The sequence below is a fragment of the Elephas maximus genome, chromosome 19 (assembly GCF_024166365.1).
Source record: "Elephas maximus indicus isolate mEleMax1 chromosome 19, mEleMax1 primary haplotype, whole genome shotgun sequence".
In the NCBI taxonomy this organism is placed as follows: domain Eukaryota; kingdom Metazoa; phylum Chordata; class Mammalia; order Proboscidea; family Elephantidae; genus Elephas; species Elephas maximus.
The window spans coordinates 50,278,092-50,349,305 of record NC_064837.1 but is presented as its reverse complement, the minus strand read 5'-3'; the positions used below and the strand labels follow the sequence as shown (position 1 = coordinate 50,349,305).

General features: G+C 48.7%; 1 protein-coding gene across 2 annotated transcripts; it reads left to right on the top strand.

The window, feature by feature from the left end:
* Positions 1 to 36,753: 36,753 nt before the first annotated feature.
* MEOX1 (mesenchyme homeobox 1) lies at positions 36,754 to 54,397 on the top strand. Of its 2 annotated transcripts, XM_049861223.1 has the most exons (3): positions 36,754 to 37,635; positions 50,897 to 51,069; positions 52,270 to 54,397. In XM_049861223.1, the coding sequence occupies exons 1-3, from the start codon at positions 37,167 to 37,169 to the stop codon at positions 52,390 to 52,392; spliced, it is 765 nt and encodes a 254-aa protein (XP_049717180.1). In that variant the 5' UTR covers positions 36,754 to 37,166; the 3' UTR covers positions 52,393 to 54,397. The 2 variants fall into 2 exon arrangements, with proteins under 2 accessions (XP_049717180.1, XP_049717181.1); XM_049861224.1 differs by lacking the exon at positions 50,897 to 51,069 and having other exon boundaries at positions 52,270 to 52,355.
* Positions 54,398 to 71,214: the final 16,817 nt, after the last annotated feature.

The window sequence follows — 71,214 nt, the reverse complement described above, 5'->3', positions numbered from 1 at the left end:
AAGGCACCAGAGATGGCTGTCGTCACTATTATTATTTTCAGCTGGTCTTCACAATACACCATGCATGAGGCAGGTGGTTTCCCCATTTGACAGATGAGGAAATCAAGGCTAAAAAGGATTAAGTGGCCCTCCCAAGCACACTCCCTAGGTGGCAGAGAGGGTACTCAAGTCCAGATGTGCCCGACTGCAACGTCCCTAGGCCTGCACTACACCTCACTGCCAAGAGTTCCTTCTCTGCTCAACATCTCCAGCAGTGTCGTCCATCAGCTGAAACCACACTGCCTTCCAGAATGCCTCCTGCTGCTCAGGCCTTGGCCCAGCAAAGAAGGCCAGGATCCAAGAACATTGTGCTGGGGGCGCGTCCAAGCCTTCCACGTGAGCATCCTGTAGCCCAGGCGCTTGTCCCTGCTGTCTCAGATAAAACTCCAGAAACCTCAACCCCTAATTACCACCTGGCACAGGGCACCCAGTGGTTTCCGGATGGCTTGTATTGACTCGCGCAGTCTTCACAGGACATGGGTCTGGGCTAAATTTAAGCACCGTCACAGACAATTTAACAGTTTTCTGTGGGGGGGAGGGGTAATTTAATGGTAAACCATAATTACCAATACAACTGATACCTTAATTCCCAAAACAATCTGTGGAGGAGTGTGGAATTCAAATCAGTCCAATTAGAATTCTAGCCTCTCATAATAAAATACAGCATAATTGCTAATTGCCTCCCTGGCTCGCAATATTTTAAGGCAGAAAATTGGTTTTGTTTTTTAATATGGCTTTTATTTTAAAGTGTTTGTTTTTAATTTTGGTCCTTTGCCCGCGAGAGAGGAGGGATCCAGGTCTGTGCACTCGGGGCCACTTTGGACCCCAGTGCTTCTCCCCTTGGCAAGAGCAGGAGGCTGAGGACAGTGCCAGCCGAGCATGGGGCTCTGTGGTGTCGGGGATACAGCTCTTAGCCAGGCCAGCATAAGCTCTGTTGAGTTTGGGGCACTCTAAGTGGATGAAGCATTTTTGATGAGCACTGGAGTCTGCAGAGGTTCAAAGCAAGGCTGTAGCGTGTAGGGCAAGTTACTTAACCTCCATGTAACTGTTTCCTGATCTGTAAAGTGGGTGTAGTAACTGACCTACTTCTCAGACTTGTGAAAACTGACACAGTGCTTGGCACCATGGCCCAAGGTAAACACTCCAGAAATGGTAGCTGCTGTTACTATCGTAAATTCATTCGTTTGTTCACTCAACAAATACTCTGAGGATCTATACATGCCAGACATGGTTTTAGGTGCTAGGAGTACAACAGGAAATGAAACAGATAAAGCCCCTGGCTTCATGGCACTTACTTACATTCTAGTCAGGAAAAGAGATGATAACAAACAAATAAATATGTAAAATCAATATGACTTCAGTGAGCAGGCCACCAAGTAAGGGGACGAGGGACTGCAGGTTCACGTGGTATGCTAGAGATTCTGACTCATGGCAACTCACATGTGTGTCAGAGCAGAACTGCTCCATAGGGCCTTCAAGGCTGTGATCCTTCAGAAGCAGATTGCCTGCCCTTTCTTTTGAGGCATCTCTGGGTGGATTCAAACCACCAACCTTTTTTTTAGTACCTGAGCATTTAACTGTTTGCACAGTCCAGGGTGTATGTATCAACCCTTTCATTGTTGTTTGCCTTTGAGTCAATTCTGACTCACAGGGACCCTATAGGACAGAGTAGAACTGCCCCGTAGAGTTTTTTAGGCTGTAGCCTTTGCAGGAGCAGATTGCCAGGTCTTTTTTCCCCGTGAAGCTGCTGGTAGGTTGAAACTGCTAACCTTTCAGTTAGCAGCCGAGCACTTAACAGTTGCACCACCAGGGCTCCTTCACATCAACCCTAGGAGGCTGATCCTACAGATAAGGAAACTGAGGTTCAAAGGTTAAACTTCGGGGATTTGTGAATGCCACAAATATTTGTGAAAAAAGAAATGTGAGGAATGACCTCCGTGGAAATGCACTAGATGGTCAGGCAGCAAACACCACGGAGAAGGCGCATGAGACCCTGAGCTGCTGAAGTCATAGCTTTTGTCTGAAAGGGGTCCCAGTGGAGGAGAAACAGCCTGGGCAGTGGAGTTAGAGAGCCTGGCTTCAGATCCTGGCCCTGGACCACCTTGCCGTGTGATTCTATCAACTTGCTTCGACTCCCCCAGGCTGTGTTGTGTCTTCTCCCCTGTAAACTGGGAACAAGAAGATTTATGTCACCGGCTCATTGGCAAGGGTTGCGTGAGATTGTCAACAATGTGACACACACCAGGCATGTGGGAATATTAAGTCTGCCCCTTCCCATTTCTTCATTTTATAGGTGGACGCTGAAGCCCAAAGAGAAGTGACTTACCCAAGGTCACACAACAGGTTGTGGCAGAGAGTAGGGCAGGTTTTGGTCCAGTGCTCTTTGCACCCTTCCTGAGAGTCAGGGCACAGCTTCCTCAGGGGGCAGGCGGAAGGTCTTTGTGGGAAAATCACTGACCAGGACAGAGAGGAAGTTTTAGAGGAGGGATGTTGAGGGCCAAGCAAAGGGACACCCCAATTTGATGTGCACCTGAGTTGGTGCAAAATAAGCCATCCTGATTTCTAATTCAGGCATCCATTTACTTTGAACTGCTGGGCATGTTGGAGACACTCCCTCAGAGCTACAGAGCCAGCTTTGGGGCTGGGGGAAGTTGGAGGGATGGGAGAGGCTGGTCTGGGAAGAAGACATAGTGCTCCAGGACAACCCCCTTCTGCCGAGAAGCCCTCTGGCATTCCCAGACAGGCCCTCCCCTCCTCACTTGACAAATCTCACTTCCAAGTGATTCAAGGGGTCTCCAAGATTAAAAACTTGGTCACCCACTGGTTGCGGGGCAAATGGTTCCTATTAGAGCCGGTTGCAGGGGCCTGGGAACGCAGCGAGGGGTGGGCAATTGCCTGCTGACACCCCTTATCCAGGGCCAGGTCCATTCACTGCCCACATGGAGGTGGGAGTGGGGGCCCACCTGGGGTGCCTACACCTCAGCAGTAATTACTGCTCTCTGGCTGGCTGCTGCCCAGACCACCCCATTGATGGGAATCTGGTCCCAGGCTGAGCAGGGCTTGGCTCGCTGCTCAAGGGCTCCCCTTCCCACGGCTGGACATGGGGGGCAGGGATTGAGGGGAGGAGCAGTGAGACCTCAAGGATAGTGTCCCTAGAAACTAGGGCTGACAGTCTGGGCAGCTCTTGGGCTTAATTCACACTTTCTGCCAAGGAACCCCTCTCACCCCACACACATACACATACAGCTCATGTCCACAGGTATTCTAGATATGATTTTAGACTACTGTGTCCCTTAACTCATTATCACTTTGATGGCAGATGTAACTGGTACATTAAGCAAGCACAACTCCTAGTATCATCAAAAAGCAACTTTATTTTAGTCTCCCATATTCTTTTAAACCTTATTCAGTGACAGTATCTTCCCTGCTTTTGAATGGAAATTCTCACAGGCTCATGGCTTTTCTGCCCACTCTTGAGTAAAATAGAGTTCTGAAGTCACTTTAAGTCACAAACCACTGTCTCAATGCTGACACTGGAATGTCCAGTCTAAGATAAGCCCCCAAACAGACTGGTGCAACTTCCTGTCTTCCCCCTCCCCTAGCTGCAGTGGGAAAGGAGGTCAGGTGGGCTTCTGCACCTTTTCTCAGCTCTGCTGCCCCCAACCAGCTAACCTGGTCCTCACCCCTGTGGTTGGGGCCTGGGAGAAAGGAGGGAAAGGGCAGGACAGTCCTACATGAACCAGGGCCTAGTACCTGGGCTTTGGCATAATGGACTGAACTTGGCATATGTTTTAACACCTGTTCTCTGGGCCTTGGTTAGGAGGAGGCAGTGAATTGCTGGGTTCTGTGCAATATTCCTGGAGCAAGAATGGTCCCTTAAAGTAACAAGGACTAAAATAAGACAATGTCTTCATTTGTATTCTGACATGGTTCTTACTCAGAGTATTCTGCAAACCCTGACCGAGGGCCCACATGTGGCTGGCTCTAGGAGAGTTCCAGAGATGCAGGAAACTCGGCTTTGTCCAGATGCTTGGAGACCTGCACTCAGTCACCATCCCATAATAACCAGGAGCTCACTGACACCCCCAGGTGTGGAGAAGTCCATTTCTGGCTCTGTTTAGGCAAGAATCAGGAAGCCTGGTGTTTCACTATCTAGAGAACACTTCTAAAGACCATATTTCATTTAACCTTCAGCAGCACCCATTTTACTGATGAAAAAACTGAGCCTCAGAGAGATTAATTAACATGCGTAACAGCGTTCGGAGCCCTGGTGGAGGAGTGGTTTAGAATCTGTCTGCTAACCAAAAGGCCAGCAGTTTGAATCTACCAGCTGCTCCTTGGAAACCCTATAGGGCAGTTCCACTCTGACCTATAGGGTCGCTATGAGTCGGAATTGACTCAACGGCAAAGAGTTTAATAACGTTTAGTTAGCAAGTGACAATGTTTGGGCTTTCACCAAAGTCTTTTAGCCGACTTCCCAGCTCCCTCTGCTTTACCACCACCCTCTCTTATGCATGTAGGGCCTGACCAGACTCTCTTTTGTTGCCTGGTAGGAGAAGAACTGCACTCAGAACTGAGAAAGAAGGGCCTGCAGGCTAAATCCTTCCCTAGGTCAGCAGAAAGCACCAGGGCTGAGACCCTCACTGTGGCCAGGGAAGCTCCAAGATGAAGGGCAACTTTTAACTCTGAGAGTTTGAGAAACCATGTAAACTCTGGAGCACAGTGACATTATTGGTGATAGGAAGAATGTAGGGGAAGATTAAGATTTGAAGTTGTTAGAAGGAGTAAAATCGCTGCTTGAAAGCTGAGGGGAACACCATGATGGCTGCTGGCAGCTATTGGCTCACATTCACTTAGCCACCCCAACATTAGGAGAGATTTTCTTTCCCCAAGAGTTCAGACAGAAGTCCCAGAACAGATCCTCATTGGCTCTGCTGGGTCATGTGCTCTCTCTGAACCAATCACAATAGCTGATGGATTTGATGGCCTGATTGGCCAGGACACGTGAGTGGTAAGGACGAAGGGGAAGTGGGGTCAGCTCTCCCTGGGCCTTACCGAATGCTGGCAGGGAAGGACTTGTTACTGAAAGAAGGGGGAGATTTGTGGGAAAGTAGGGAAGAAGGCTTTGAATGCCAGAGTAAAGATTACTGCTTTATAAATTGGCGGTGGGGAGCTGATAAATGCTTTTAAACGGGGGAAAGATATTGTTAATACTGGGGTTCAGGAAGGTGGATCAAGCAGCAGTGAAATTGTGGCTACTCGTGACTTTTAATCATTTGGTATTAATTAAACATGCATAGTGTCTTTTTTTTTTTTTTTTTTTTTTAGTGTCTGTTAGGAACAAAAAACCTAACAGACGGTTTGGGTTTTTTTTTGTTTGTTTTCGTGTCTGTTAATGTAAATATTTAGTAATATAGTACAATCATTAAGAGGATAAAAAAGTAAGAGAGTAAGGCTTGGTTCTATTACTTACCAGTTACTTTAGTTACTTAATTTCTTTACGCCTTAGTTTTTTCATCCAAAAAATGTGCATAAAAGCTGCTTCTGGGTTGTTGTGCAAATTAGATGAATTTATACACATGAAGCACTTAAAGCAGAGCTTGTCAGTGTGTTTGTTTCAGTTTCCAGGGGCTGGGGAGCCCTCAGGCCCTGGGGAGCCTCCGGCCCTGGCTGTGCAGAAATGGCCAGACTGGCCTAGCAGCATCAGCAGCCAGCCCTGAGCAGTGACCCACTGCCTAATGCCCTTTGAATCCTCTCTTGGCTGACAAACAGGAAGGTGGCAGAGCAGCTGGGTGCCCCTGCCGCCCCCACTGCCCCGTGTCTGGCCCCAGCCCTCATCTCCGCTCGAGGCTGTGGTGAACCTGGATCATGCTACCCTCACCACAAGCCACAGTGCATCATAAATTGTCCTGTGGTGAGTGGCCAGCACATTTGCAATTGATGAAATCAGGGGTTGAGCGCCCACTGCTGAGGTGTTTAGTAAACAAAGCCCTGGGCCCTCGAGTAGGGGCGGGGATGCTTGAAAGAAAACAGGACAGGAAGGGGGGCCAAAGCTCCCTCAAGGGGCTCAAAAGGCCCACCCATCAGCTTCTGTGTTATCAAACTTCTTTTGTGAAAGATTTTGGCCCTACAGAAGAGTTACAAGAATATTACAGAAAACTCCCAATACTTGTCACCTAGATTCACCCATTCTTAACATTTTGCCACTTTTGCTTTAGTTTTCTCTCTAACTATATACCTAACATAATATAAAACCAAACCAAACCCGTTGCCATGGAGTCGATTCTGACTCATAGTGACCCTATAGGACAGAGTAGAACTGTCCCATAGGGTTTCCAAGGAGTGGCTGATGGAATTGAACTGCTGACCTTTAGGCTAGCAGCCGAGCTCTGAACCACTGTGCCACCAGGGCTCCGATATAATAATAATTAAAAAAGAAAAAAATTGCTGTCAACTCAATTCCAACTCATAGCCACCCTACAGAACAGAGGCGAACTGCTTCATAAGGTTTCTAAGGAGTGCCTGGTGGATTTGAACTGCTGACCTTTTGGTTAGTAGCTGAACTCTTAACCACTATGCCACCAGGGTTTCTGATATAATAATATACATGTTATTATTCTTTTTTCTTTTATTTTTGCTGAACAATTTGAGAGTAAGTTGCAGAGATCATGACCTTTCCACCTAAATATTTCCGGGACATTCTCTTACATAACTACAGAAAAATTATTAACATCAGGAAATTCAATATCGATATAATACTGTTGTCTAATCAAATTCCACCAATTGTCCAGTACCATACTTATAGCAATCGTTTTTCCAACCCAGCCTGACCAGCTCTTCAATAGCCAGGGTCCCAGGGAATTGATACCCTTGGCTTCCCACCCCCACCCCTGGCCAGGATCCTGAAGTCAGGTAGGAATGATGAAGCTGTGATCAGGTCAAAAACAAGGCCAAGCTTGGATGACAAGTGGGTCCAGATGTAGGCAGGGAGTCCTGGAAGCTGCTTCCAGAGGAGCGTGGGGAATGGGAGCCCCAGCAAGCAGGATGAGGGGCACACAGTTTCTCGAAGTTGCTGGGAGCCCAAGAAAAGCAGGAGGCTCCCACACTTCTTGTTACAGTAGCCAATTCCGGGCAAGGTTAGGTGGAGGCAGGAGAACTGTGTTAGGGAGATGGGAAGGTGGTAACCAACCCTCTAGGCACAGGACCTGGGAGAAGAGGGACAGCCTTGTCATCTTTATGCCAATTGGCTAGTTTATATATTCATTCAATAAATGTTTACTATACCTTTATTAGGTGCGCAAGGAGCCCTGGTGGTGAAGGCACTCAGCTGCTAACTGGAAGATGGGCAGTTTGAACCCACCAGCCGCTCTGCAGGAGAAAGATGTGGCGGTCAGCTTCCGTAAAGATTTAGAGCCTTGAAAACCCTATGGGGCAGTTCTACTCTGTCCTATAGGGTCGCTATGAATAGGCATTGACTCGATGGTAATGGGGTTTTATTATGTACCAGAATAGCCCTGGGGGCTTAGGAGTTAAGCACTGAACTAACCAAAAGGTTGGTAGTTCAAACCCACCAAGTGGCTCTGTGGGAGAAAGACCTGCGCTCTGCTCCTGTAAAGATTACAGCCTTGTCACGTGGGGTCACTATGAGTTGGAATCAACTCAACAGCACACAACAACAACAACAACACTATGTATCAAGGTGGGCAGGTGGTGGTTCAGTGGTAGAACCCTTGCTTCCCATGCAGGAGACATGGGTTCAATTCCCAGTCAGTGCATCTCAAGTGCAGCCACCACCCGTCTGTCAGTGGAGGCTTTCGTGCTGCTTTGATGCTGAACAGGTTTCAGTGGAGCTGCCATACTAAGATGGACTAGGAAGAAAGGCCTGGTGACCTACTTCCAAAAATCAGCCAATGAAAACTTTACAGATCACAACAGTCTAATCTGAAACCAACCTTGGAGATGATGCAGGACAGGGTAGTGCTTCATTCTGTTGGGCATGGGGTCACCGGGAGTCGGGGCTGACTCCACGGCAGCTAACAACAATGACACGTACCGAGAAGGATTAAAGGCGCTGGACCGTACAGCCCTCATGGTGTGTATGTTCTACGGGGAATCTGATAGTTTGGATTGTTGTTCTGAAAGTCGTCACTCCCTTGCCCGCCCGCCCCTCCAAACACACACCTACCTGTTGTGCGGGGAGTAACCTCCCCACCCCACGGTTGTTAGGCATGGCCATGACACTTCTTTGGCGCAATGTTAGCTGCAAGTGATCAGCACCCGTAAATGTGCTGGGAGGTTTGGGTTGGCTTTTGAGTTCCTGCCATTTGCCATGAGGAGAACATGCCCTGGGAGTGGCAGGGAGGGGAGGGGACAGTGGATCAACGAGATGGAAATGACAGACAGCACCAGGACAAGTCACACACAGCCACTGTCCAGGGACCTTTTCTCAGCCCTCATTCTCCCGCTTTCCCTTGAGTTCTCCCCTCCTTGGTCTCTGTGAGCCTTTCTGTCCGGACTCCCCTCCCACCTCTCTGACCCTCTCCATCTCCTTCTCTGCTCCCCCCTGCTCCTGCCCCCACTGGACCTTCCCCACACACAGCCCTCGGCTCTCACTGCTCCCGGTCAAAATGGGGCCACTCTCAGCTCCCCAGCCCCACCCCTGGGACCCTGGGCATTCTGTCACTAGCTCCTGCTTGTGTATGTCCACCGGGTGGCCTGTAGTCTTCTCGCACTGGACATAGCTTCATCATCAGTCCCCTCTCTGGGGACCGTCTGGCTCTCTGCCAGGCCCCAAGCAGAGGACTCGAGAGCTCCCCAGAGCCTCTCCATGACCCTCTGAGTTCACATCGCACAGCACTGGCCAGGCCACTGGCTCCGTTTTCCTAAAATGCTGATTTTAAAATATCTCCCCTCAGCTCCCCACCTCCTGGGACAGCTCCTCTTCTCCAGAGGACAAATGACTCTCCTTCTGGGCACCGCAGGGCTTCTGCAGGGAGGGCTCAGCTCACTCTGGCACCACTGGCTTCCTGGATAGACCCTTCCCTCCAGCCAAGCCCCACCCCCACCCCCACCTCTCAAGGGCACCTTGCTTCTAAGTCTTGGTGCAAGCTGGGCCTTTCCAGCAACAGGTAGTTACTGAGGGCCTACTGTGTGCCAGGCACCGTCCTGGATGCTGGGATAAGGGGCCTTTGCTAGAGCCCTTGACCTTGCAGAATGCACAGTCCCCCTTGCATGATGCCCCTCCCTGCATTTCTCCTTCCGGCCCCTCCATCAAGGCTGCCACCCAGGGCCTCAGTGGCCTCTGTCTCCCTGGACACTTGGTCATTTGTCCATCCGGCATATCTTGCCTTGTGTCTGATTTTTCTTTGAAATGAAGATTTTCTTCTTATTATTATAAAAACAGTACATGTTCATTGTGGAAAATATGAGAAAATATGAGAAGAGAAAGAAGCAAATAATCTCAGGACGCAAGGAAGGGTCCCTTTAAAAAGGCCTCCTCAGCTGCTCGCTTTCCATACCCCTTCTTGGCAGAGGAGAGCAGCCTGGATCCCCAGTGACGAGGCCAACACGGGGACCCCACAGTAATGGGGGCGTAGGCTAGCTGTAAACGACCAAACCAAAGTCTTTTCTGGAAGTGGGCAGAGTTTTCCAGGGGTGGGGAATGGAGAGGAGCGAACATAAGAGAAGTGTTCTTAATGCAAAACGGTGGGGCACCCAGACGGGACACCCAAAGCCGGGAAGTCCAAGAACAGGTTAGAATGGAGGGCTGTTGTCTTATTAGGTGCTGTAGAGTTGATTCCGACTCATAGCGACCCCATATGACAGAGTAGAATTGCCCCATATGGATCTCTAGGCTGTAATCTTTACAGAAGCAGCTCACCAGGTCTTTTCTCCTTCAGAGCCCCTGGGTAGGTTCGAACCACCAACCTTTGGTTAGCAGCTGAGTACTTAACTGTTGTGCCACCAAGGCTATTTGAATGGACAGCAGGGCCCTGGAAACGGAGCCCGGAGGACTGGCTCCTTCTCCACTACTGACTTTGAGACCTTGAGCAAGTCCCTCAGCCTCTGAAGTGTAGACCTTTCCTGTGTGTGTGGGCACCATGTCGCATCACTTCCATTCCAGAGTTGTGGGGAGCAGCAAATGCCATAAAAGCCCTTTAGCAATTGTAATGCATGACACACAGGTGAGGGCACGTCCCTTGCCTGTGTCCTGGATCCCAGTCTCAGTAATGAATCTTTTGGGGACAATGACCACATTTGTTCACATTTCTCCCTTGCATGCTGCAAGGCCCAGTACTGAGCAGAGCGAGGATATAAACACATGTAGTATGCACCTACTGTGTGTTAGGCACTGGCTGGAATCTCACATTTATGGCTAGAATGAACTTCAGAGATCAGATCCACCCTTTACACAGATGGGAAAAAGCGACTAAGCACTCCCAGGTAGTGGCAGAGCCAGCCCTCAGACCTTGAGGAATGAGTGGATAAATGAATGAACGAATGGAGTGACATGGGGCAGCAGTCAGCATGATCAAGAGCTGGGCTTTGGTGAGCCTTAACCTTGACTTTCCTCAGTGGTCGTGACAGCACTGCTGTCTCACTGGGTCTCGGGCATCTCCAAGGACATGGAGGCAGCTCCCCCTCGGCACCACAAAGCGCAGGCATCGAGGGCAGACTCATGGGCCCAAGTGTGGGGTGTGCCAGCTTCGCCACCCTGCCCAGGAGCTCCAGTCTCTCCCAAGGTGCAGGACGCCACTCCTGGCGACTCTGGCCCAATTTCTCACCAGGCTGCTCTGGGATGGCAGCGTCCCAACACTGCTATAAATAGTGTATCTCCTGGGCTCCAGACGGCAAACACTGTAATTTGCTGAAAAGTTTGGAATGTGTCTAAAAATGAAGAAGGCAAATGAGACCAGCCTTGAGGGGGTGCGACTGGTGTATCCATTTCAGAGAAGGCTGAGCCTCGCTGCTTCTCCTCACCAATGTCTTACAAAGGCACTGAAGACAAGGCCTCGGGGAGAGGGACCGAATGGGAGTCAAGGAAGTAAATATTATCATTTCCGCCAACGGCAGCCTCCTCCTAGATTGGCCTCACCTCTGACCTTCCTGTCCAAAGGAGGAGAGGGGCTGCTACCCCTGGGAAGGGACTGCCACTGCTTAACCCTTTCATGAGCTGTGCTAGCTAAATTGAAAAGGACATGGTATGCACGTATGGAAGATGGGAACCCCAAAAATAATTTCACCCGATTCCCTCAATTTACAAATGAGAAAAATGTTTGACAAAGGCTGAGCAGCAAGTTGGAGCAGAACCAGATTTAAACCACGGTCCCTGGGCTCCCAGTTTGATGGCAGATCTTGGACCCATGTCCTCCCTGAGAGGGGCTATCTCCCTTAGGGGAAAGGGAAGGGTTATGTGGCTCTCTGATCACACCAAGGGCCAATACCTGACATGTCGCTGTACTTTTATGACTTTCTAATCTGATCCTTACTCCATTCTTGGGAGGCACAGACATTGTCATCCCCATTTTATAGACGAACAGACTGAGCCTCAGGGGCAGAGACCCATCTTCACCCACAAAGCCAGAGAAAGGCTGTGAGTAGAATTCACCACTCTGGCCCCAACCTAGGATCAGGGCTTTTCCCAATTTCAGGTGGAACTCAGCTGTCTCAAGAGCCATCTTTTCTTGTTCTTTGTGCCATCTTTTGGGGGTTTGATTTTTCCCCTAAAGGAAAAATTAGAGCATTGAAAAGAGCCATGGCCTGAGAGTCAGGAGTTCTGGAATCGGATCGCAAACCCAGAACTATCTTGCCACGTGACCTTGGGCAAGTCACTTCTCTTCCATGAGCATCAGTTTACCTATATGTAAAGCCAAAGTAACAACAAAACCTTCTACTTATGCAGTATACAATTGTGCACCGTACATGCATTCATTCTCTTAGTCCTCATAACAACCATATGAGCAAGGTATCTTGTTATCCCCATTTTACAGATGAAAAAACTGAGGCAGAAAGGTTAGGTAACTTGTCCAAGATTGCACCACTTTTAAAAAAAAGTTTGAAACCCACTGCACCAGATACTCTGAGGTCCCTTTCAGCCCTAGTAATTCTGCCTTTTCTTATTTCAAACACAAGAGTAACTGCTCAGTTGGTTGTCCCCAGTTCCTGCCTGCCAAGAGGCTTCCATTTGAGGACTGAGACAGGCAGAGGCCCGGGAGAGTGCACATCAGTGGAGAGGCTGTATTTCCAGGAGCCAGGACGCCACCACCTTGGCCCACCAGCAAAGGCCACCTCCCTCAGTGGAAGGCACCCACCTCCCTGCAGGGCCACCCAGCAAGAATTGTGACTGAACAGCGACATCTGGTAGCTAGTCTCAGAACTGCACCTCAGTAGAGCCTGGGACCTTATTTCCAAGGAGGGACAAAGGGACAAAGAAGAATTGGTGGGAAATGGTGCAAATGGTTAAGTGCTGGACTGCTAACCTAAAGGTCGGCAATTCAGACCCATCCAGAAGCACCTCGGAAGTAATACCTGGCAATGTGCTTCCAAACGATCACAGCCTTGAAAACCCTACGGAGCAGTTTTACTCTGCACACATGAGTCCTCATGAGTCGGAACTAACTTGATGGCAACTAACCCCAACAATATCAGGTTGTTGGAAACCTGGATGCTCATCTGAATTATTTATAGAGTTTTTTAAATACCCAGGTGCCAGGGCTTCACCCCAAAAGTAGAGAACCAGAATCTCATGAGATGGAGCCCAGGCATCTGTGGTTTTTAGGTCCAGATGATTCTGTGGCAGCCTGAGATGAGATCATTCCACAGAAAGCCCCCATAAGGGGAATTCCAGGTGTGGTGGTCAAAAGAACATCTCTGTTGCTGTGCCCCAGCTGGTGCTTCACGTCTATCTGAGCTACTAGAACTTCTCAAGCAGCTGATAGAACTAAATTCACTAGGCATTATTTGCAGAAGAAAATCCCGATGCACCTTAAATTTGATTTGTGTTTTATTAGGAAATAAGATGGCAGTGATCCTTGAGTTCCTTGACTTATAAATTCATTACTTCAATCTCTACCTTGGTCTTCATGTGGCCGTCTTCCCTCCGTGTGTCCATCTGTGTCTGTTTTATAAGACACCACTCATATAGGATCAGGACCCACCCTACTCCTATGAGTTTATGTTAACTGATAACATTTGCAATGGCCCTATTTCCAAACAAGGTCATGTTCACAGGTACCAAAGGTTAGGATTCAACGTTATCTTTTGGGGGGACACAATTCAACCCATGACAGCCTGACACCACGGTAGACTTCTAATAACTGGTATCATTATTGCAGCCCTGGTGGTCTGCAACCTTCTAGAGTGAACTGCTCACCTCCTGAGCTGCTTGCAAGTCTAGCTAAGTCCTCCCAAAATCAAGCTGATTGTTCCTTTCTACTGGAAATACATCTCTGTTCCCTGCTCCTCGGGACCTCCCCATCCCACCAGCTCCCCTTGGGTGTACAGGGTCTGGGCACCAGGCGGGAGAAGCGACACAGTTTCTAGATTTCATTTGTAATTCACTTCAGATGAAATGTCAGAAATATTGGAAAGGCAGAGTCATAAATCTGATCCTAATATAGCATAGAGCTTATTAATGAAGAATAAATCACCAAGGGAAACCTCCCTGGAGTGCTTCGCCGGAGCCTGCGGGGAGGATGGCCTATTCATGTGTCAGTGGATCAGGTCTTCCACTTTCTCAGATATATGGCCAAGGCAGATTTGTCAGGGCAATAGCCTTAACATCAACCAATTATACTTTTTCTAGTAAAAATTAATCTATTCTACAGAAATCTCCTAAGCATTTATTGGATTAGGACTGCATCCAAATGTAGAAGATTAAACACACACACACTCACACACTCACTCATACTGCAGACCACTGTGGGACTTTGGTAGGCCATGGAATGGGACAGCTATACACCCTCCTCCCTGATCCACAAGATGCTCTCTCACTGAAAAGCTTAGAGCAAGGGAGCCGGAGGGGCTCGCCCTTGTTGCACGTGTAGGGAAACTGAGGCCCAGAGGGGATGTGCCTTACTCAGAGTCACCCGGTGTAGTGAATTAAATAATGTTCTCCCAAAATTTCTGTCCACCTGGAACCTCAGAATGCAACCTTGATTGGAAATAGGGTCTTGGCAGACGTAATTAGTTAAGTTAAAATGAGGTCATACCAGATTAGGGTAAGCCCTAAATCCAATGACTGGTATCCTTATGAGAAGGGGAGAGGATTCACAGAGACACACACCCATAGGGAAGAAGGCCACTTGATGATGGAGGCAGAGACAGGAGTGATGCAGCTACAAGCCAAGTACGTCAAGGATTGCCAGGAGCCACCAGGAGACAGGAAGAGGCAGGGAGGATTCCTTCCTAGCATTTCGGAGGGAGCATGGCCCTGCCAACACTTTGATTCCAGACTTCTGGCCTCCAGAAACAAAACTTCTGTGGTGTTAAGCCACTCAGTTTGTGGTACTTTGTTTCAGCAGCCCTAGGAAATAAGACACCCAGATTGTTGAGGCTGATGTAAGATAATAATCCCAGACCCTCATTCCGACCCTCGGTTGCATCTTTCAGGGTCCAACTGGCTCCCCAGACACGTATGTCTAAACCAGGCTTCAACCCACTTTATCCTTCCATGTGGTTGAGCAGACCCTCAGCAAGTCATTCTGGGACCACGAGGCTCTGTGCCCTCTGTGCTTTTGCACACTCTGTTCCCTCCTGCAGAGAATGCCCTTCCTTTTACCCACCTGGCCCACTCTACTCCCACTTCAAGACCCAGCCCTAGAATCCTCCTCCAGGAAGCCCTTAGCTTCTTGAGACAGAAGTCCCTATGCTCTGAAATGGCCAAATCTTGGGGATTAGCAAAGAGGCCCCCTACCCCAAGGGAGGGAAGTCCTGTTCCATCGGCAGCCCCACACTTCCCTTTTTTGAGATGCATCAGAGTATTTTTGGTAGGCAGAGTAATGGTCTCCAGCTGCCTCCACCTCCTAACTGGGGGAAAGTTATTTAACCTCTCCAAGCCCCAGTTTCCTCTTCCATAAAGTTGGGGGTTATGTTATGCAACGTAACAGGAACTATGAGGATTAACTAACACACACAAAACACAAAGACAGATGCTGTGGGTGCCCTGCGCATATCCCCAGAACCCCATCATCTTGGAGCCCAATGGGCCTAACTTCTGACTGCCTGAGGGTCCCTGGAAGTGCTAGGGAATTAATGCTCCAACCTCCACCTCTACCTGGTAGCCCTCAACCAATGACCAAGAGAGGTTGATGTATAAATACATCACCCACAAGGGTAACTTGCCTGATAGCACACCCTTTATAAGCTGCCTTCCGTTCCCTGTCTCACTTCCCCATTCTCCTTCTGAAGTTTACTATGAGCGCCTCTCAGATAAACTACTTGCCCTTGATCCTTGTCTCAGGTCTGCTTCTGGGGGATCCCCAGGTAAGACGAGCCCTAGCACAAGGTCTGGTAGCTGAGAAGCAAATCTTCTTCCCTGTCCTCCTCTTTGGCTCTCAGCTTGGAGAGCAGGTTGGCCCAGATCAGCAGAAGCACCCCAGAGCCTTGGGTAGTGCCGTGCCTTAGGGGTGTGTGTGTAACCACTGCCGTCCAGCAGCCAGTGAGGACGGTGCCTCCACCCAACTGGAAGAACGCCATTGGGGTCCAAGGAAAGCCAGATCAGTCTTCTTTTTCATAGATTCCCAGAATCTGCTGGGGGTGGGGGGCGGTCACTGGTAGTTCAGTGGTAGAATCCTTGCCTTCCATGCAGGAGATGCGGGTTCAATTCCTGGTCTGTACATCTCAAGCACAGCCACCACCCATCTGTCAGTGGAGGCTTGCGTGTTGCTATGATGCTGAACAGGTTTTAGCAGAACTTCCAGACTAAGATGGACTAGGAAGAAAGGCCTAGTGATCTACTTCCAAAAATCAGCCAGTGACAACCCTACAGATCACAACTGTTCTATCTATAACCCATCATGGGGTGGCATAGGACCTGGCAGCATTTTGTTTCATCATGCATGGGGTCACCATGAGTCGGGGGCCAACTTCATGGTGGCTAACAACACCTAGCAGGGGAAAGGAGCTTTAGCCCTATCTCCTAGAATCCCATCTCCCCTAATCCCATGTCCCTCAGTTTGAAATTGCCCTTAACCACCACCTTCTCCAACCTCCATCTCCCTTTCCTAGTTCCGCAAACACAGTCTCTCCCAGCTCCTTAGGACACCTCGCCTCTGAATCTTTAAGCTGTCATGCCAAGCCCCAGCTGCCCGGGCCCCAGCCACAGGAATTCTAGCCCCCGGGGGCATTAAAGTCACCTCCCAGAGAAATCCCTATGATTTCATCTTCTATTTAATCTTTATTTCGCCTCATACTTTTTAGAACTTCAAATAATTTCTCGTTTGTAGTAACTAGGAAGCCATAAATCGCCCCTTTATGTCTGAGGAAAATCAATTGTTATTTGACATTTTACCTTAATATTCCCGACTTCCTTCAACTGTAATAAAGCTTCCATCTGCCTTTTATTTTACAGGCAATTAGTAAGTCACCTTTTTAAAATTTCTTCACATTTTCTATCAAATGAATGCTAGGATTGAAAGGGGAGAGCTGTTTTATGGGATTGAACTCTCTGAGTAGAAGGGATTTATCTGTAGCCTTCGAGGTACCAACACTCATTAATGGGTTTTATTGATTCAGGGGCTTTTTAACCCTTAGCAATAATACAGGTGTCACCTGCCTGCAGCATTTGGTGGCGGGTTGGGGGGAGGTAGGGAGGCTGGGAGGGACAGAGAGGATGGCACACTTCTGAGCTCTGGGCCTAAGCTGGAAAAGTAGAGAAATGAGTTTCAACCCTTTGAAATTGGGATCAGTCCTCACCCAACCACACCTTCAGAGGAAATCACAGCTCAGAACCCTCTTTTTTGGGGAAATTTTTCCCTCAAATTACCCAAAGCAATATGACACGGTTGCCCATGGGCCTGTCTTTGGGGGGGTCCAAGGACCTGGGTTTGCTCCTAGGTCTGCCTCTTTTACCCCTGGGATTGTGGATAGGTCATTTACGGAATGTCTGAGGCTCAGTTTCCTAAGCTGTGAAGGGGGGAGAAGGACCTCCTCCTTGACTACCTCACAGGGAGAGTCTCCCCAGGAGACCACATTTGTGAGAAATGCTTAGAAAACCAGGCAGGAACTACGCATAAGGAACTACCTAAAGAACTAACAAGAACTATGGTCAGGAACAGGACAGCCAGTCCACAAATTCTGGAATGAAACCGTCCTTGCTTTTCTATTGTTGCTATTAGTTGTCATTGAGTTGACTCTGACTTGTGTACAATAGAAACATTGCCTGGTCCTGTGCCGTCTTTACAATCACTGGTATGCTCAAGTGCATCATTGTGGCCACTGTTTATTTTGAGTGCTTTCAACCTAAGGGACTTGTCTTCCAGCACTCCACTGGAGTACACTCTGTTAGGATCCATAGGGTTTTCACTGGCTGGTTTTCAGAAGTAGATCACCAGGCCTTTCTTCCTCATCTGTCTTAGTCTGGAAGTTCCCCTGAAACCTGTCCATCATAGGTGACCCTGCTAGTATTTGAAATACTGGTGGCATAGCTTCTAGGATCATAGCAACACACAAGCTACTGCATAATAACAAACTGACAGATGGGTGGTAGTCCTTTTCTGTAACTCATGTTCTGTGCCTCCAATCCACAGAGCTGATGGGAAACTTTGGCCCCAGGTTTCCCTGGCAGGTTCCAGGACCTCCAGTAGCCTCACTCGCTTCTCATCCACAGCACCCCCTTCCTTGCAGGCCACTGCCTGATGTCCAGAGCCCAGGATGCCTTCCTTGGTTCGGAAAGCAGGGCTGGAAGCTCAGGAGCCAAGAGAACTGAAAACGTATGTCTACACAGAAACCATACAGTAATGCTTACAGCAGCATTATTCAGAATGGTCAAAAAGCAGAAACAATCTAAATGTCCATTAACTGATGACTGGATAAACAAAATGGGGTATACCCATACAAAGGAATATTATTCAGCAATAAAAGGACAAAGTACTGATAAATGCTACAACATGGATGAACCTCAGAAACATTATAGTAAGTGAAAGAAGCAAGACACAAAAGGTCACATCTTGTATGGACCCTTTTATATGATATATTCAGGATAAGCAAATCCACAGAGACACAGAAAGCAGATTAGTGGTCGCCAGGGTACGGGAGGAAGGAGGAATGGGGAGTGATCACTTCATGAGTACAGATTTTTCAGGGGTGATGAAAAGTTCTGAAACTAGACAACCCCGAGAATACACTAAATGCTACTAAACTGTACCTTAAGACGGTTAATTGTATGTTATGTGAATTTGACTTCAGTTTTTTTTTTAATAAAAAACTAAGGCAAGAGGCCTTCTGAATCCAGAGGAATCTGCTTGCAGAAACTGTTACAGTATTTGCAGACCCAGTGAAAAATGAAAACTTTTTCATCACCCCAAACAGGAACCCATTCATTATCTCTCAGATATTTAAGATGAGAAAACTAAGACTCTTAACTACCCTTAAACGATCAGATGTGTAAGCGGTAGGGCCAGGATTCGAACCTGCCTGATGTGAGCTGTGGAGGATTTGAGCTAGCAGAAACCAGGAGGAATTCTATATCATCCTGGAGAAAAAAATAATTTGGGTGGCTTCCAAGTCCTCTCACAGCCCTTGGCACCAGAGCCCACCTGGTCCTCAGAGGCACTGCCCCAGGCCCAGGAAGGCTCTTCCCACAGAGGCGCTGGTACTGGCCAGGCTGCACTTCCACACAGGCCAGAGAGGGCCAGAGAGAGAGAGATTTACGATGGCCACGGCCTTTGCAACTTAATGGTCAGGAGTTGAGCTATTTCATCCCATCAGACAGTTTAGCCTAGAAATAGCTGCAAACCTTCATTCCAAGATGGCTTTCAGTCATGAGGGGGTGACCTGTGTATCTCCTAAATCATATTAATACCCTGGGCAGTGGGCTGTGCTTCCTTTCCTCTCAGCATCTTTGCTTGCCGTTCCGACAGCCATTTTCTTCTCTGAAGGAGAGTTTCTCCTGGGTCAGCAATGCAGAGCAATGAAGGGGTGAGGCAGGAAGTCCATTCTGGGGTGGCCCGGCCAACTCAGGCAAAGGTAGGCAAACTGTCAAGGAGCTGCATGTCTGTTTGACTTCTGTCTCTCTCTCCCTCCCTCTTTTCTTTCCTTCCTCGCCCCACTCCCTACACTTTCTCAGCTTCTCTCCTAGCTTTCCTTCCTCACCCTCTAGTACCCCCTGAGGTGGAACTGCTTGCTGAGCAGTTCACAGGAAGGCACAGCCCCTCCCTCTCAGGAGACTGAGTTCTTGAATAAGACCTTCTGAAATGTCTCCTAGTTTCCTGACAGGCCCCAGACAGTATCCCACAGAGCCCACCACCACAGGATGTATTAGTAACACACCAGACAACATTTAATTATTATTTTACCTTTATAAGGAGGCCTCTCAGATCTTATTTTTCAGGGCTGAGAACCACTGTGGTGGTGTTGTCGTTAGGTGCCGTGAAGTTGTTTCCAACTTTATAGTGACCCTATGTACAACAGAAGGAAACACTGCCTGATCCGGCACCATCCTCACAATTGTTGTTATGCTTGAGCCCATTGTTGTAGCCACTGTGTCAATCCATCTCGTTGAGGGTCTTCCCCTTTTTTGCTGACCCTCTACTTTACCAAGCATGATGTCCTTCTCCAGGGACTGATCCCTGTATGAGCTGGGTATTATGAAAAACACCAAAAACAAAACAAAAAAAACCCTTTGCCATCAAGTTGATTCCGACTGATAGCAGACAGAGTAGAACTGCCTCGCAGGGTTTCTAAGGAGTTGCTGGTGGATTCGAACTGCCGACCTTTTGGTTAGCAGCTGTAGCTCTTAACCACTACACTACCATTAAAAAGCACCTACTTATTCTGTGATTCCACTTGTATGAAATATATAAAGTAGACAAGTGTATTAGTAGTTACCAGGGGCGAGCTGGAGGGAAGGGGAAGGGAAGACACAACAATTAGGGAACACTGAGCTTCTGTTAAGGGTGATGGAAAAATTTAGGAATGGCTAATGGTGATGGTGGAACAACATGATAAAAACCAAAACAATGTCAATGAACTGCACATGTAAAGACTGCTGAAATGGCAAATGTTTTGTTTTACATATGTATATGTATGTATGTATGTATACGTATATATGCGCTGAGCGCTTTCCATATGTAATCCTCCCACTGACTGACCCTGAAGGGTAGGCACTATAATTCTCACTTCACAGGTGGGGAACAGAGGCTCTGAGACGTTAATTAACTTGTCCAAGGTTATGCAGCTAAAAAGTAGCAAAGCAGGGCTACCAGCCATGGTTGGTCTTCACTCCCGCAGGCTGGAAGGGGAGCTTCTGGCAGGTTTCTGGGAGTGTTTCCTCACAGATCCACGCATGGCAGGGCTGTAGTTCTGGGCTCGGCCAGTAGAGGGGGCCAGCGCCCCACCAGCGGCAGTGGGAGGCTGGCAGGCCGTACCGAGGCTCTAGGTCCTGCATTCCGTAGGAACGCAGCCCGTGGGGCCCATGCGACCTCGAGGAGTGGGGCCAGGCGGATCCCATGCAGGAACTACCGTTCCTGGACTTCAGAGCCCCGCGGCCACGAGGACCCACAATTTCTCTCTCAGAGACTGCCCTGGAGCCAAAATCTGTGGGCAGATGGACGCCATACACTACCTGGGCATTTTTCTTGCATCCCAAAACTGGGAGTGCCGGGACAGCAGCCGCCCCCAGCCAATGGGAGCGCTGCAGCTTGTTCCCATCTGGTTCCTGGCTAGTTCCCGAAAACAGGAAGGAGGTGCTTTTTCTGATCCTTGTTTCCTGGGTTCTGGTCACAGTCGGCCATGGGAAGACTGAGGCTTTCTCGGTGCCTTGTTTCCTCACCTGTGAAATCAAAGGGTTGGCACACCCCAGACCCCTGAGTCCATGAAGGCAGTGGGGGAGGGGGAGTCCTGCCTGTGCCATTTCAGAAAACCTAATAGAAGGGTCACGTTTACCTTAAAGGCTGCCACACAGACTCTAGTGGTCTGCTTGATCCAAAACTAAGAAATGCCCCTGATGACTGACTTGGGATAAGAAATTAAATGTAAGCACACCCAGCTTCTTCGGTAAATTAGAATATCAAATCGGAGTCCCAGAGGTTGGGATTGGGGGTATGGGTGGGGAACCACAGGTTCCTAAGGCCTCAGTTCCCTTCCACCTCACCAAACAGCCAGTCTTCCTTCCCTGGCTTTCCCCTCTTCCCCAAAGAGAAATTGTCAAGCTTCAGTTTTCTACGCCTGAAAGGTTCTGTGTCCTCCCCACTGACAAAGCCATCAGCCCTAATTACGACCCGAAACAGGGCTTTGTTCTGAGAGGAACAAAATGGGGCTTGAGGGTGAGTCCCGCAGGTCTGGCCCTGGTGCACCCTTCTTTGGAGGAAAGTCAGGGCCCTGGGACTTGGATGGGGGGACAGTGAGGGCCCTGGGGCTGCCCCAGCATTAACCTTTCCCAGCTTTCCGGGGTTGAGCAGGGATTCACGGTGCAAACTCCTCTCCAGTGCAGGGACCAAGATGACAGATGCCTAGAGGAGGCCAAGCATGCAGTGACGGGAGCTGGAGGGATGTTGTTGCAATCTGAGACCTGGGAGCAGTTGCCACAATGCCCTCCTTTGGCAGAGAAAAAATGCAAAATTCTGGGGTCACCCCAAGTGTCCCTATTGAACCCTGGGGACAACCTCTGCTTGGACTGCCATAGGCCTCTGAGCTTCCCCTGGAAGCCACCTGGGAATCTTGTAGCAACTTGACTATCATGACCCTTTACCTCAGCCTTTCGCCACAGCCTGACCCTTCCGAGGTGGGAGGGAGCCCAGTGGTACACAGAGAGGGGGTCCCTGTCAGAGTAGGGCACGAGAAGCTTCTTAAACAAGGGAAGTAGGAGAGAGAGCACTGAGGAGAATGTTCATATGCCCCGTCTAGTATTTGCAAAGCCCATTGGGCTTCACTATCTCCTCAAACCTCCTTACAGCCTGAGAGGCTACTGGAGTGAGGAAGCTGCCCCTGATGTCACAGAGCTTGACCACAGTCACACAGCCAGTAAGGGGCACAGCCAGGCCTTAAACCATCTTGTCTGATTCCCAAGTCAAGAGAGAAGAAGGAGGGAGGGAGACAGCCAGGAAAGGGGAGCAGACATGTTAGCATCCAGAGAGGCACCAGCTGCTCCCCTGCGAGCTGCCCACACAGGTCTCCCACCTGGGGGACCCTGCCCCCTGCCCTTCCTTCCGCCCTGGGATTTGGTTGCTCTGCAAGTTCAGTGACCTGTGACAACTCCGAGCCCAGGCTGGGCTGCTCAGGCAGACACAGGTGTGCCTTGCTTCCAAATTTGAGACCCCAGACTTAGGAGGCCCCCCCCCCGGCCCCGTCAGTAATTCAAGGAGCCTTCTGCTAGTCCCAGAGGCATTTCAGTGGCAAATGCTAGAGACCTATTGAGCCTATAGCTGCTTCCCACCAGAATTCCCCAGGGAGCAGTGTAAAGATACTCGATGACCTCCACAGACTCCTCTGGGCTGCTGGCCTCCCTGCTGCCTTCCCCTCCCCACGCCTGCAGCAGCCCATCTCAGGCCACCCCACTAGGCATTTCTCTCCTGGATTCACCTCCTGCCCCTTTCATGCACCTCCTCCAGGCAGCAGCCCAGTTCCCTGGAGCCTCCCCCACCCCATCCCCAACAACCTCAGAGTCTTCTGTTGCCCTACAGACTCCTTACCGGGTCTTCTGCATTCTGCCTCTCAGCATTGCTCTCGGCCAGAGCCTTCCCTTCTAGCCAAACTGGTTTGTTCCCGTTCCCACTGCCCTGACTTCAGGATTCCCAGGGCACATTCTTGCTTTGTTCTTTCCCATCCCCTCCTCTCTCTCTCTCTCACACACACACACACACACACTCTCTCTCTCTCACACACACACACACACTTTCCTCCCTCCTCTGGGCCTCCTGAGTCCTCCTTGGACCCCTCCCAGGCCACCCCTGCCCGGGAGCCCTCTCCCCTCTGGACAGCAGTCCCCACACCTATCTGCTCCACACCCTGGCACAGTCATTCTCTACCTCAAGAGCTGGCGAAGCCTCCCTTGGAGCTCCGACAGGAGCTACCAAGACCAGGGGTCTCTTATCTGATCTCCGAAGGCTGGGCACACTGTGGGCTTGTGGATAGATGTAATAATTCTTCAATTTACACCACAGTCTCCTCTAAGTAGCCAGCTCCTGCATGGGGAATGAGTTAGGTTCTGGAAGGATTCAATTTGTGCATTTCAGAGAGACAAGTCTGCTTAGAAAAATTTATTGCAAGGGAGGTAGCCAGGTGGTTCTGTCAAGTGTAGACTTCAGCCCCAGCCTGCTAGGTGATTTGTCCTTCTATGCACCCTGCTACTTTTGCCCCAGTCCTAACAGCTCCTGAGAACCTCTGTTCTCCTGTCTGTCTGGAGGTAATGAAGTCCAGCCATCCTCCTGTCCTGGACTGTGTACTCCTTCAGGGCTGGCTTGGCGACCCATTCATCCTACTACCGCCCCCCGCCCCATGGCGCCCCACACATCATCATGGGCCCCACATGTGTGCACCAGGCTTGGCATGGGGTCATTACCATCTCCCCCTTAAGGCTCAGAGAGGTTCAGGGACTCACACAGGTCCACCCAGCCAGTGAGTATCTCAATTGGCTTCAAACTCAAGTCTGTAAGATGCCAGATCCCGTGGTCCATCCAGACTGACTGCAGTTCCTATTTTGTACACAGTACGTGCACAAAAAATACCTACTGAAGTGACTGTACCTGGAAACAGAGCCTAAAAAAGTCACTAAGGGATTCGATTGGAAATGTAGCTTCCAGTGTCTAAGGGCCTCTTAAACACACAGTTCACGTGGAGAACTGAGCCAGACTGCCTTCCCCATGATTTAGGCCGGATGTTTCTAAACAGCTCCCTGGAGAGGCCAGAATCCTAAACTGCAGGTTCTGGAAGGTTTGGGGTCCTAGGGTGGGGGGCCTCTGGGTAATGGTCCCTACCCAGTTCTCTGCTCTTCAGCTCTCACCTCAATGGCCTCGCTGCTGGAAGAAGCTTCTTGAAGCCAAGCCCAACTCTTCCAGGAGCTGGGGCCAAGGCTGTCCCCACAGTTCCCAATATACACTGCCTCTTTACAGCCCTTGGCTCGCCGCAGTCTGTGCCCTCCGCCTGGGAGAATGTCCCACTTCTTGGGAGCATCCACCCCAGCCTCAATATACTTCTCTGGGCTCCGAGTTCTTGAGGACACAGGGATCTATAGAGTGACAGGTGGCAGGGCCCAGCTCTGGCCCCTGCTTCTTCTCACTCGAGCCCCCCTCTCTCTTTGCTAATACCTCCTTCCGTCTGGCCCCCTCCAGCTCCCACACATTTCTCCTCTGCGCCAACCACCTGGTGCATCTGGACGGCTGGCAGGAGCTGAGCCCTCCTTCCCCCTTCTCAAGTCCCCAGATTTTCCATTCTCAGAAAATGCTGTATGTGTGTGTGCGCGCGCGCACGCACGTGCATGTGTGTGTGTGTTCTCTATTTCTGTTTGAATCACACCCAGGGCTTCGTGATGGACTCTCTTAGAGAACACTCTAGGTGTGCTCACAAATTCTCAAGGTTTGAAACACCACCTGTGTGGCATTCCACCCACACTCCAACCCTCAGTTGCAACTTCTCCCCTGTGCTACAGACTTACATATCTGATGTGTGTAAGTCTTACAGAGCTGTGTGCAGTGATGGAAATGCTTTATTTCTGCACTGTCCAATATGACAGCCATTAGCCACATGTGGCTGCTGAGCACTTGAAATGTGGCTAGTGTGACTGAGGAACTGAATTTTTAATTTTAGTTCATTTAAATGTGAACAGCCACTTGTAGCTAGAGGGTGCTGTGTTAGACAGTGTAAGCCTAGATCCTGGATGTCTAATGGTCATCCAGGGTTAAAGATGGTCTCTCCAATGTTTCCTGCCCCAAGAGGACTTCCCCACCCATCTGCTCCATCCCATTCTTCCCACCTTGGTAAATGCACCACCACCCACCCTGCTGCTGAAGCCAGAAACTAGGAGCCATCGTTGATTTCTCACTTTGCCTCTTCCCCTCCTCCAATCCATCAATGATTCCATGGGTTCTGCCTCCTGAGTATATATGCAACTGCTTCTCCCCACTCTGCTACCATTGGGACTGCCATTGCCTTGGACCTGATTCCTGAAATCATTTCTTAATTGGTCTCCTTGCTTCTACACTTGCTCTCCTCTAATCCATCCTCTATCCAGTAGCCTTTTGAAAAATGAAAATCAGATCATGTCGATTCTCTCTTTCAGTCCCCATAATTACAGCATTTTACAATAGAAAAGTGGTCTCAAAATACATTATCATGCATAACCCTCAAACCAAGCCCTTGAGCTTAGCAGCAGCAAGGATTCCTTTTTCCACTTTAGAAATGCCCAGCTGAACCAGGTACTGTTCCAGGTGCTTCCTGGGGCCTACCCAGTGAACAAGGCAGATGCAGACCTGACAGCACCTGCCTTCCAGCTCTGCTCTGGGCTCATTGGAAGGGGACATCACAGCACAGGTCTACGGTGGGGGCAGCCAACTAGTCCACCGGGCTTTCAAATATCTCCATTTCAGCCCAGAAATTAGAAGTGCAGGACAGACATAAGCCTGAGGCTGTGTTGGAGAGGGGAGGGGTTTGGTGACCTGCAAGGCAACTCTCTTCCCACTCTCTGTATTTGCATGCAACTGTAGGACCACAGGGACCACAAAGACTTGGCACCCCCACCCCCGTCCCCCAACCATTCTAGGGTCAGAAGCAGGTCCTACTTTCTCTGAGAAAGAGGCTCAGGCCTGGACCCGTTGCAGAATGTACTGCAGTTCTGCTGCCTACCACCAGGCGGCGTTTCGGGGCCCACCATCCCGTTCATAACGCTAAAATATTTCAGCCTCAATCCCATAAATGAATTTTTGTTACTCTTCCTCTCAGGTGTAGGTGAAAGCTCCTCCAGAAAATCTAGGGCAGGACCTTTAACCAGGGTGGAAGATGCCTTGGAGATGCAAAAACTGAGACATTAACTGAGTGCCAAAAGGGGGAGTTGTGGTTAAGCCAACAGAGGAGATGAACGCTGATGCTGTCTAAACATTTAGCTCTCAAAAATAACCCAAGGCAGGAAGACATTGGTACAGTGTGTGTGTGTGTGTGTGTGTGTGTGTGTGTGTGTGTGTGTGTGTGTAAGAGACCAGAGAACGTGTAGACATGAAGATCTCAGAGCTTATCTCTGTGCCCAACTGTCTGAGAGTTTGCTGATAAGACTGTAGGTCACAGCACCTGGGGAGGGTGATGGTGGTAGGTGCCGTCTAATCGTTTCTGACTCATAGCGACCCCATGGGACAGAGTAGAATTGCCCCATGGGGTTTTCTAGGCTGTAATCTTTTGGGGAACAGATCGCCAGATCTTTTGCTCAAGAGCTGCAGGGAGGGTTCAAACTGACAACCTTCGGTTAGCAGCCGAGGCCACCACCAGGGCTCCTTTGGGTGTACATACAGGTGTGTATATGTGGAGGCGATATGGAAACACTTGTGTCCTGATGTGCCTCCTAGCATGTCTGGTTGTGTGTGTTGTTGAGAGCGCCTGGGTGGAGCTTTTGTGGCCATCGTAGTGTGTGTGTGTCTGTCTGTCTGTCTGTCTGCCCCTGCTTCCGTATTCCTGCCCAGATGACAGGGGCTCTGCCATACGGATGAGTGGGTATGTGCACTGGCATCTCTCCGAGCCTTTGTCATGGGCACACATGTCCTGGTGCCCGGGGCCTATCTGCAATTGATTTTGTGTGACATGTGACTCAGATGTGTGGAGTCTATGTAGGGACTCCCAAGGCTGTGTATCTGTGTACGTGTGTTTATGTGTGTGTGCCCCATGACCTCCTGGAGCTCAGGTGAGACCAGCTTGCTCTCCATTTCCTGGATATGTTCCCTCTCTGGAACACAGAATCCTTCCCAGTAGCTGCTTCCTTCGTGAATGGGACACCTGCCTTTTCTCTTTGGCCAAGCACGCCTTAGGGGAGGTTGTTTATTTCTTTAATTAAAAGAAGAAAGGTCCTGGGAGGCTGAATGCTTTGAAATTACCACATTTTAAAACTCTGACATTCATGAAACCATAAGCACCACTGTGGTGTCCCAGCTGCCCCCCGGAGTTCATCCCAGCCCTGAACTAAGGGCTTCACCTCCACCCCAGGCATGGACAGCCCCTCTCCTGAGGCTGAAGATTCCTGACCTTTTCCTCTGTGGCCAGAGACCCTAAATGTCTCTGTTTGTGTGTTAATCTTTCAGTTCCCCTAGGTGTTTTTCTGCTTCAGTGTGGCGTTCAGGAAAGAGGCTAGAAAGCAGAACACCCAGTCCTAGCACCCGTTTCCTGGCTGTGTGACCTTTGGACAAGTCCACTAACCTCTCTGGGCCTCCATTTCCTCCAGGATCAAATGAAGCTGTTGTACAATGTGGTCTGATGTTTCTTCCTGCTCTGATGCTGTGAGATCGCAGGCCCTTTCATAAGTAGAACATTGTACAGTGAGCATGGGAGTTAATACGTCTTATCCCCATTTTCCAGGAGAAGAAACTGAAGCTCTGCAAGGTTAACCCACCCTACTTTCCCCCTGCAACACTGCTCTATCTACAACACCGCCCTGAACAGACACAACGGAGCAGTGTGCAACACAGACAGATGTAAGCTCACCACCCTCTGCTGAGATCCCATACAACACCCCAAAAGCCAGTGGGGGATTGATGAGAACTTGTCTCACAACCCTACACCGTAATTATTGGTGTTCATAATGATGCCCTAAATGCCTTCAGAATCATCAAAGAAAGATTAAGCCATGCCCAGTATAATTGCTCTTTGAAATACCTTCTATTTTACTCTGTGGCTTGGAAAATTGATAACCTATGGATTTTCAATTAACTTTAAGTTACAAAGAGTATTCCATTTACCCGAGCATCCCATCCATTCACTGTTCCCTTTTTAGGGGGAGTTTATTATCCATCTCAGGCTATATCTTGCCAGGGAGCCCTGGCATTTTTATGGGGTGACAGTGTTTGGAAGTGAAAAAAAAACCCTAGATCTGCAATTGGAGGCCTTAGCTTCAGCTCTTTCTAGACCATGACCTTGGCAAGTTGGCTAGCCTCTCCAAGCCTCGGTTTCCCTCACCTGTAAAAAATGGATGAATGTAGCCCTGGTCCCTCAGGGTCATTGTCAGAATCAAGGAGGTTATGGATGTGTTTGTAAATGTCTATGCAAATGAGAGATGCTCAGGAAGCTCTGGAGAACTGCTGGGTAGGACCGCCTGGCTCAGCCCCCAAAACTGCAGCTTGAGCAAAGAGCACTGAACAGGCTTCCTGGTTTTCCCAATAACAACCTATGCAGCCAGTCATTAGGCTCCCTGAGTCTCAGCTTCCTCATCTGTAAAATGGGGAGCAAGGAGATTTGGTCTCAAGACCAGAGATTGCAAATTGGCAGTCCAAGAACCAAATCATCCCCACAGGCCTCTTTTAATTGACCAGCAGTGCTTTCAATCCATTGGCAACATTTTAAAGTTGAGAGGTTGCTTGTAAAAATCTAGAATTATGGCTTCTCTTGGAAAATGGAAAGATCTGATAAAACCAGGCAAAATCGGCCAGCGCCAAATAGCTGCTGGGGCCTCCTCCAGCTCCCACTACATCCCTGTGTCTCCTGCCCAGCTGGCGTCACTACCTTGCATTTACCTGCCTGGTCTCATGTAGGCTCTTGACTGACCATCTCGAAGGCTCTGAGGCCTTAAAACATCATGGCTTCCCCAGGGAAGCTGGCATTTATCCTGGGAGAGGGAGGGCGACCTGGGACCTGCCCAGGGCCACCTTTACCACCTGGACCCTGGCTGGGGAGGGGCATATTCCTTTGGAGCTTCTCTGAGGAGCCCTGGAGGAGCGCCCCCCCCACCCCACCCCAGCCCTCTGAGCCAGAGCCAGTAACTCACAGCTGCGGTTACCCGCGCGCTGATTTCTGTTTTAAAAAATACTGCTGGGTAAACAGTGAGGGAAACCCGAGCTGTTCCCACACCACATAAATCCCCAGTTTGCTGTCCTATCTGGTTAGCTGGTTTCCCCAAATAATGGCACTGCTGCCTCGAAAGCAGGGGGCTGGAAAAGCGTGGCCGGGAAGTGGGCAGCTGGGGAGTCTCCCAGGCTGGCTCCCTGCCCAGCACCCGGTGGCCTCCCTCCTCTCTCTTTCAGCACTTCCTGCCCAGGGGCACTCACCTTTGTCCTTACTCTTTCCACCTGGAACGACCTCCTCCTCCCTTCCTCCCCTCTCCCCACCTGCTTTGTCTAGTTCAGAAGGCCCTCACAGGAACCCTGCCAGGAGAAAGCCTGTAGTCAAAGGAAAATCTCTTCCCCAGGCCCACCAGGCCTGCCCTTGGAATGCCCCTGTTAAGAGTCTCCTTCCAGAGCCTTCTGTCAAGGTGCACATGTCTAAAAGTAAGGCCAGAGCCTTCTCCAACCTGAAGATGAGTTTAGCCTTAGTGTTGGCAGATCTAGGGGTGAGAAAAATGGTACATCTGGTTATATTTGAATTTCAGATAACCAACAAATAAATTTTTAGCATAAATATATCCCAAATATTGCATAACACATACTTAACTGGGTGTCCTGTATTTTATCTGGCAAACCTACCTTCAACCATTTCCTTGAGAACAGGTTCTGAGAGGGAAGGAGAAGGGGAAAGGCAGTATAAGGATTATGGAGGCCAGTAACATGCGGAAAGACTGCTTCCTCGCAGCTCCACACGTAGTGAATTGAATTGGCCAAGCAAATAGTTCTGGCCAATGAGTCTAAATAGCAGTTGTTGTGTAGAACTTCCAGTAAACTTCCTTAAAATGGGGCAGAGAGATGGGGAGAACCTATTTGTTCTCCTTGCCCACTACTTGGTGAACTGGTGAATTACACTGATTAATTTTCTAATGTTAAACCATCCTTGCATCTCTGGTATGAATCTCACTTGATCATGATGCATTATTATTATTATTTTTGATATGCAGTTAATTCTGTTGGCTAGAATTTTGTTGAGAATTTTTGCATCTACATTCATAAGGGATATTGGTCTATAATTGCCTTTTTTAGTGGTTTCTTTGCCTGGTTTTGGTGTCAGGGTTATGCTGGCTTCATAGAATGAATTAGGGAGTATTCCCTCCTATTCCATGTTCTGGAATAGTTTTAGTAGAATTGGTGTCAATTCTTCTCTGAATGTTTGTTAGAATTCTCCAGTGAAGCCATCTGGGTTGGGGCTTTTCTTATTTGGGAGTGTTTTTTAATGATCTCTTCAATGTCTTCTTTTGTTGTGGGTCTGTTCAAATTTTCTACTTCTATTTGTGTTATTTTAGGTAAGTAGTATGTTTCTAGAAAATTGTCCGTTTCTTCTCAGTTTTCAAAGTTGTTAGAGTATAATTTTTCATAATATCCTGTTATGATCCTTTTTATCTCAGTTGGTTCTGTTGTAATGTCACTCATCTCATTTGTTATTTTGGTTATTTGCGTTTTCTCATTTTTTTCCTTTGTCAGTTTGGCTTGTGGTTTGTCCATTTTATTGATCCTCTCAAAGGACCAGCTTTTAGTCTTCTTGATTTTTTTCTATTGTTTTTCTGTTTTCTATTTCATTTATTTCTGCTCTGATCTGTATTATTTCCTTTGTTTTGGTTACTGTGGGATTCTTTTGCTACTCCTTTTCTCTTTGTTTAAGTTGTAAGGTTAAGCTATAGGTTTTTGGCCTTCTTTTTTGATGTGTGCATTTATTGCTATAAATTCTCCTCTGTGCACTGCTTATGCTGTGTCCCAAAGGTTTTGGAATATTGTGTTTTCATTCTCATTTGATTCTAGGAATTTTCAGTTTTAATTTTTATTTCTTCTATTAACGAGTAGTTTGTAAGTAAGGTGTTATTCAGTTTCCATGTATTTAATTTTTTTCCCTTGTTCGTTGTTATCAATTTCTAGTTTTACAGCTTTATGATCAGAGAAGACACTTTGTAATATTTTGATTTTTTAAAATTTATTGAGACTTGCTTTGTGGCCTAAAGTAGGGTCTATTCTGGAGAATGATCCATGTGCGCTGGAAGAGAATGTGTTCTGTGCTGCTGTTGGGTGGTGTGTTCTGTATATGTCTATACGGTCAAGTTGGTTGATTGTGTTATTTAGTCCTTCCCTTTACTTGGAATGTTGACATGATGGTTGAGTGTGAACAACCATCCTGGACCAGGAGACCAAGAGGTGCTGATGGGAGCGAAGCAGAGAGAGAGAGACAGTGCCTGGGTCTCTGATGACCCTGAGGAGTTGCCATTCCAGCCTGAAATGCCACCACCTGGATCCTTTATCAGGGACAATAAACTCTGTGTTTTCCATTTAATTATTTTGAGTTTTCTGTTCTGTGTCACTGACTCCAGCCTTAACTGAGTCAAGTCCCCCCACCTGCAACGTTAATCTGCAGGGGCATCATCCCCCACCTTTGCAAATCAACATGTCCTGTAACTAATTCAGGTACAGAATGCCCTAAAGGTGCCTATTTACTGAGCACCCTTTAAGTATCTGTACCTTGTCTGTTCAGTGAGCTTCTACTTCACAGTTCAGGAAACTGAGGCTTAATGAGGGTACATGACCCTCTCCAAGAGCTTGGTTTAGAATGCTGGCCATTCTGTGTATTACCGTGTCTTTCAGTAGTCTGTCTACAATCTTGGTAGCAGACAAGTGACAGCCAGCATCAAAAGTTTGAAAAATATGTACATAAGCGAAAACTTTTGTCTGAGGAACTTGTTAACTCCGTTAACTCATTGTTTTCTGTGATTTAGGGAAAGACCCCATTCTTGAGTCCTTGGGGTGGAATGTCTTGGCCCTGATCATGAGGACTGTGTTCTGTAGTTTCCTCAACTCTGTCCCATGAATCATCTCATTTGAGCCTCACAAAAGCCCTGAAGAGCAGGCTGACAAACAGGAGTAAGCCCACTATTTCGAAACCTTCTGAGAAGCAAAGGACATATACAGTCAAAATAATACCAGGCCCAAGGGTAAAAATTCCAGTTCAGAGGTATTTCCACCATATCAAAAACTTGTCTGTCTCCAGTCCCACCCCTCAGGCCTTGCTAGGCAACAGCATCTTATCTGAGTCACGTGTTCTACCACGTGAGTGGACACTAATTACATCATTTGGTCCCCTCTCAGGTGGCAAGTAAACATTTCACAGGGGCCTTCTGGAGTTGCCCTTAAGGTGAGAATCTCAGGTGTCATCATCATCATCATTATCCAGACATTAACCCAGTGCCATCAAGTCGATTCTGACTCATAAAGACCCTAAAAGGACAAAGTAGACCTGTTCCATAGGGTTTCCAAGGCTGTAAATCTTTACCGAAGCAGCTGCCACATCTTTCTCCCACAGAGCAACTGGTGGATTTGAACTACCAACCTTTTGGTTAGCAGCTGAGTGCTTTAACCACTGCACTACCAGAGCTCCTTATCCAGACATACTACTTATTAAACACTTACTGTATGCTGGGCTATGACGAGAGCTTCTCTTGATTACCTCAATCCCTTCTCTCAGCTACCCAATGGGGAAGGAAGAAAAAGTTTATCCTCATTTTACAGATGAGGAAACTGAGGCTCAGGTAAACAGGGTTGCTCAAAACCATCCAGTTTATTAGTGGGGAGTTGGGATTTGAACCCGACCCTCCTGACTCCCAAGGCCATGATCTTGACCTTTGAGTAATGTTGCCAAAGAAGGTATTTGGGGGATAGAATGGGTATTTTTCACATTGCACTGTCCACTCAGCATCCAGACGTGAATTGCCCCGTGGTTCAGCACACTTAAGGCAAGAGAAGGGATGATAATTCCCTTTACAGTCAACAAACTCTGTTCCCAGATGGCAGTTAATTTATTTGTACAACAGCCCTGTGAGGCTGGTGCTATCATCTCCGTTTTGCCAGTGAGAGAACCGAGGCTGGAAAGCAAAGTCAACACCTCGCATCTCCAGGCACAGGTGGGCGGGGTGGCCTAGCATGGAAGCAAGTCTAGTGCCAGAGACTTGCTTGCTTGTTGTGCACAGTTCAGGAAATTGCAGCAGTTCTTTGGATGGCTCAGGTATTGCCAAGCAGAGTGCCCTTCTCAGGGCCCCTCAGGGGCCTTCCTCACAACTCACGCTTTTCCTCTTCCTCCTCCTGCCACCCCCAACAACAACCAGAAACTGGGGTCTCCTCCCTTCCTGAAAACCCTGCTCTCCATGGCTGCCTGGTCACAGGGTTTTTTTCTACAAATGCCATTTCCATCCATCTCTGTCTCATGGGCCTGCAGGGCCTTGACAGGGAAACACTGACTTTGAGGAGGTTAAAGGTGCTGGTCCCTGGCCTTCATCTAACAAATGGGTTGCCATGAGGGCAGGAACTGTTGTTGTTTTTTCCTGGCCTCAGAAGAGGGGCCTGTCAGGAAGATGTAGAGGCCAGCGGGCCCCCGGCTGTGCCCCCGCGGGGTGGCTGACAGACACCAGCAGCTGTGTGGGCGTCGGGGTGCCAGGGCCTTGCGTTCTCAGTGCAAAGGGCCCCTGCATGCCCCCTCCCCACTGCCCCTCCTGACCTCTCCGCCTACCCCACCATGACCCAGGGACCACCCCTTCCAGGGGCAAAGGGCCAGGCTGCTGGGCCTCCTAGGATGGGGTCTCTCAGCCAGATGCAGCGGCTGGAGCAGGGATAGGGATCCGGTTACAGCCTACGGGCCTAGTTGCCAGGCCCCCAGGAAAGTTTTCCTAGGGAAGCTGAAAGGCAAGATCTTCCTCCCAGCCTCCTAGCAAGGGCAGATTATCCAATAAGCAAAGTAAGCATGGCATTTACTTTGCTTACCAGATCAACTGTAGTGAAAATGTTTACTACAGATTAGTAAGTAAGCACAAGTAAGCCCGTGCTTACCTTGTTTACTGGGTCATGTACCCCTGTCAGGGATTGTAGATTTGAAAAGAGGCCTTGATTCTGTAGGAAGGTGCTGTGGGGTTGGGAGAGAGATAGATATCAGCCATACCTAGAGGCAGAATCTTTGATGTGGTGAAAAACGTGAAATTGCTCAGTACAGATGATCTAGTAAGCAAGGTAAGCACCGTGCTTACCTTGCCTATTGGATAATCCATGTCTGCTCCCGTGGATTCCTTCCAGAGTCCCCACAGCACAGAATTCTGTTTCCGTAGAATTTCCTCAGTGTTCCGCATTCCCATGTTCTCCCTTCAGAATCATCAAGGTCGATGTGAGGAAGAGAGCTGCATATATTAATTACCTACTTCACATAAATGATTTTATTTAAAACTCACAAACATCTCTGGGGTGGACATTCTGAGACAGCAGGGCCGGGGCACCTGGGTTTGGATCCTGGATCCTTCACATATCAGCCGCGTGACTTTGTGCAGGCTACACAACCTCTCTTTGCTTCAGGTTCCTCTTTTGAACAACAGAGATGATGAGAACAGTACTTGCCTGAGGGCGTTTGCGAGGATCCATTAGGGTAATAATCTGTGTAAGGTGCTAAGATCAGTGGATGAACACCAGCTATTATTAGCATCCCAGATGAGAAAACGGAAGCTCACATAGGTGAGGCGACTTGTTCAAGGGCACACAGCTGGGAAGTGGCAGACCCAGGACTTGAACTCAGCTCTGTCTAACCCCCCCCCCAAAAAAAAATTTTTTTTCGAGCCCGTGCTTATTTCACTGCATCAGGCTGTTGCAGACTTGACAGCCGAGCCCCTGAGGGCAACTCCTGGTTCTGCCATTTCTTAACTGGATGATTTAAGGAGCTCACGTCAGCTGTCTAAGCCTCAGTTTCCTCACATGTAAAAGTGTAGAACATAATTCTTACTTTACCCATAATAGGAGAATTGTGAGGTTCAAAGGAGAAATGTACACGAAACAGCTAAGACCTGGATAAAGCAGAGCGATGGGTCTTTTCTGTGGCTACGACCCCATTGCCTCTGCTGTCTACGACACCCCCACCTCAGCTGCCCATGCCAGGAGAAGGACTTCTGTTTCTTGATTAACGACACACACACCTATCTCTTTACAGCTTGTCCTGCCCACAGGAATGTATATCTAAGGAATTTCTGTGTTAAACGCAAGTCGTGGCCACCACTCACCACCCCAAGCCCCCCTTCCTCTCTGCCTACATCTTCCTGTGTGGAGCATCTCCTGTGTCCTTCCCCAGGCTCCCCTCTTCAGGTGGCAGAGCTAAGATCCACAGCCTCTCCTCAGGGAACCCTGGGTGTCTTCGGGGCCAGCCAGCCGGCAGAGACATTGCTGTTAGGGTCCCATGCCCTGATCCCGCTGCTCTGGGAATATTTGATGGGAGGGGAGAGCTGACCCTCTTGTGTTTGGAACATCAACCTCTGAGAAATCCCATTAGCCCTTCGGGGAGACCAGCAGGGCCTGGCAGACTGAGTGGCTGACAGCCCAAGGCGGCATTTGGGCTGGGCCTCCTGTGATAAGCACCAGCCAGGAAGACTTGAGTGACCTATTTGCCAAGGAGAACTCCATTGGGGAACAAGAATCATGGGGAGTCATTATTTGGGAAGCAGTGAGTTTCTGTTTATGGTGATGGAAAATTTGGCCACAGTATTCGTAATGGTTGCACAACATGACTGATGTAATTGATATCACCAAAATGGACACGTGAAAAACGTCGCATTGGACAATGTTGTGTTATATATATTTTTACAGGAGTAAAAAAAGAAGAATCCCCCCGATTCCAATTTCCATGCACCTGGTTCCATGGAAGTCTCAGCCTCTGGGGTGGGCAAAGGAAAGCAGATGGGTGGAGGTTAAGGGGGCAGGGAGCAGGTGGGGGGAGATCCGAAGAAACTTCAAGGAGCTTCTTTAAGAAGCTTTCCTTTGCGGGGGAGAAAAATGACCCATAAACCCCTCTAGAAAAGAGTGTGGCTAATTGGCATATAAGTTGGAGGTTAAAGAGCGGAAGGAAGAATCTGGTGGTTTTTTAAAGTTACTGAGAAAGTGAGAATGTCGCTTTGGGCAGAGCGACATGACTTTTTACTAGAGTGTGTCTTTCTTTATACTACCCAGCATAGTGAGCCACCGAGACTTGCAAAAAAGATTTTTCTTAATCCACCTTCCTTTTCTGCAGGCAGCAGTAGAAGGGCCTTTAAATCAAATGCAATCAGCAAGCTTGTCTCTTGCACTTATTCCCTGCTTCACTCCCTGGAATTTGGCATTTGATGGATTCTGGATCTGACTTAAGGCTTTTTCCAAATCCAAGACTTGGGGAATTTTGTTAACAGTGCAATAAAAATAGCTTCATAGTGTTACAGGAGACACATTAAAGAGGTTGTGTGTGTGAGCTGCTCTCCCCTTTAAAAAAAAAAAAATACAGACAATGTTTCTTTAAAAGTCTCCATCTGCAAATCCCATTAGATGTGCATATAAGGTTTCTGATGATTAATAGTTGCCTGCTCGGGTTTTGGTTGGAGGGGATCGTGTGTGTGCGGGTTAACCCCTCCCTCTCCTCTCTCACATTTCACTTCAGAAATGTGTCACTCTCTCCCCACTGCAGGATTTAAAGTGTGTCTCAGAGCGCCGGGCTGCTCCTCTGCAGGCATTGGCTTCAGGCACCAGGACCAGTCCATCATCAGCTGGTGGGGCCGAGCTGGGCCATTGAAAATGTTCTGTGTCATCAGCGACAAATACATGTACAAGGGACCCCAATAGGCAGGCTGGTGTGCTGGGGGGCAGGAAGTGAGGAGTAAAGTCTGACATAGGTGTGTGTCACACATGTGTGGAGTGGGCCACATGTGTGCGTACTTTCAGGAGAGGCTTTAGTTTTGGTTTTTCTTTTGGTTCCTGGGGTGAATTTTCCGTTGAACTTTTTTACCCCCTATTTTAAAAAAAAAAAAATTTTTTTTTTTGCATTTTTAAAATTTTCAATCTAACAAGTGTAAAGAGACAAATCTTTGAGAGGACTGAGGCAGGCAGCCGACACAGATGGATCCCGTGGCCAGCAGCTGCATGCGGAACCCTCAACCTCCAGCCCCTGTCTGGGGCTGTCTTCGAAACCCCTACTCAGAAGGCAATGGGACCTCAGGGCTCCCCCACTACCCGCCAACCCCGTTCTCCTTCCACCAGAAACCAGACTTCCCGACGACGGCGACAGCAGCCTACCCCGACTTCTCTGCCTCCTGCCTCGCAGCCACCCCGCACAGCCTGCCCCGGGAGGAGCGCATCTTCACTGAGCAGCACCCTGCCTTCCCACAGCCCCCCGAATGGCACTTCCCTGTCTCAGAGGCCCGGCGCAGGCTCAACCCAGGCCCATCTGGGAGCTCCCGGGAGATGGGGGCCAGCAGCCCAGGCCTGGTGGATGCCCTGGGAGGCCCAGGCGAGGACTACGGGGTCCTTGGGACCACTGCCAATGAGACGGAGAAGAAGTCAACCCGACGGAAAAAGGAGATTTCAGGTAGGTGGCTGGGGAGCCGCTGACCATTCCTTTACTATGTGAACGTGGGGAGGTCACTCACTCTGAGCCTAGCTGCCCTGACCATGAAATGTGAGTAAAACTACCCCGCTAACCACAAGGCACGAGACTAGGCCAGATAACCTTTGGGGTTTCTACCACTCAGAGTTCTAGGATTCTCTGTTAGTAGGGGCTAAGTCTGTATCCCCAGCACTTCTGGGCCCCGGGAGGATGTACCAGCAAGAGAATGAAAATGGGGGTGCAGAGATAAATAAGGTGGTCTTGCCCCCAAATTGCTCAGACTGAGAAGAAGAGGTCTGAGAGCACCGTCAGGCAGTGGGAGGTGTTACGATGTGGGCAGGTTCAAGGTGCTTCGGGAAACATGCGTTACCTCCTTTGAGTCCCACAAGTTGGCAAGGTGGGTTGTTGTAGTTGCCATCGAGTTGGCTCCGACCCATGGTGAACTTATGTATAATAGAGCAAAAGATTGCCCAGTCCTGTGCCATCTTCATGATCAGTGGTATGTCTGAGTCCATTGTTGAGGCTATGTTCAATTCATCTCATTGAGGCTTTCCCTCGTTTTTTGCTGACCCTCTACCAGTCATATCCTTTTCTAGCGAATGGTCTGTCCTGATGCGTCCAAAGTATGGAAAGTTTTATTATCTCAGTTCTATCCATGTGGAAAATAAGAGGCTAACAGTTTGAGAGGAACCCTGCTACAGTGGGTAGAAACAGACTGGCTAGCTCATCCTAGTTGGCCAGTCCTGTGTCCCAGGAAACCCCTCAGTCCCAAGTAAACCTCGCAGTGAGCTTGAACCCAGCCCTTCAGACCCCAAGTCCCATACCTTTCAGTCGAATTTCTAGCACAGTATTTACTTTTGAATGATATTTGTTCTCTGTGCTTGAAGAAGCCCCCTTGATGTGCTCAAATAGATTGTAATAACCACAGCTTCTCTCCTGGTTGCTAAATAGAAACCAAAAAAAAAAAAAGACCAGTTTCCATGAAGTGGCTTCCGACTCATGGCAACCTGACATGTATCAGAGCAGAACTGTGCTCCAGAGGGTTTTCAATGGCTGGTTTCCAGAAGTAGATCAACAGGCCTTTCTTCCAGGGCACCTTTGGGTGGACTCAAACTTCTAACCTTTCAGTTAGCAGCCAAGTACATTAACTGCACCACCTAGGTTGCTAAATAGACCAAAGACCTGTTGCTGTCGAGTTGATTCCAACTCATAGAGACCCTGTAGGATAGAGTAGAACTGACCCTATGAGTTCCCAAAGTTGTAATCTTTACAGAAGCCGACTGCCACATCTTTCTCTTGAGGAGCGGTTGGTGGGTTCGAACCTCTGACCTTTCGGTTAGCAGCTGAGCACTTATTGACTGTGCCACCAGGGCTTCTTTGCTAAATAGAAAAAAAAAAATAGAAGGGCCCTTTAAATCCTCAGCTGGTTAAATTCCTACCCCTGCCTGGTTGGAGATTTGCCGAGAATTGGAGCATTTTCTGCTTCTCCTCTCCAAGGAACTCTCAGCGACTTGGCCACTGCGCCTAGTTGAACAGCTTTCCTCTTCATAGTGCCTGCCTCTGCTCCTCCTCCATCTCTACCCCTCTTCAAAAGCTGCGTCCAGCCACCTTCCAGGGAACTGTGAGCCAAAGGCGTTGGAAAGGGATGGGCAAAACCAAGAGTCCACTGGGCTCAGGCAAACTCTCTGTCATCATTCCTCATTTTCAGCGAATGGCCCAGGGCACGAGTCAGTTCAGATGTCAAGCAGCTGACCACCCCAAGAGTACATAGGCACCCTCTCCTGAATGACCCGTGCTCCTCATAGGCTCCGACTCGGGGGTGGGGTCCCCCATTCTGGAGAGGCCCTGTGTTTTCCCGCAGGGTCCTCTCAGGAGTAGCAGCAGTGGCATGAAGCAGGGCACAGCAAGTTGACGTTCATTCATTCCCATGTAGCTCTAAACCCACATGGCAACCTTTCTTGCCTGGTTGCTTGACTCTTTGTTTGGGATTTAACTAAAAGGGCAGAAGGCAGGAAAGATCCACTTCGTAGGAGCCTAAAGAAGAGAGAAACTGAAGAGCAAGTCTTTAAACCAACTCTAAGAATCAAAACTTCAGCTGAGAATAGACAAATCCACAAGGAACCCCAACCACCACCCAACCCTGCTGATCCCGAGTCACTTGTTAGAGCCTGTTTCTATTTAAATGTTTGATATTTTTTCCATTAATTTTGATTTTTAAAAAACATTACATTAAAATATTACTTATCTTGATTACTGGGGTTTGGGGCACCCCTTATATTTTACACCCAAAGCAAGGGCCTCACTTGCCTCACCCTAGATCCGACTGAGCCATCTCTGGAAGTGGGACCGGCATCCATCAGAAATATGCTTTCCATACCTCTTCACAGTCAGACAGACAGGGTGCGGTGTCAGCACCCCAACTTTCGGTTGCATGACTTTGGCCAAGTTCTTAATTTCTCATGGCCTCTGTTTCCCCAGCTGTAAAATGTGAATATACTAACAGCACCTTCCATACAGAGTTGCTGTGAAGGTTAAATGAATGCAGTGATCCATAAGATTAACACCGTGCCTGGCATATAGTAAGAGTTCAATAAATAGCAGTCGTGAATGGTATTAGGGCCATATTTCCTGAACCAGACTTCAGAACACAGGGTCTGACAAACACTCCTGTATTTACAGGGAGAGCGGAATTGAGTATTTCAAATACACTGTCTCAGAAATTCCTGAGTCTGGGGTATAACATGGGGAAATTTCTTGTAATCATCGTTGATCCTAAAATCTGGTTTTCATCAATTAGGAGCCTGGAGCTTAGAGGCTGGCTGGAGAGATTGGGGGGTGAGTTGTGCCTGGTAAATGCACCCCAGCCTAGCTTGCTGAGGAGGTGCCTATTAATGGAAGTTACCGCAAGTTTGTTTCAAGGGGAAAGTTCTTTGCTCTCCCCTCTCTTTTCTTCGCCCAACTGCTTCCCCCTCATGTCCCCTGAAAGATGGGGCTGATTTGCTCAAGTAGATTGGAAAATGGGGTCCCTGGCCCTCCCCCACACTGGGACATTCTGTTGACTCACAGCACAGAACTGATTTAGGAGGCTAGTGTGATGTTATCCTGCAGGACCACTCCCAGCCCCAGGCCAGTGGGTGTTAAAGATCCCCGCTGGCAGGGACAGCTGCCAGGCCACTGTTGTTTTCCCCCAAATTGTCCTTGCTACCGTGGTCGTCTTTAGTTTATGGGAGTGGGGGATTTCGCGGTGATCTGATGGGGTTCAAGGGAAGGTCGAGTGTGATCGGCCTGCTACAGGTGAATCTGATGGCGGCCTGGGAAAGCCCTCAGGGCAGCTCAGGGCACACTCACTCCACCACTCACTCCACAGGGAGGACTTTGATCAGACTCCATTTTTCTCATTCCTCCATCAGCGTTCCCAGGGCTTGTCCTTCCTCCATTTCTCCCCTTCAAGAGCTGATCTCCTCTGGCCCCTGCTCAACACCAAACTCTCACTTTGTGGAGGTTGAAGAACTCTCCACAACTTGGCTCCTCTTGCCCTTGACCTTCCTATACAGACCACCCCCACTTGACCGCCACACCCTCTCCCCCTCCCATGAAGCCACCCCAGTTTACTTGCCTTGCAAACCCACCAATAACATGGCCCCACATGTGCCAGAGTAGAACTGCGTGCCATCAGGTTCCCAGTGGCTGATTTTCCCGAAGTAGATCGCCAGGCCTTTCTTTCAAGGCACCTCGGGGTGGACTTAAATCTCTGACCTTTGGGTTAGCAGCCAAGTGCATTAACCATTTGCACCAACCAGGGTGCAGACACACCTGCTTTTTCTTCTCTCCTCCCTGCCTCAGCTCAGAAGCTTCCCTTCTCCCGCTATTCTGCCTGTTCAAGTCCTGTTTATTTTAAGATCCAGCTCAAAAACTACCCCTTCCAAGAATCCTTTCTTGACCCTTCTACACATACAAACTCACCACCGCTGCCCTTGCATCCCCAGTTATGTATGCATACGGTTGCCTCTCTCCCTAAAATGGAGTGTCTGGAGGGCTGAAATAATGTCTAATTCACCTGTGCAGTCTCCTTATCGCCGAAAAACATTTGCACATGGGAGAAGCTCATTCGCTGTCTGGTTAGTAGCCTCCGTTTCAGCCTGGCACAAGGGTTTCCACCATGTGTGCTGTGCCTTCTGCAAAATCCATCAGGCCCCTTACGCTGTCACTCACAAGGGGGGCGTGCAGAGAGCCAGACTTTCATCATAAAACCAGGCCAGGGTCAGGGTGAGTGCTGGGGTCAGAAAGACCCATAAACACCCACCTGTAGGCTGGGCTGCCTCTGTAGAGGAGCCCCTTAGGGGGGCTGGGGCCAGATCTCCAAGTACCAGGTTGCCACAGCGGGGCAGCACATTGAGGGGTGCGGCCATGGCTGGGCAGCTAGAAGGTCAAGTGACCATTCTGGAGTGTGGCTGTGTGCTCCAATCCAGAGGAAAGGGCGCCTGTTTCTGGTTTGCACAGAGGCACCCTGTGGGTGAGCATCAGCCTTGCCAAACATCACTTCTTGCCTTGCTCTCTCACTGCTCAGCAGTGAGCACCAAATATGGGGACCTAGGGATTGTAAAGACAAGGGCAGGGCCAGGGTTCTAGCAGTGACACAAATGTTCCAGTTATAAAACCTCTAATAAAAGCAGCATCTCAGAGTGTGGAAGGCTTCAGAGCTTTCCTAAGTCAGGGTCCCATCCACTACTAGAATCTCCCATTTGGGATCAGGCATCGATTCTGGCCACAATCAGATTCCTGAATTCTTACACCATCAAAAAGAGATGAAATAACAGGAGACAACTTCAGGAATGAATCTCTAAAGAAGGGGGCTGTTCAACAAGGAAACAGGTGATGGTGGGGGTGAGAACAACCCCAGTGAGTGCCACCTGGGTCCCTGCAGTGATTCCAACTACGAGGCTGGGTGAACTCATCCCTAGACCAACCCCCAGCACTGGGCTGCAGCATTGTGATGGGGCGGGGGGGCGGGGACCAAGGTTAAGTGTGCTAACCAGGCAGACCTGGTTCTGATCCTGGGTCCCCAGCTTCCTGACTGTGTGACCTCAGGCAAGTCCTAAAACCCCACTGAGCCCTGGCCTCCTCCTCTGAAAAATGAGGAGTAATTGTATCTACCTCAGAGGGTTGCCTTGGGGGATCAAATGAGATCATAGATGGATGTGAAGTCCACAGCCAGTGATGCCTGGCCCTTGATAATCCCTCAAACCAATTTTCCCAAACCTACAAGTCAGAGTCCTTCTCTTTCACAGTCTTCTCCTGATGCTGGCTGCACCCAAGATGCCCACACTCCACGTCTGGCTAGGATGAGTGACCTCATGAGCTCAGACAGAGCCTGTGCAGCCTGCAGCCTACCGCTAGTTGGCCTGCCTGACCTCTGCAGACCCCCAGCCCATGGTCTGTGCGGTGCTGGATGGGGTGCAGTTTGACTGCACAGGCACTACGGCACCTCTTGCCCTTACCCCAACCCCAACTCCAGATCCCCCAGCAAGGAAGAAGCCTTAAGGCGGAGCAGTGGGAACCCCACACTCTCCCCAGATTCCTCTGGGCATCTCCTGCCTCGTGGTTGGAGCTCCTGCCTGCCCCCTGCCAGCTCAAACACTGCCTTAACTCAGAGGCACCAGCACAAATCCTGGGCCTAGGCCTCGGCCTGCTCAGGCCCTCACCCAGGCATAGTCAGGAAGCTCTGGAGAACATCAGCTTCCCCCAAGGCACCAGGATCCTGAACAATTTCTGAGGCGTAAGAGTCCAAAGAGCCTGTGGCCATGCGAAGCTTGGCTGAAGGGCTGCCTCAGCTCGGCCCTAATACCTTGCCAGGCTAAGGGCTCGCAGTTCTGCCCGTCTCGCCTAGTTCCCTGAGTTCAATAAATCAGGGGCACCTGGACCAGGCAGGCAGGGATGGATCCCAGAGAAAGAGCAGGACTCAAGGCCCCTATAGACCCCTGGAGTCAGCCCCTGCCCCCAATTCCCTCTCCACTTACTGAATCAGGCTTCCCACCCAACTCAGCTCACTGGCCTCTGGCCAGGACCCCCGCTGTCTCCCCGACTCCCCATCTTTCATCAGCTGCCATCAGGTGGATTCAGACTCATGGCAACCCTGTGCATATCCAGAGTAGAACTATGCTCCATAGGGTTTTCAATGGCTGATTTTTCAGAAGTAGATCACCAAGCCTTATCCTCCAAGGTGCCTCTGGGTGGACTCAGACCAGACCTTTCTTCCAAGGTGCCTCTGGGTGGACTCAAACCAGGCCTTTCTTCCAAGGTGCCTCTGGGTAGACTCAAACCAGGCCTTTCTTCCAAGGTGCCTCTGGGTGGACTCAAACCAGGCCTTTCTTCCAAGGTGCCTCTGGGTGGACTCAAACCACCAACCTTTCAGTTAGCAGCTGAGCGCATTACCGATTTGCTCCACCTAGCCCATTCTTTTATGTTACACGTTTATCCCTGTTTTCCTTGTATACAGTGCTGGAGAAACAGTGTGAACAATGGGGCCCCGGGCCCAAAGCCCACATTTCCTTTGGTGACAGCTGAGGGTGACATCTGGAACTTATAAACACAAACAAAGCCCAGCACTGCCCACGCTCACCCCCATCTTGTAGACCCACTGCTTCCACCTCTCTTCCTTCCACTTCCCTCCCCCTCTCTGCTTCTTCTCCCCCTCTGCCCCCACCCCTCTTCCAGGGTCCCAACATCCCATCTCATCACCTAGTTCATCCCACTCTCCCTTACCTCTACTCCCCCTCACCCCACATACTTACTGTCCCCCCTCACCTCTGCCCACCCTCACTGCGCCACCCCATCTGGGCCTCTCAGAAAAGACAACGCCAGTTCCAGACATTCCCATTCCAGAAAGCATACCCTGAAGGCCCCAGCCCACCACTGGGCTTCTCAAAGAGGTTGAGAGTCCTACCTGTGTCTCTTCAGGCAAGTATAGGAGAGGGAAAGGACCTGGACATTGAGGTGGGCAGGACCCAGTGAGAAAAGCAGACCTGTCCTGGACTCTGGGGAGGTCCCAGATGCAAACATCCAGCAGGTCTCAGGTTGGTTCCACCCAGGTTTTGTCTATTTTGATGGTTTGATCCCTTGTTCTGAAGCTGAAAGTAGCAGAACTAACAGAAACATCAAAGTGTGCATGCTGTGATAGCTGAGGAAGTCACAAATACCATTTTTGGGGGGTTTGCCAAGCTCTTGCCCACCTACATTACACCCAAGATGTCCCCTCCCTTCTTTCTCCTTGAGGAATCCCAGGGACACAAATCTGGGCCCAGACACAGACACTTTCCTTCCATGCTCGTTCTCCCCCCAAAGGCAGCATGACATGGTGGCCACAGCCTTGGACTGGTCCCAGGGGACCTTGGACAAGCCATTTAGCTTCTCTAGGCCTTAATTTCTCCAGTCTTTAATTCAAGACAAATTTGTATCTTACCTACGTCACAGAATAATTAAGAAGATATAGTAGGAAGCAGCCTAATAGTGTGAAAATATGAAGGAATTCTGAGTTCTTGGTTCAGTTCTACCATTAAATTGCTGTGTGTCCTTAGGCAAGTACCTTACCTTCTCTGGGCTCTCCTGAAATGAAAAGGCTAATGATACTAATTCATCTCCAAGTCCACTTCCAGCTCTACTATTCTTTGATTCTGTAGTACATATGAAAGCCCATGGGAAGTTTCTCTGTGGGGGAAAGAAACCCATCATCACCTGCAAAGTGCTATTCAAATATGGGGCACACGACTCTATTTGGTCATGGGTAGAAATTTATATAAAATGATGCTTTGAGAGTTGGGGAGTAAGGACAGCAGGACTCCAAAAAGGTGTGTCCCTCTGGGTCTGTCTGAACCTCCATGTAGTTCTGATAAAGCTGTCTGCTAAATTTAGGAAGGCCTGCTGAACATGACAGCTATTTATGAAATAATTTCCCCTGGATGGTATAACAGCTCAGGGTGGAAACCGCAATCATACACACGCATCCCGTTTGCTTTTGTCTGGCCACCGTTGACTGTTTCATCACAACCCTGCTTGCTCTGAGGCTCATGCTGAGAATCCACAACTGGGCAGGGGCTGGAACGGGGTCAGCTCCTCCTGATCCATAGAGGCAGCCAGCTGAGTGTGGGCACCCACCCTCTGCAGTCCTGGAATAGGCACCCGCTGCTCAAAGGGACCAGGAAGACTGATATCCATCAGTAGTCTTATCACATCTAGTTACTGTGCCTGGGATTGCAGGCCCCTGGGAGGCTGAAGCCCCCCCACCCCCACCCCCACCTACATTACACCCCCACCCCCACCCCCACCCCCACCCCCAAGTAGTGGCCAGATCCAAGCAGAGATGTAGAAAAGTAGCAGAGAAGGGAAAATATTTAAAAGGCCTAACCTTTAAGAAGCACCTGTTTTGCTCTGCCCTGAAGACATGGTATCTTAAAGAGCATCTTATCCAGCCTCTGCCCATGAACCACCTCTCCAGCATCATCTCCAATAGACCCTCTTAAGATGGTTCTTTCAAACTGAGTCTCAACAGCAGGTCCAGGCACTATGCTACACTGTGCTTGGTGTTAACACACACTGTCAATCTCATTTTACTTTCTCAACAGTCTTATGATCACAGTGGGTATATTATTGTTCTTATTAGCGCCCATTGAGTCAGCTCCAACTCAATGACAACCTTATGTATATAGTTTTCTCATTTTACATATGAGGAAACTGAGGCTCAGAGAACTTAAGGGACTTGCCCAAGGTCAGAGAGGTCTTCCTTGGAGCCAGCATATACCAGGTGTTAATGTCCACGCAAGCTCTGCAAAGGGTCCTCAGACAAACACAACTCCTCTCCATTCAGCTCTGGGCAGGGAGTGTTCCAGGTCAGAAGGAGAGAGAAATCCCCCCACCCCCTCACCCCACAGCCACAATCTTTGGGTTGAAGACTTTGGGAAGGTTAGGGAGAGCCTTGGGACAGGGCACAGGAGTCTCCAGATCTGACTAAAAGGAGGAATTAGGGGTCAGGACAAGAATGTCTGCAGCTGGAAGAGGCCTCCGAGATCATCGAGGCCAGGGGTTGTCAACAGGAGAAGGGGTGGGGAAAGGAGAAGAGGGTGCTAGGAGGCTGAGCTTGTATATTGAGAGAACTCTGACACTAGCTTCCTAGATGAAAGACGATCTAGCCCAATCCCATACTTTTTATACATGGGGAAACTGAGGCCCAGAGAGTGAGGGAGAGTCCCCAACAAAAATCTTTTCTACTGAAACCAAACCATCTTGCGGGGAGCGGACACTTGCTGTGCACATGGACTAGCATTTTGGTGACCTGGCAGACTGAACACCTCCTGGCCAGAAACAACATCAAGTGCTCATAATTTTTCTATTTTGATGAAAAATGTTGCAATTTTTTATACTGTTGCAGAACAAAGAGAGCCATAGCTCCCACTTTAGTTTTCACAGCTAGCTTCCAGTACTTCTGGCCCTTTTACCATTTCTAACAGTGATGGAAGTTTTCCCTCCAGGAAGTTAATGAGGGAGCAGTGTCCTCCCTGCGCCAGTATCCCACCCCACCATGAGTGGGTGTGGCCCCCAAGGTTCAGGCTTTTATGTCCTCTTCATTCCTATCCTGAGGTTGATAGTTCCCAAATCAGAACAATAAGTAACAGGTGGAGGCTAAGAGATGAGAGAGGTGAGTGGGGAGGGGGCTTGTCTTGGTTGACAGTGGTCAACTACCCACACAGTCAGACCAAGATCAACTCCAAGGGAGTCCTCTCCATCTCTGTTCTCTTCTCACTAGGGAAGATTATGTGCAGAACTGTGTGTGTGTGGCGAGGGTTGGTGGGGGAATCCACGGGGCACCTATGTACACCTAGGCAGGCCTGGGAGAAGAGGAGGGTAGGTGTGGAATGAAATCCAGATCGATGACCCCAAGAGCCCTGGATGTGGAGACAAGCAGGGCTGCCATGGTCCAGGCCCAGCCAGCCACATGGAACATGGAGAACCTGATGCCAGCATTGAGTGATACTACTCTGGAGTCAGGGAACCTGGGTTCAAATCCCAGCTCTGCCACCTAAAAGCTGCTGGGCACGCTGGACAAGTTCCTGGCCTCTCTAAGCCTGCTTCCTCCTCTGTAAACTGAAGATGATTTAGAAAATATTTACCAAGTACCTCCTACCTGCCAGGAACAGGAGCAACTAGGGGCAAAATGGGTGAGAAAAAAACAGCTACATCCCTGTGGAGAGAGCTACTAATCACATAATCACATAGATCGACATAACAATGCTAACCAGCTGCTGTGGAATCAATTAAGGCTCAACCTGGGTCCCACGTGTGTCGGAGGCAGCATAGAACTGTGCTCCATAGGTTTTCAAAAGATGATTTTTCAGAAGTAGGTCACCAGGCCTTTCTTCCCCAGTACCTCTGGGTAGACTCCAACCACCAACCTTTTGGTCACTATTGGAATAACCGTTTGAACCACCCAGGAGCTCCGTAACAATGCTACAGAGGCCATCAGAAGTGACTACCCTCAAGCGTGGCAAGAATTAAAGAAGTGAATTCTCCAAGCACGTAGAAGCCTTCCTGAAATGCCAGCTGTTATTTTCCCAGCTCTTCAAAAGGCACTTAGTGGAGTGGAAGAATTGGAAGAAAACTGTGTATTTATTCAGCACTTCATGATTTTTTAAGCATTTCTCACACAATAATTTGTCTACTTTTCTCAATAACCCTGTGAGGTTGGTGCGTTATTTTCCCCAATTCCTTGAGGAGGTGACTGAGACCCAGAGAGGTTAAGCGACATCCTCAAAGTCGCCAGCAAGAGATTCAGGATTCAAACCTCGGGACAGGTCCCCTGGACTTTACACCCCCCTCCGTTACACGGAAGAGTGGAACACTTTGAGCCCTGAGGCCCGAGAGGATTGTGAAATGAGCCACTGACTCCACCCGGGGTCTGAGCTGTGGCCCGGGTTTCCTGGCCTCACTCTCCGGCCAGCGGACCGGGAGTCTCCGGGAAGGCCGCGCATCCGCTGCGTGACCGCCCCTCCCGGGCCGGCGGCCAGGAGGGGGCGCGGCGCTGGCGGCGGTCAAGGCCAGAGGACTCCTCGGGGACCCCGGCCCGGGGCTGCGCGTCCTTCCAGCCCACGCTCGCTTCCGGAGGGGTCTGAGCCTGCTTCTCCGGCCGGGAGCGAGAGGCCACCCGGCAGGCAGCCCCGGCCGGGGGCGAGTCCCGCAGGCGGCCGACTCGGGCCAGGCGCAGCGATACACCCCCTACTCGGGCACAAGGACAGCGGGGACCCCTTTGGCCCGTCTGGTGCCCCGCAGCTCGGGAGTCCCGGGGGAGCGGCGCCTCCTCTCGGGGCGCCGGGCGGGCGCTCAGCGGTGAGATGGCCCTCGGCTGGCGCCCAAATCGCTTTACCGTGCACCTCCCCGCGCCGCAGAGCCGCCCACCCCCGGCCCTCCTCCCCGGCCTCGGAGCAGCTTGGCACGGGGGCGGGCGGAGGACGCGGAAACTGCAATACAAAGAGATCGAATGAAAAGCAGAAGGAAGCGTTGAGATGGGAACCAGCGAGGCTCGCAGTTCCAGATTGGAACGCAGGGTTAATGCGAGGTTTCTACATCTTCCCCTGCCCCCGCAACTTGGCAGCTGGGCCGCGAGTGTGGGCGGCTTTCTTCCCCTACACTACCCTTCTAAATCCTCCGCCTAGCCCTCCAGGCCTGCTGAGACATTGCCGCCCCCGCCTCAGCGCGCACACACACTGCAGGGTGGGAGTGGGGTCTTTGAGGGCGCAGGGGGCTGGGGCGCAGCTTTGGGTGTGCAGGTGTGTGACTTTGGGTAAGACACCTGCCCTGAGCCACAGTCTGCTTGTCTGCGAAAAGAAGATGATGGAGTGAAAAGCTTCTAAATGTTAAACCCCGGCAGGAAAAGTGGTTCTTGGAGCCTTTCACTGAACCCGTGACTTATTGTTAGTTAATTGTGTCGGTGCTTGTGTCTCCTTCCTGTGAGTCCCTCCACCACCCTTAAAGTGACAGTAGAGTTGCCTCTTACACTGCCCAGGAGATAACCATTCTAACAGTCCCTTTGTTTGTACAGCACTTTACAATTTGCAAAACCTTCCTACATATTTTTCATTTGAATAGTATGTGAGTCAAACTGCCTGGGTTTGATTCCTGGCTGGATGAACTGAACTTGGACAACTTGCTTAACTTCTCTGTTCAGTTTTCTGGTCTATAAAATGGGGATCATACTAGAACTCACCCTTCTGGGTTAGTGTGAGGATATAACGGTGGCACAAATGTTTAAGCACTTGACTACTAACTGAAAGATTGGCAGTTTGAATCCACTCAGAGACACCTCAGAAGAACGGCCTGGTGATCTGCTTCTGAAAGATCAAAGCCTGGAAAACCCTGTGGAGGGCAGTTCTACCCTGACATACATGGGGCCACCATGAGTTGGAATCAATTTGATGGCAACTGATGCTGTATTGGTAAGGTGTTTGGTACAACACCTTGCACAGAGTCTGTTCCCCTGGGCCCCCGTTAGCAGTTAGGATTGAGTCCCCCACTTCCCACTGTGTCTAACCTGGGGCCTCCATTACAGGGGTCTGGATGGACTTTCCAGACTTGGTCCCTCCTAGTGTTAAAGAGGGAAAGAAGTTTACGGCCTCACTTCTTAATTTCAATGCACACACAAATCCCGTGCGATTTTGCTAAAATGCAGATTCTGATTCAGTAGTGGCAGGGCATAGGTAACCAGTTCTCCCCGATGCTGCCGGCACCAAATCACACTTAGAGCAGTGGCTTGCAAACTTGACCATGCATCAGATTCCCCTGGAGAGCTTGTTACACTGGGGTGGGGTTGAGGATGCGTTTCTAACGCGTTCTCCTTCTCGGTGATGCTGATGCTGCTGGTCTGGGGACCACACTTCGAGAACCTCTCTGCCTTAGAGCATCTCACCCCATAAACTTTCAGTCACTAATGATGTCATGGGTGGGGTGATGGAGATCACCGAATAGCCAAAGGCAGCTTCATAAGCTTCAGGAATAAAAAAAAAAGGGGGGGGTGTACCTGAAGTTGGGAGCAAAAAAGAACTTCCCAGTACTCCGGGGGCTAAGACACTAGAAGGACTGTCAGGAGGCGGCTGCGTAGCTTCTTAGAATCCTTTAGATGCAAGAGACAGAGAAAAGGCAAAAGAAAGGGAACCGAGGCGTCTCGGGCTCATGGCTTCCTGGTCTGGCCTTCTCTCTCCAGACAACCAGGAGACCCGAGGGAAACTGGAAGGCGGCAGCAAGGCCCGCAAGGAGAGGACAGCCTTCACCAAGGAGCAGCTGCGGGAGCTGGAGGCCGAGTTTGCGCACCACAACTACCTGACTCGGCTCCGGAGATACGAGATCGCGGTGAACCTGGACCTCTCTGAGCGGCAGGTGGGGCGCAGGCAGCACCTTCTCTCCTCGGTCATCCTTCCTTTCTTCTGTTCTTTCAGTCTCCTCCCTTTCCTCTTTCCCACCACCACTGCTGAACCTTCTTTATCATCTGCCTCTCCCCAGTCCAGTGATTCTCAATGGTGTCTGTAGGGAAGAATCACCTGGGAGACTTTAGTAACACCGATGCCCAGGCTCCATCCCTAGAGACTGCGCATTGGTCTGGGGTAGGGTCCAGCCATCAGAATTTTGCAGAGCCGCCCCCCTCCCCCGTGCAGCCAGCCTTGAACACTGGTATGGTTATTTCCAAACTTGAGTGTGCATTGGAATCACCTGAGAGGCTTGTTTCAAATGCAGATTCTGGAACCCCAGCTCTGGAGGGCAGTTCTGCAGTAAGATTGAGTGGGGCTGGAATCTGCATTTCTAGGAAATTCTCCACGTGAGTCAGACATGCAGATGGTTCCTGGGCACACTTTGAAGAAAACTGCTTGGACCCTTTATTTTAGGCGCTGACGTTGGTAGCAACTTTCAATATATAAAGCACTTTACCAGACTGTTGGATTTAGAATCAGAAGACTTAGATTCAAATCCTGCCTCTGCTACTTCCTAGCTCTGTCACCTCTGAGACCTGTCTCTGGACCTCCGTGGGTCTCCATCTGTACAACGGGGTCATAATCCCAGCCTGCAGACAATACTGAAGTGCAGAAATGTGCAGACTAGAGCCATCTAAACTGAAAATGCTTTATAAATGTGCCTAAAGGAAGCCCTATAGGGCAGTTCTACTCTGTCATATAGGGTGTCTATGAGTCAGAATCGACTTGATGGCACACAGCAACAACAAAGAAAGAGGCTGGTGATCCTCTGATCCCAGATGCTTGGGGAATGGGGAATGGAGGGAGGGGGTGTTGGCATGGAAGGGGCGGGGCATGTGGAAGGGGGTGAAGCCAGTGCAGAGTGACTTTTAGAACCAGTTTCCCTGACTGTCTGGGACTCGGCTTTATCTGGAGACCAGGAGACAAACTTCCAGGCCAATTTGAGTATCCTCCACTTGGACTCAGTTCCTGGGCCTTTGGGGAGTGGAGAGGGGCAAGTGAGGGTTTCAAGCTGGGTCCCTGGAGCTGCACCCTGGCAAGCTTGGGCATGACATGGGGAGGAGGTCGCACCGGCCCTGGAGTGACTGGCCTCCTTTGCTTCCTCTCCCAGGTCAAAGTATGGTTCCAGAACCGGAGGATGAAGTGGAAGCGTGTGAAGGGAGGTCAGCCCGTCTCCCCACATGGGCCGGACCCTGAGGATGGGGACTCTGCAGCCTCTCCAAGTTCAGAGTGAGATGCTCCATGGAGACAAAAAGACTGAGGACTGAGCCTCCTACCCACTACCCCACCCCTGTCCCACCTTCACCTTCTCCCCCCCACCCCACCCGCAGTGTGGCCTCCCCGTGTCTCGCAGTGATTCATGGATATGAAGCTGCCCAGCATTTCTGGAGACCCTGAAGTTTCCCAGAAAGCTCTGTTCAGCATTGCTGTGGCTTAGGAACCCCTTTTCCAGGGCCTCTGCTTCCCATAACTCTGTGGAATCGAGCAGAGGTCCTACCCAAGTGAGTCCGGGGAACAGCTCCAGGGACACAGCCTCTCAGGGCTCCTTGGCTGCCACCTGCACCCTCTCCTGGCACCTTCTTCCTATACCAGCCAGGCCTTGTCCAGGTCTGGACACCACCTGGCCTCCTGGGAGAGGCACCTTGGGACCAGCTGGTGTCTCGTGAAAGCGAACCTTCCAGAAGAAAGGAAATGACTGAGACGTACACCTCCAGGACCACCTCTCCACTTTGGACTCTACGCTGGAGGTCTTAGGGGCTCTTAAAAAAAACTTGTTGCTGTCAAGTTGATCCTGACTCATAGCAACCCTATAGAACAGTGTAGAACTGCCCCGTAGGGTTTCCAAGGAATAGCTGGTGGATTTCAACTGTCGACTTTTTGGTTAGCAGGCGAGCTCTTAACCACTGCGCCACCAGGGCTCCTAGGGACTCTTAGTCATCCCAGAAGCCCAGAGAAAATCAATGTGGGGGGGGCTGAGGACAGAAACTCTGCTGCTGCAAATAGGAAACCCATCTGTGTCTCCAAGTTTATTGGCTGTTAAGTGGGCAGGTTTATGAGGGTTGACTGGCAAAAGACAGAAAGATAGCTTGGTGTAGATCTCGTGGTCCCCAAACAGGCCCATTCACACTAGCTTAACTGGGTGGGTGAGAACGAAGCCAGGACAGCACCTGCTTCTTCAAAAATCAATTCAGCACTAAACTTGGGCCGTTGAGCAGAGCCCCAGAGCGATGGAGCAGCTATTCCTTCTAAATCCACAGTTTCCAGATTGAAAACCTATCAGATGCTCACGTTGTTGAGTTGAGGGCTAGAAAGTGGCTCCTGTGTTCTGAGGATGGGGAGCTACAAACTAGGGCTGCTGGCTGAAGGCATAGAAATGTGGAGCCCTGGAGTGGAAGATACTCTGGCTGCAGCATGACATGCTCTCAAAGAACTCTAGCTGCAACGGGAAAAAGAAAACAGTCCCTATCCCTCCACGGGATGGATTTTAGCCCCTCTTATGGTGCAAACTCTGTGGGGCAGTTCTACTCTGTCCTATAGGGTCGCTGTGAGTCAGAATCGACTTGATGGCAACGGTTTTGTTTTTTTTTTTATGGTGCAGATAGTTTGCACTGAACTATAAAAAAAAAAAAAATTTTTTTTTTTTAATTAACCTAAAGGTTGACAGTTTAAACCCACCCAATGGCCTGTACAAGAAAGGCCTGGCAATCTGCTTCCATAAAGATTACAGCCAAGAAAACCCTGTGGAGCAGTTCTACTCTGTAACACATGGATTCACTGTGAATCAGAACTGACTTGATGGCAACTGGTTATGTGTTCCATAAATGCAGTTATTACGGAAGTAACTGTGAAGCTCGTGTGCGTGGGCTGCCTGGACCTCAGCCAGATCTTCTGGGGATGACACTTCTGATGACCAAACAGCCTGGGGTGACTGAAGCCTTGGAACGAGACCCCCCTGCCTACCTTGTGCTGCCTCCCAGTACCAGCTGGGATCACAAAGGGAGGTCAGCAAGAGTTTGGATCTCTTATACGATATCATTCATGTGTAAAAATAGTCCCACCTCCCCATCCCAAAAGGACAAAAGCTGTGGAAAATGATTGCCAAATAAGATGGCTGGTTAAAGCGTGTGTCATTTTTTCTAAAGCATACTTCATATATTTTCTTAAGATTACATCAAGTTAACTGGGCAAGGTCAATTCACTTTGTAAGAAAATTCTTGAAGAAATAAAATCAACTAAAAAGCCAAGTGCACAGGCCTTTTTCCTTGCAGAGCTAAGAGCCACAGCTCTTGCGTGTCCTGTGATGTGTATTTGATGATTTGCCAGACAAGCTCCAGAAGTAACAAAATAAAGGGGGAGTGAAATCATCCAGACCGAGTTGTCTCCCTTTAGGTTCTTCAAAAGTTAGGTGCCAATATAATCATTGCCAAAAAAATCTGTCCCTTCATGGGGATGCACTATCTTCATTTCCCACTGTAAAATTTTAACTCTCTAATAGTTTATCTTCTAATAGTTCAACTTCCCTAATAGTTTATCGAATAGTCACAGTTCTATAAACAAAAGATGAACTCTAACCACCCTTAAGTTTTAAATTCAGAGTTTGGGAGAGTTTCATTTTCTAGGGTAGAAAAACAGACACCAACAGTAATTTAAAAAGACATAAGAAAAAAAGTTGACAATCCTATATCTTTTTAATTAAAAAAAAAAAGATTGATCTTACCAAGATGTCAACAATGGGCAAAAGAGGACTGAGGAGAGGGGAGGGAGGGAGCCAGGAGAGGACAGCTGGCCAAGATTTGGCTTTGAGGTGGCCTGGGCCAGCTATGTACATGGCTGGATGTGACATCATCAGGAGCTGGCAGAGTAAAGCAGACCCTCCAAAATCAAGGTGCCCAAAAAGGGGCTCGACTAAGGTTCAGGTTCAAAGCCAAACAAGCCAGACACACCCACAGGCACTCTGACACCCCTTCCTACTGGAAATTTGACTCCCTCGGCTTTAGGGACTTCACCTCTCCTGGTTCTCCTCTTCCATCCCAATGGTTCCTTCTCTGTTTCCCATGCAGACCCCTTGCCCGATGCTTTTGCACCTGTTGTAGGTTCCAAGGTTTTCTTCTTCTGCCCAACACCTTTCCCACTCTTCATTCTTTCCCCAGATGATTCCATCCACCTACATAAATATAGTGTTTACTTTGTGTCGGGCACCGTTCTAAGTACTTTCCGTGAATGAACTAATTAAATTCTCTTAACTATCCTAAGAGTTAATTATTTCCATTTTACAGAAGAGACAGCCATGGCAGAGAGGAGTTAAGTAACTCCCCAAGCTTTTAGAGCCAGTTAGTAGTTATGGGAGGTTGTATTATTGGGCCTCTGCCTACTTCTACAGCCTTCTTCTACCACTCCCAGCCGGGAATCTATGCTCCAGCGATATCAGATCAGGCCTTGTGATTTCTCACCTACATTGCTTAGCTTGTTCCCTTCTGTTTGGAATGCTCTCCCAGAGCTGGATCCACCTCCCCAAAGACTTAGGCATTCTAGGAGCACTTAAAGGGACAACTCAAAAGGAACACAGAGGAAGTTTTAACATGTAAATATGACCCAACTAACTTTGAGCAGTAGACTGATGTCTGACATTAGGCAGCCACATTAGCCAGTTTCCAAAATTAGTAGGAAAAAAAAAAAATCCTTCTCAGTGTGAGAATTTTGATTTCCCTGTAGCACGGTTAATAAGTCCATTGAGTAGAGAATGGTCGTGAAATGAAAGGTGCATACGCACACATCGATCAAGTGCTTTCTGGCGTCTTTTGAGTGTGTCCTGCACGCCTACTTGCCAGCGTCGGCATTTGATTGACCAGTGCTGGCTGAACGGTACCCAGGACCAGCTGCTCTTCATGATGGTAAAAATCCTCCGCTTTCTCTCAAATGCAAAGCTGTGCAATGGAAACAAGGCCACCTGCAGGTGACTCCCTGATGTGAGCCAATGACTGTGACCAGAGCTGGTGGCTTGGTAAGGATCTGAACAACAAAGAATTCCCAGACAGTAACTTTTTTTAACTTTTCAGTAACAGGTTTCTCCATTCTTGAGAGAGCATCAAGGACAGACAAGCGTATGTCTGCCCTTCCAAGGGGCAGAAAGAGGAAGCGAGTAGACAATCGGTTTCCAAATGAAAGGGTCTGGGGCAGCTCCAAAACCACTTGAGTGGACTCCAACTCCTGGTGGCCCCACCTGTCCTCCATAGGGTTTTCAGTGGCTGATTTTTCAGAAGTAGATTGCTACGCCTTTCTTCCAAGGCACTTCTGGGTGGGCTTGAACCTCCAACCTTTTGGTTAGCAGTCAAATTCATTTAACTATATGCACTACCCAGGGACTCCAGGGGTGGCTCGGGGCTTCAGAAATCCACCCACTTTTCTGGGCCAGGTGCTGGAATGGAAAGATGCATTCTGAGAACTATTCAAAGAAGAGAACCTGGTTTCAGGCAGGGATTGGTTCTTTCTAGTCTGGACCCCCAAAGTGGCACAGTTCCAGTAGCCAGGAGAGCCCATGGTGGGTGCCTTTCTTCCATTGAGCTTTTTGCCATTAAAAGCTGTATGTTCTCCAGCCAGGCAAAGGGGGCCTTTGCCAGCTATTTCCTCACAATCACCAGTACAAGCCATGAACAATCCACCTATTCTCTTGGCTACCCCAACCCTGGGCTCTCATGATCTTCCTGCTCTCACTGGCAGCTCCTTCTCAGTCTTATTTGCTGCAAACTCAGAATAAACCCACTATCATCAAGCTGATTCCAACTCATAGCGACCCTGTAGGACAGAGTAGAACTGCCCCATAGTGTTTTCTAAGGAACGGCTGGTAGATTTGAACTGCTGACCTTTTGGTTAGCAACCGAGCTCTTAACCACTGCACCACCAGGGCTCCAAATCCAGAATAAATATAGACACCTTCAAAATATACCTTTTAATCCATATCCTTCTCTAATGCCACCATCATCCCTGGCAGCTACTATCCCTTTATCTTTGTTTTTCTACCTTGTTACTTTATAGCTATTACCACAATTTATAATTCTTTTTTCCCCTAAATTTTAGTAATTTTGTTCTTGTTGAGAATATCTACAGCAAAACATACACCAATTCAACAGTTTCTACATGTACAATTTAGGGACATAGATTACATTCTTTGAGTTGTGCAAACCATTCTCACCCTCCTTTTCTGAGTTATTCCTCCCTCACTGGTATAAACTCACTGCCCTCTAAAGTACCTATCTAATCTTTGGATTTGCTGTTGTCAATTTGATGCCATATAGATGGTTCTTAAAAAAGCAAAATGCTCAATGCAGACCTGTTTTACTAGTTAAGCTAAACTATTGTTCAGTTTTAAGATGACTTCAGGGATATATTTGGTTTAAGCTTTCAAGATTATCTCAGGGCAATGGTTTCAGGGGTTCATCCAGCCTCCATGGTTCCAGAAAGGCGAGTCCATGAGAATTTGAAAGTTTGTTCTACATTTTTCCATTTTTGATTAGGATTCTTCTATGGAATCTTTGATCAAAATGTTCAGTAGTAGTAGCCGGGCACTATCCAGTTCTTCTGTTCTCCTGGCAAAGGAGGCAGTTGTTCATGGAGGCAATTAATGACACATTCAATTTCCTCCTCCTGTTTCTGACTCTCCTTCTTCTGTTGCTCCAGGCAGATAGAGAGCAGTTGCTATGTCTTCGTTGGCCACTTGCAAGCTTTTAAGATGCCAGGCACTATCCAAGACCTAGGAGGTGGAATAGAAGTACTAAATACATTACAAGGCCAATTAACTGGGATGTCCCATGAAACCACGACCTTAAACCTCCAAACCAAGGAACCAGACACCATGAGGTATTTGTTTGAGCAGACTCAGCAGCTATTCTTTTTTTTTTTTGTCATCGTTGTAAATATACCCATCATACAACTTTTGCCAATTCAACTTTTTACAGGTATACAACTTATTGACAGCAATTATAATAACTGGTTGTGCAATTCTACTCTTAATCAATGCGATTTTTCTTTCACTGCTAATCCCTCACTCTTCTGCCCCTGGTAACCACTAATAAACTTTAGTCTCTATACATTTGCTTTTTCTTGTCTTTTTATATCAGTGAGGTCATAAAATATTTGTCCTTTTGTGATTGGCTTATTTTGCTCCGCATAATACCTTCAAGCTCCATCTATACTGCAGTGTGTATCGAGACTTCATTTCTCCTAATGGCTGAGTAGTATTCCATTGTATATATGTACCACATTTTGTTTATCAAAAGGGGGAAAATGCAGAACAGAATTTCAAATTCTCACAGACTCTAGACTTTCTGGAACCATGGAGGCTGGATGAACCCCTGAAACTATTGCCCTGAGATAATCTTGAAAGCTTAAACCAAATATATCCCCTGAAGTCATCCTAAAACTGAACACTAGTTTAGCTTAACTAGTAAAAAAGGTTTGCCTTGAGCATTATACTTTTTAAAAAACTATTTAGGTTGTTTTCACCTTTTGACTATTGTGAATAGTGCTGCAATGAACACTGGCGTACAAGTCTCTTTTTGAGTCTTGCTTTCAAGTCTTTTGGGTACGTACATAAGAGTGGAATTGCTGGGTCATATTGTGTTCTGTTTTTAGTTTTTTGAGGAACTGCCACACTGTTTTCCACAACAGCTATACCATTTGCATTTCCACCAGCAATGGATAAGGGTTCCAATTTTCCCACATCCTTGCCCGTATTTGTTTTTGTTTTTTTTTTAAATGTTAACCATCCTAGTGGAAGTGAAATGGCTTCTCATTGTGGTTTTGATTTGCATCTCTCTGATGGCCAGTGACGCTGAACATCTTTTCATGCGTTTGGTGGCCATTTGAATGTCCTTTTTGGTGAAATGTTTATTCAAGTCCTTTGCCCATTTTATGATGGAGTTATTTATCTTTTTGTTGTTATGTTGTAAAAGCATCATTGAGGAGGCGTCTGACATCCTTTCTCTTCACAAGGGAGAAGGAGAATCAAGATCAACAGCCCAAGGCTGGTTCCTATGAGGCAGACAGAGGTCAGTCATGCCTCCTTTCTCTACCATCTTTACCAATTCTGACACCAACCATCCTTCCTTCAGCACTCTCTACTTCTCTGCTGGGTTCAATAACTCGTTGCAATGGCCACACAGAACTCCAGACAATGCTCAAGATTGTGGAGTTTATTAGGGAAGTAACAGGTTTCAATTCAGGTTCAGAAACGCACAGGATACAGGTCTTCCATCAGGACAGCCACTTCTTAGCTGTGCTTGCAGGCACACCTCTTTGGCCCTCACCTCTGCCTGCTCAGGCAAGTGTTACAAAGCTCTTTCAGCTCTGCCAGTAAGTGCCCAGAACCACTCAACTCCGCCAGCAAACCTCTTGCTCAAACGTGCTCAGCTTTCTCACTCCGTGGGCCAGGAAGCCCACCACACTGTCTCCTGCTGTCCTTACTCCGCCACTGCTTCTTGAGCTCTCTCTCTCTCTCTCTCCTGGTTCCAGGAGCTTCTCAGCGCAGGGATCCCAGTTCCAAAAGACACGCTTTCTGCTCCTGGCTGTTCTTCCTTGGTGGTGGTAGGATCCTCTCTTTCCTGCCTCTGGGGTGACTCATTTCAAGTCCAGAGGGATGGCAAAACTGACGATCCCCTTGGTGGGCTACAATTGCCTTATCTTCACAGTCTCGCCCAGTCACCTGGGTGGGAGTTACAAGACCATGGCGAGAAAGGCCACACAAAAGCGATCCACCATGATGCAGTTGTTGAAGTTTTATAGATATTTTGGTTATTAGATTCTTGTCTTATATGTGGTTTCCCAAGACAGTTTCCCAGCCAGCAGCTTGTCTTTTCACTTTTTTGGTAAAGTCTTTTGACAACTTACAATTATTTTATTTGTAGTTTGTTTATTCATTGTGGTCAGCTTTCCAAGCTGGAAGGAAGAGGAGGGAGGGTATTTCTTCTGTCCATTTTATTCCCAGCTCCCACCCAGCAGGGTGCCTGGCACATAATAAATGCTCAATAGATACTCACCGAAGGAAGGAAGGAATTATTAAATTAGTGGTATTGCCTGGCTTCTCGGCTCAGAAGTCCCCATTGCTAGAGACACGGGCCATGTAGGGGAACTCTGGCCCAGAAGCCAGTTAGAATGATGGCTTGATGCAGTCAAAGCCTCCAGAGCCACCAGGTCTGATGCTCTATGGCCCCATGCCCCTGCGCCAAAGAGGGGCACTAAATACCCACCCTGTTTGTATGCCTCTGGGGAGCTGTCTCTGATCCTGGCCCGGGGACAAGATTCCCTGCCAACCATTCCCCCACCCATGCCCTGAGCCCTGGCTGGAGTCTGGACAGACTGTCCCCTTTGGCCTGGCGTTGCCAAAGAAACAGATTTCAGGGCCTGACCATTGACAACAGCAAGACTCAGAGGCGTGCCTGATAAGGGACTTGAAAGCCACTCCTGTGCTTCTCTGAGGGTGATGCTTAATAACTTCAAGGTGACATCAGGGTCGGGACTAATATCGGATTGAACAGAAAGAGACATGACCTAACTCGTCTCTCACCATGGGCCTGGCTACAAGAGCTTCTCTTTCTTTATTGATTTTCTAACTGGAGCTGCTGGCTCAGGACTCCAGCCCGTCCCCAGAGCTGGGGCCCACAGCTGGGCTTAACTCCAGCGCTATTGGGAAGTGAGCAGGCTCAGCCGGGCTCTGAGAATCCCGTGCAAGGCGTCAGCCATCCAGTCTGGGCTCATCTTGGCAAGGACCGGATGGGTGGTTTTATTTACCATTCAGCAGACTGGCCATGCTTTGAGGAAATCCAGGAGGGCCAATTCAAAGCCTCTAAAGAATCCTTCATGGTACAAAAGAAAACTTGCACAGGCTCCCACCAAGCAGCAGGCTTCCTCAGTGCCTGCAAAAGATGGTTTTATTTGTATTTTAAAATATGATTTAAAACCTGTTTTCCAGGAATACAAATCCTGCCTAAAGCGCCCAGTGCACCTGGCTAGAGAGCGACAGGCGGTGTCTGAGCTGGCCAGCTGCCTGGTGGGGACCATGCTCTCCTCAGGTTCTTTGCTTTTAATATTCTTTGCATTGCAGGAGAAGAAATCTCTTACTCCTTATCATCTTCCCTACCCGAGCTCCCAGCCTCACCACCTCCACACCCCCTTACATGGACACACACAGACACACACAGAGACACAGATAGACACACACACAGGCCAGGTTTGGGCAGAATTTTCTTCTCCTTTTGCCAAGAAACTGCAGCAAGGAAAAGGAAAAGGCTTGGGTGTTAGTGTCTGCTCTCCTACACGTTTGCTGTGTGACTTTAGACAAGCCACTTACCCTCCCTGGGCCAATTTCCTGACTCTGCAAAAATGAAGCTTTTTATACCTTGCTCTGCCTTTAGTACAAATGATGAACATACACTATAGGCAAAATGTTTAACAAGCACCAAGCTGTACAGATGAGAGGTCCTGCTGAAAGACAATAGGGGGAAGTGATGCAGGTCAAGGGCTTGGAGGATGCTGGGTCCAGATTCGCATCTCAACCCACTCCCACACCGTGATCACACACAACAGCCCCCAAGCCCACTATATGACAGTAACTCAGCTATTAAAGCAGCTTGGATGCCATGAACCCACTTACCCCTATGATCCCTCCAAGGAAACATCACTTAGATCTTGACCCTGGAGCCTGGCACCTCGGAAGGAGCATTCTGGTACCCCGCTCTTTGGAGGTGCCCCTGGAGGAAATTAGAAAGCAGATGCCCTGGGGACTACTAGACAACATTCTCCTAGGAAATCTGAGAGTGGCATGCGGCCCCACGTCTCATCTCTCGCCAGCCCACTCACCCTCATTCCTTCTTCCCATGGCACTGCCTGCAGGACCCAGGTTCCCTTCCCAGAACCACCAGCTGGTGAAAGGTCTAGGGTAGGGAGAACCGGGCACACGTCGGCATCCAGAGGGGAGACTGCAAGATGCTGCACCTTCAGCCCTTAAAACCCTTCTGTACCCTCTTTGTGGGGGGATCTGGGTTGGCAGGCAGGGAAGGAAATTAGACAGCGCTCTGACAGCAGGCTCTGTCTGGGGTATCTGTGATATATGGGCCAGTGGGGCTCCTTCCCGAGGCCAGTTCACTGCTGCCTCTGGGCTGAAACACTGCCTGTTTGAGGGAAATGATATATGACACCAGCTTCCTTCCCTCCCCTCCTGAGGGGCTCAAGGGAGCTCTGAGGGCTTGAGGGAGCTGATGGTTGCTCCTGGGAGGTGTGGGTGTATGTGTGTACACACATGTGTATGTACATGTATACATGTGCATACTTGTGTGTGCATGGATGTGGGTTGTGTGCATGTGGGTACATGGGTGTGTACATGTGTGTGGATGTTTTCTGTGTGGATGTATCTGTTCACTCTGTTGCTGGAGGAGGGGCTTCAAAATGCTGGCCAAGATGGCTCCCTCTCTTAGCATCTCCACCTCGGCATAGACCAGGATGCGGGCCCTTAGGGCCTCAAGCCTAAACAAAATGATTTAGAGAGTCGTGGTGTAAAGGTAAAGGGGAGGCAGCTTACTGAGCATCCTGTCCTCTGACTTCATCATCCAAGTAGCCACCTCACAAGGTAGGAATTGTTTTCAAGATGAACACACCTCCCGCCTCACAGAGCCAGAGCCTGCCGAGCCTCCAGTGGGCCCTGAACCATCCATCTTCACAGGAGGAAATGGGAGGATGTTCCCATCCACCCCACTCCTCTGTGGCCAGCCGGGTCTCCACATCTGGGCCACAGCTGGCTGCTGAGCTGCCCTTACAGGCTCGCTCTCTCCAAATGACAGGGAGACCGAAAGCCATCAGTGGAGGGCTCTGAGAAGAATCCCAACTCCTCAGCAAGCTGAGATCATAAAGGATCAACCCCAGTTTCCTCTTCTGTAAACTAGGGGCAGGAACAAGGGCAGCTCTGCCTTCTGAAAGGTCCATTGGGAGAATTAAAGAATATAAAGTGTGTGGGAAATATTCAGTAAACTGTGAAGGGCTGTCCAAAGCTGAGTGACTATTACATACTCAATAAATATCTTCCAGGTATATGCTATGGTTGAGATTTGGGATGGGCACTATGAGAGGGCAAGAAGATGAACGATATTTTTTATATCAGAGCCAAGACTTGAAGACTTTTCACTATTGCTGTCCACCATTCCTTGGTGAGGTGGGCAGGTGACTTACACAGAGGAGGAAGCCAAGGTTCTAAAAGTTGAAGGAACTCACCCAAGGCCACAAACCTATGCTGCGTTGCAAATGGTGGTGCCTTACATTGTGACATTTGGGCTGTTGTGTGAGACTCAACATAGTCCCATATCTGGCAAAACAGGCTGGTCAATGAAACCCTGCATGATGTGAGTGGGGAATGGAATAGTATGAATTCACACAGGTGAGGCCTTGGACTCGAGTTCATTGTTGTCATGTCCTGTCTTGGTTGTCTAGTGCTGCTATAACAGAAATACCACAAGTGGGTGGCTTTAACAAACAGAAATTTATTTTCTCACAGTTAAAACCCATTGCTGTTGAGTCAATTCCAACTCATGGAGTCCCTACAGGACAGAGTAGAACTACCCCATAGTGTTTCCAAGGAGCAACTGGTGGATTCAAACTGCCGACTTTGGGTTACCAGCTGACCTCACACTAGAAGCCCAAATTCAGAACACTGTCTCTAGGGGAAGGCTTTCTCTCTGTTGGCTCTGGGGGAAGGTCCTTGTCTCTTCAGCTTCTATTCCTTGGCTCTTTGGTGATCTTAATGTGGCATCCCCACTTGCTCTAAGACACATGGTACTAATACTGTCTCATTAACATAACAAAGAAAACCCATTCCCAAATGAGACTATAACCACAGGTATAGAGGTTAGGATCTATGACACATTTCAGGGGGACACAATTCAATCCATAACATGTCCCAACCCATTTCTGAGACTTGAACCCTCCCCTTCTTCTCCCCTCTGCCAAAAGAATAGGATTTTTGGAGCAAGATACTATGTTTTTCTCACTGTGCCATTCTGCCTCTCCTATCTCCAGGGAGTTAGGAGTCTCTGACACAGGGAAGGTGTTACATGATGTAGTAGAAAGAATCTGGCCTTTTGAGTCAGACAGATTTGGGTCTGGATCCTGGCTCCACAGTTTCCTAGTGTGTGACCTTGGCCAAGCCACAGTTTCTGAGCCTCAATTTTATTAGCTGAAATGGGAATTATCCCTACCTCCGAAATGATGTGAAGAAGATTAAATGAGCTAACTACATGTGAAAGAGCCCAGTACAGTGCTGGGCGCTTATTCAGTGCTGAGGGAGAGTGGGCTGCCTTTCTCTCCTGTCAGGCAGGAAGTGACATAGCAGAGATACAAGGCTAGGGAGTCCACGTGGAGGAAGCAGGCAAGATCTGCCTGTTCTGGAAACCAAGGAGGGAGGACCAGAGGGAAGCTTCAGTAACAGGTCTAGAAAAGACTGCAGGGAAGACTTCTGATGAATGGGCTGTGAGTCATGGGGGAAAAGCAAAGAAGGGGTGTTTCCTTCCTATCAGAAGAATCCTGTGAACAAACACCACTATGTTGACAAGACCTTGGAGACCATGTTGTCCAGCTCCTTTGAATCATAGGGAAACTGAAGCCCAGAAAGAAGAAAGGACTAGATTCATGACAGAATGCTGAGGTGAGGCCTTCCTAGATGGGGCTAGGGAAGGGCCTAGGCCTGGAGGGATAACCTGCCCCTATCAGTCGGAGGTCAGAAGAGGAACAGGAGTGAGGGCTGAACGAAAGACAGCAGCCAAAGCCTAGGCTCCTGGCCTTCTGTCCAGGCCCTGATGTCCTTGTGACAGGTCCGATCTTCCAGCAGAAGCCAGCTGGCCGGCACTGTAGGTCCCTATCTGTCTAGACTGCTTGCTGGCCCATCCTACTGAGAAACATAGCTTGAAGGGGGGCTGGGGCAGGCAGGATGGCCTTGGAGGTCTCCGACAGCTCCGGAAGTCTGCACACGACGTCTGTGGAAGACTGAGAGGTGTTGTCTCTGCAGAAAAGCCATCGGACATTTCTGTGTGATGGTGACACAAACCATTCCTTCCTCCATAATCACCCCTCGCTGCAGCGCTGGCTCAGGGCAGACAGCCTGCATGCATGGACTTTATTTTTAAATCCCTCTTGCGTTTTTTATATCCCTGTGAATGCCTGAACTCCCAGGCAGAGGAAAGCTCTCAAGTCTGTCCTTGAGTGTGCTGGTGGTGATGTGATGTCCCAGACGGGACCCTCCGAGCTCTGCGGCAGGAACAAACCCCCTGCTGATGTAATTTAAAGAATAACCTCCCAATTTTCTCATCTCCCTTTGCTGGATACACCTTATCAAATAACAGGAGAAGCCAATGTTTGGTTAAATGGTTCAGAGGTTAATACTCAACAGATGGGAAAATTTTTTGCTTTTTTTTTTCCTTCCAGGAGATTCTGGTCTGCTCTTCTCGCTGGATACATGAGGCTAGGAGAACCCAGGGACATTTTTCCCATCATGCCCTTTGCAGGAGTCCATTTCCCCACAGCTTCCATTGGCCCCCCCAAGCTCCCAGGCTGGGCCCTCAGCCTCCAAGGATTAGCCAAGACTGGATGCATTCTGGAAGGTAGAACCTGTCTGTCCTGCAAGATTCCTGGGTGGGGCCCAAGAGAGGAAACAAACTCATTTCCCCTACCACAATGGGAACGCTGCTCTCTTGACTTAAAAAATAAATAAAAATAAAAGGAGACAAATAACCCAATTAAAAAATGGGCAAAGGACTTAAATAGACATTTTACCAAAGAAGATATGTTGTGGTCATTGGGTGCCTTCTGACGTAGAGTTCTACTCACAGAGCGCAATTGCCTGTTGGGGTTTTCTTGGCTATAATCTTTACAGAAGCATATCTTGAGGTCTTTCTCCCACAGACCCACTGGGTGGGTTCAAACCATCAACCTTCCAGTTAGCAGCTGAGGGCTTAACCATTGCACCACTGGGGCTCCTTAAAGAAGACATATAAACAGCCAACAACACCTGAAAAGATGCTGGTCTGAGAGTCGCCAGGCCTGGTCCAGCTAGCCTACTTTAGCTCTATGACCTTGAGCCAGTAACCTCACCTTTCTGGTTCTCTCTTCAACTATAAAGTCAGGTCCCCTCCTCCTAGCTCCTACCCCTCCATGAGTCTGTAAGGGTGACCCACACAGGTCCTCACCTCATTCCCTCCTCCTCCTCCTCTTCCTCCTCCTTCTCCTTGAGACAGCCCTTAAAGCCGTGTTGCAAAGGACTTAAGTGGGAAGTCTGTCCCAAGTCCATTAGCCCATCCCCACATTCCCTGCAGTGCACCTCATGTCATACCTACAGACTCAGAATTTTGGAGGCAGAGGCCTTAGAAGCCACCATCACAGAGAAGGAAATAGAGGCCCAGACACAGCCAGGCCACACACAGCAAGCAAAGGTCAAGCCTGTCCTTCAAGTCCTGGTTCTCAATTCAGCTATTGTGATTCTCCCACTGAATATTCGCTCATTGATGATCAAAGATGACCAATCCTGCTTGAAGAACAAAAGCCTCCAAGGCCCGCCCCCATTCCTTTTAAGCCAAGTCAACACACTGCTATAAAACACCTACTGTGTGCTAGATTCTGGCCTCTGACAAGGAAAACAGCCCAGACCTGCCCTCAGGGGCTTCCCTTTGGCTGGGGAAGGTGACTCCAGGACAAAGACCTAAAATACAAGTGACAGCAGGTGCAGGAGAGCTGCTGTGGTTTTGGAGTCAAGACATCTGGACCCCAAAGCCAGCTCCACCATCTACCTTTGCAGCAGGCATAACCCTCAGACCACAAACTTAGGTGTGTGAGAGGGAAGAGTTTATTTTCTACTAGTCAACTTAGTATCTATTTTAAGCCCTGATCCTAATAGGCTGCAGAGAACTTTAGCTTAAGCTTTTCCGTCTTCCTCTCTGCGTGCCCAGGGTTTGTGGCCACAGCGCCAGTGTCTTATGCAGGGATAAGACATGAAGGAGAAGGCTCTGTCTCCCAGGTGCTGCTGGGATGCCTGTTCTCTAGGTTTCTTCTGTGTCCTTGGTGGGCTGGGGCCCTGGAATCTCTCATCTTCGTGTCCATGGTGTACTGGCCTACATACAACCCAAAAATGGTTTTTACAAATGAACATTTGCAATCAATTTGATGATAACAACAACAAAAAAAAAAACCATTGCTGTCGAGTTGATTCTGACATACAGGACAGAGTAGAACTGCTCCATAGGATTTCCAAGGAGGGGCTGCTGGGTTTGAACTGCTGACCTTTTGGTTAGCAGCCAAGCTCTTAACCACCGTGCCACCAGGGCTCCAATTTGATGATAGGGAACACTAACTGTGAATTCCAAGTAAGTGAAGTATTATTCCCCCAAAAGTAGTCCATTCTTCTCATTAGTAGATCAGCATTACCCCCCCCAAAAAAAAAAGTGCTCAGTAATTATTATATTTTGAATTTTGGTTTCTCTATTGTTATATAAGCATGTACATAATAGCCTTGATTTTGCCTCTTGGACTTCACAACCTAAAATATTTACTATTTAGTCCTTTACAGAAAAAGTTTGCCAACCCCTGGTCTAACAATGGCTGATATTCAATTTTAAGTGGCTTCCCACTTGGAAACTCTGTGTTACCTCTAACCTCAGGTGAAGGTCTGTAAAACACACACCAGCCCTGTGTTGGTAGAACTTAGGAGGTGACTGGCAGCAGGTTGGCCTGAGACAGAATTGGGGCAAAGGGAGGCGAGTCAGGTAAGAGCCAAGAGGGAAGGTGCACTGAGGGCTGATCGACCCAGGGGTCCCTGGAGACAATGTCTCTTTCCCCAAATATTCTAGAGGAAGGTGACTCTGGAAAGAGAAAGGGAAAGGGCTAGATCCTTCAGTTACTTAAATGGGGCTACCCCAGGGGCAGACAATTGATTACTCCCTGTTATGGATTGAATTGTATCCCCCAAAAACGATAAGTTCAAGTCCTAACTCCCACACCTGAGAATGTGACCTTGTTTGGAAATAGGGTTTTGGAAGATGGTATCAGTTAACGTGATGTCATACCAGAGTAGAATGGGTCCTAATCCCACCTGAGGTGGTGTCCTTATAAAAGAGGAGAAGAGACACAAGAGACAGAGGAAGGATGGCTGTGTGAAGATGAATCTACATGCCCAGGAACAACTGAGCCTGTCAGAAACCAAGAGACAAGAAAGGATCTTCTTTCCCCTAGAGCCTCGGAAGAAAAGATGGCCTTGCCGACACCCTGAATTTGGGCTCTTGGGCTCCAGAGCTGTGAGACAGTAAATTTGTTCTTAAAAGCCACCCAACTTGAGGTACTTCCTTACAGCAGCCCTAAGAAACTAAAACACACCCCCATGAGATGGCCAACCCCCGAAAGGCAAACACAGTGTCTTATTCATCTTTGTATACACAGTATGCCCAGTCTGGCTCATGGTGTGTATTCAATAAACATTCGATGAACGAATGAATGAATGAACAAATTATTGGGCTTAGTTGACCTGAGTGAAGAGGTTGCTCAAATGACATCTTGGACTAACCTTGGAGATGTCCTCTCCCAGCCACTGGCATTTTTTTTTTTTTAATAATTTTTATTGTGCTTTAAGTGAAAGTTTACAAATCAAGTCAGTCTGTCACATATAAGCTTATATACACCTTACTCCATACTCCCACTTACTCTCCCCCTAATGAGTCAGCCCACTCCCTCCTTCCAGTCTCTCCTTTCGTGATGATTTTGCCAGTTTCTAACCCTCCTATCTCCCCTCCAGACAGGAGATGCACTGGCATGTTTTAACAGCATTGCTCAAGCTACGTTCCTCAAGATGTTAAAAGATGATTTGGAAAAAAAAAGCTCCAAGGATAAATGTATTTAGAAAATGCTGCCTAGTGAATGTCTTTCTTAGAATGTCTCAATACATGCAGAAATTCAGTTTATTAAAGGCTCTGAGAAGTCCTGCAGCCACTAGCTGTTCAGAGGGCAGAGTGGGTCTGCTTTAGTTAAGCCCTCCTCACTCATCTTCCCCACTTCCAGAGGATACCAGTGTCACCATTCCCAAGATTTTAGAAATTGGACAATGAACATCAAATTGGTTCTCAGCTTTTTCCACGGCTGACTTAAGATTGAGCTTTCTCCATTCTGTTAAATCTATCTTCTCGCAAGCTTCCAAAATGTCGTCACGTCTCCTGGTCACTCTGTTCCTGTGGGTTTATGTCTTACCAAAAAAAAAAAAAGTTTTTGCTGTTCAGTGGGATTTTGGTTTGGAAGGGAGTAAAAGTAGATATGTGTGTTAATTAGCTATCTTTATTTATTTATTTTTTTATTGTGCTTTAGGTGAAAGTTTACAGAGCAAATTCGTTTCTCATTCAAAATTTTATACACAAGTTGTTTCATGACATTGGTTGCAATCTCTTATTGTGTCAGCACTCTCCCCCTTTCACTTTCTACCCCTGGCTCCCTGGTTCCATTTGTCTAGTTTTCCTGTCCCTTCCCGCCTTATCGTCTTTGTTTTTGGGCAGGTGTTGTCCATTTGATCTTGTATATTTGATTGGTTTAAGAAGCACGTTCCTCACATGTGTTATTGTTTGTTTTATAGGCCTGCCTAATCTTTTTCTGAAAGGAGTGGCTTCAATTCTGAGTTAGAAGGGTGTCCAGGGGCCACAGTCTCGGTGGTTCCCCTGTTCCTGCCAGACCAGCAAGTCTGGTCTTTTTTGTGAATTTGATCTTTTCATCTACATTTTTCTCCCGCTCTGTCTGAGACGCTCTGTTGTAACCCCAGTCAGAGTGATGGGTAGCGGAAGCTGGACACCATCTAGTTCCTCTGGTCTCGGGTTCATGTAGGCTGTGGCCCACTGGTCATTTGAACTAATTGATCCCTTGAGCCTTTAATTTTTTTCACTCTCATTTCCTCCAGACTGGACGAGACGGAAAGTTTATCTTAGATAGCTTCTCACAAGCTTTTAAGACCCCAGATGCTACCCACTAAAGTAGGATGTAGAACATTGTCTTTAAGAACTATATTGTGACAATTGACATAGGGGTTCTCGAGTCTATGGTCCTTTGGCTTCAAACCTGGGAACTTCAACCCATGAGGAATTTAGTCATCTCTAAGACTTTTCCCTGACTGTGCTACTTGTGTGCTCTGTTGTCTATCTTAATCTATGAGGAGCACTTACACCATATATTTAGAAATTTCTACCACCAAACCTGTATCTGCCAGTGGGTGTGTTCCCTTATCCCCACCCTCACCTCTTGGCAAATCTATGTATCCATTAGTAGATTATTGTTGTTGATTCTATTGCTGCAGGATTGTCTATGCTATAGCTGTTGTTGTTGTTAGGTGCTGCTGAGTCGATTCCAACTCATAGCAACCCTATGCACGACAGAATGAAACCCTGCCTGGTCCTGCACCATCCTCACAATTGTTACTATTATTTGAGCCCATGTTGCAGCCACCGTGTCAAACCATCTTGTTGAGGGTCTTCCTCTTTTTTGCTGATCCTCTACTTTACCAGGCATGATGTCTTCCTCCAGGGACTGATCCTTCCTCACAACATGTCCAAAGTATGTAAGGCGCAGTCTCACCATCCTTGCTTCCAAGGAGCATTCTGGTTGTACTCATTCCAAGACAGATTTGTTCATTCTTTTGGCAGTCCATGGTATATTCAATATTCTTTGCCAACACCACAATTCAAAGGCTTCAATTCTTCAGTTTTCCTAATTCATTGTCCAGCTTTCGCATGCATATGAGGCAATTGAAAACACCACGGCTTGGGTCAGGTGCACCTTAGTCCTCAAGGTGATTATAAGAAAAAAAAAAAAACCAAACCCAGTGCCGTTGAGTCGATTCCAACTCATAGCGACCCTATAGGACAGAGTAGAACTGCCCAAGGAGCACCTGGTGGATTTGAACTGCCAACCCTTTGGTTAGCAGCCGTAATCTCTTTCAGTCAGTTGGCCAGGTAGCTATTTTCCAAATTTCTTGGCATAGACAAGTGAGCACTTCCAGTGCTGCATC

What these genes read in the sequence shown, in the direction of transcription:
- MEOX1 (XM_049861223.1), top strand. Translation starts at nt 37,167, where the DNA reads ATGGATCCCGTGGCCAGCAGCTGCATGCGGAACCCTCAACCTCCAGCC. An exon ending in ACGGAAAAAGGAGATTTCAG is followed by an intron (nt 37,636 to 50,896) that starts GTAGGTGGCTGG and finishes TTCTCTCTCCAG; the next exon opens with ACAACCAGGAGACCCGAGGG. An exon ending in TGGACCTCTCTGAGCGGCAG is followed by an intron (nt 51,070 to 52,269) that starts GTGGGGCGCAGG and finishes TTCCTCTCCCAG; the next exon opens with GTCAAAGTATGGTTCCAGAA.